Below are 69925 nucleotides of genomic sequence, written 5' to 3' on the forward strand. Positions count from 1 at the left end.
AACCCCTAATTGTTGCAGGATACTTTATAGGTACAGTTCACCTTAGAGGGTCATTATGACTGATTATGAAGTTTAATCACCTCCTCAAATTATTACGTCCGTAGTACAAAACAAATGGATATATATTTAGTTTTGAAATAAATAATTGTTCATCTATTGTTGAAGTTACTGTAATAAATTAACAAGAAAATGCTTGCAATATATCACCCTTATTATTTATTACATATGAAGTAATTGTATACAGATATTAGCAAGCATCATGGAAGTTAAAGATGTAATGTGTGTGTGTGTGTGGTGTTTGCATGTTCTCCCTGTGCCTGTGTGGGTTTTCTCTGGGTACTTCCTCATTCCAAAAACATGCAGAGGAGGCTGATTGAAAGCTCTAAATTGTCCCTCAGTGTGATTGTGAGTGTGAATGAATAGTTGTTCAATTATGTGTGCCATGTGATTGGCTGGCAACCAGTTCAGAGTGTACATTCCAGAGGTAAACTTGGTCCACTTAAGTACTTCACAATTGGCATAGCTTAAAAAAATGGCGTGTTGATTTCACTCAGAAGGGCACATATAGTGACAGACAACCGTGCACACCCACATACACGCCATCGCCGAGAGGGAACCAATCCCACGCTGCCTGCACAAAAGTCAGGTGAGTGCACCTCTACACAAGCAGAGACTCAATGAATTTTATATAAAGATATTTATGGAGAGAAGTGTTCGCGCCAATACCGTAAATGAAAATAATGCTTTTATGTTGGAAATCATGCTTTGAGTTTCCGTTTTGTGCCTAGCGGCCTCCATGTGTCTTGACAGAACTGGAGATGGGTGGGTTTCCACAATCTGTGTGGGTTCAGGTCACATGTCATTGACTGCCTTAACTTAGTGAAAGGAGGAGCAACCACCGCTCAACTTTTCTCACTCTTACTTTGTTTTTCACAATTATCAGTTTTTCATAATGTTCATATTTCATCTTAATACTTATTGCATGTTTATTACTTTTTACTCGTTCTGAAACAGATTTTTAAAAAATTGAGATATATTGCTTCAATTTTCTCTCAATTGTTTGCATGGACTTCATAAAGGAAAACTTTTCCAGGTTAGAATCCTTAAATCTCTATGTGCTGAAGATCGTACAAGTGTTGTGACACATTTATGATATTTAACAGCAATATTCAGAATCAAGGCGTGTACTTCCAGGAGATGTGATGAGATTGAGAACAGCAGGCTTCCACAACTTGACAAAATACATCCTAATTCATTGATTCACTGCGGGTGTGTATTTGTGTGCGTGAGCTTGTACTTTACTGGCAATAACAATGAAATATGATTCCAATAAGCCATAACCTCTGTGTGCATTGTTCAAGTGTGTTTACCAGTGGCATGTGGGCGGCGTGTGCACGCGTGTGTGTACTTGTGTTTGAGAGCTTCCCCAAGAGGCCTTTTCATGGCGCTGATAACGCTGCACTGATAAAGTCTTGTGTTAGCCCTTTGGCCAAAAGGTTTGGCAAATAGAGTTCACACACACATACAGAAGACATAAGGTATGTGCATATGGAATTTTAATTGCAAGCATCCGAGCGCTTGTGACGTTTTGCGTGTGTCCGGTCATCCTTGAGTTTTCAGATTGACCTCTGTAGGTGCTTGATGACTCCTCAGCCCCAAATGAAAGAATGCGTTTTGGCTTTTATGTGTTTATAATAATCGTAGGTAACTCCTTTTTACACTTGTGTGAGAGCTTTTTCCATTTTCTACTGTGGCTTTGCTCATTCGTGTCACAGGTGAGCTGAAGGCTATCCCATGTGACTCTGAGCAAGAGCCATAGACGTGTCATCAACCATTTGCAGGGCATTCAGACAGACAACCATTTAACCATTGAAGAGAAAAGTACAAAAACTTTGAAACTCTGTGGATGGAAGCATTCATGCAAGCTTGAAAATTAGTAAAGGTTTACCTGAAATATGAATACACACTGTCCACTGACAATCATTGAAGTTTTCTTAATGTGTCTGAAGTGAACTTTACATTCTGTATGACTCACAAATGAAAGTTTAACAAATTGATTGAAGGTGTGGATGCTCTGACAGCCTATTTTATTTTATCATAATACAGTAATGTGTTCTGATATTCTCCTTTTTGTATGACCTTAATATTTCTCAGTCAAACTGAACAATAATGCACTCAATGAGGTTTTGGATATACTGACCTGATGAAAATATATATTTTTTAAAATGGTGATTTCATTGGTGTTTTTCGAGACTCAGAGAGGAAACAATGTCCAAGTATTGATCGTTTTGACGTAAAATAAATCACAGAAAAGAAAAAACTATTACAGGCCTAAATTGATGAATCTGGTGATGAATGTGGGCAAGAAACATTGAAAATGTATGGATGAATTTCATAAGTGAATAAAATTTAGAAACATGACCAATCTTTACTATGGATGCCAAGATGGAATATAAACGTATTTTTAAAGAGAATATGAGCACTTGTTTATTGTTATCAGAAGTCCTTCAATAATTGTAGGTGCTCGCCTCGGTGGATAAAAACAGCACAAGTGATTTCACTTACACTTGAGTCTTTGAAAGCGCCACATAAATGGCAACAGTGGCTGTTTTTAGCCTCTGATTGGCAATATCTGTCTCTGAGGGTGGGCTTAAACCATGTGCAAAATGAAAATAAGAACAACAAACTCCTTTTGTTGTATTCACTTCATATTTAATCAAGTGAATGGTTAGGTTAGAAGCGTCTATGCTTTTTGTTTCATCCGAAGACAAAGTAGTGGAGGTTTTTACCAATCATGGTCAATCAGTAAGATGGACACCTTTTTAGTTATACTTTGTCAGTATGATGTAACATTATTCTAAGACTACCTAATGAATATGATGGAAGAAATCCCTTACATTTCTTATTTCGTTAAGAAGAAATATGGTCTAAATAAGGACTATTTTAAGGGTTATATGACCCAGGTTGACATTGGAGATCCTTACAAATGATCTTTCTCATTCATATTTTCTCCCGTCATTCAGTTTTGACAATCACAGCCGTCAAGATTCCTGCGGAGTAGCTTTAAGGCTACCGCCATCTGCCGATGCGATTCATCCTTCTGTACCATTCCCATCCATCTCACTGCCTCCGCCAACGATTTTTGGGTTTCTCCTCACATTTCGGGCCCTCACAGGTGTCGGAAAGCAGGGTGGCAGGTGTAGAGGCGGGTTTTGCCAGAGCGGGTGCCTTCTTGCTGACACTCATGAGCAGAGCTGGGAGCTCATACGAAATGGCCTTCTCTAGACGGTCCAGCATGCAACCACGCGTCCAGCTGCAGTGGTAGGAGAGCTGCTGGAAGTTGGAGAGTGGATTCACTCCAAAGAAATCCTGATAGGCTTCCTTACTGGGAAGGTCAAACTTGCTGACATTAGTCTTGGCCAAAATTGATTTGAAGATGTAGTACTTGTCTGGGTCAGTGACAATGTCGTGAAACACTTCATGGGGATCACCAAACCAGCCCAGCTTTTCGTGGTATGTCTGGAGGTAACGGTCAACAAGGAGGGCGTGAATGCGCACTCGGATGCCGTGCTGCCGGATAAAGGCTATCTTATTTTCAATCTGGTTCTCTATCACCTGCAAGAAGAGCGACGCGGGCATAGTGAGGAGAGAGCAAGGAGAACACTCCAATATTTTAAACTAGAATGATGCATGCAGGGCTTGGCCAAGGTTGAACTGTTGCGGGAAGTAAAAACCATTCTCAGATTCAGAAGAAACTTATTCATGGAGGGTGACTTGATTGACTTGCTTTTTTTTTATCCTTCTGTTTGTGGTTCACGGAGAAACACACAAAATATTAGGATTGGACCTACAAGACGCAACCCTTTGCATGCATGATTTCCACCTGACTCAATAAGGTGAAACGTGAAAATAAATAACCATTCACACGGTCACACCTATGGACAATTTAGAGTTTTCAGTAACTTAACGTACTGTATGTGACTGTCACAAGTAGGCCTCTAAAATATAATGCTTGATATCATTGGCCTTTCTCATAGGTGACCAAATAAAACTTCTTCAACCACATGGCACCATGCGCAGAAAAGTCATACCTGGTTCAAGTCCTCCAACAGAGAGGTCTCCTCCTTCATAAAGAGTTCCCGGCTGGTATCTACTGCATATTCCTGAGTCCAGAAAGAGCTGACGTACACCCGGGGAGGTTCTGTGACATTGATGAGTGGCGCCATGCTCCAGAAGAGTGCTCCATAAACCCTCATCAGGTCTTGGGTGGTGAGACTGTCGGCCTTGTTGAGGATGATGCGAATTTGGGACTCACGGCCCTTCATCTGCCTGAAGAGCATTTCGAGCTCCCCTCCCACATCAAGTTTGGTAGGGTCAAAAACCAGGAAGATGAGATCAGCTCGGTCAATGAACCACTGGCACACCTCATTGTAAGGGTACCCTGTTGGGGTGAAGGTAAACGACTCACTGTAAATTCTCAGATGCATTATGATGCCTGCTTCACAGAAAAGAGTTGCAAAACAACCATGAGTCCATCAAACAGGTCAGTGTGTCTCAACTGATGTGACTCTGGGACTTGCATTTCCCTCCTGTTGCAAAGTTGCGACTCACTTCTAAAATGGCCTCTAAAAACATGCGTTTGATTTTCCAACATTAATATTATATTATTTGTTGGTGGTTAAAGTGTGAGGCGGTCACACTTCCTGTCCATTACCTACAATATGTTCAAGGTGCGAACACAGTGTGAATGCATTTACCGTTACAACTGCAATAATAACGTTTCTGATGCTTGTCAAAAATGTTTAGTTTTGTTTTTCAAAATAAAAGGCAAATCTGATTGAGGTCGGAACAAGCCGTTCTCTATCACTATCCTACACTCTTAAAACTGCTGGGTCAAAAGTACCGGTAACCCAAATTAGCTAACCCAGTGCTGTGTGCAAAATGGGTCGAGCCAATGCTGGATTAGTCATACCGAGGGCAGTGGGTTGAGGATTTAACCCAGCTGTGTTTCCAAATAATATGAATTTTATTAATTAAATTGGGTACCCGCCGGTTGAGAATCACAAAAATAGGTTACCTCTCTCCTGCTGCTTGCGGTTCTCAATGATGCCAGGGGTATCAACAATTGTGACACTCTCCAGCAGCTTGTGGGGCATTTCAAATCCCACCAGCCTTTCAAGAAAGCCCTGGCCAAACTTCTCCAAGGGGGAGAAGGAACGCGAGCTGTCGGCTGCCATAACAATGCCCTCTATCGTGCGATACTTCTCGCCGTGCATTATGACGGTATACTCGGAGGTTGTGGGTTCAGCACCTGGTGGAAGGGTACACAGAACATAATGTATAGTATCTCTGAGCATTGACATATCAGTGCTTAGTTTTAACTGGAAGTACACCGGTACAATGTATGTCTTTAAAATATAATGCTGCGGTAAAGCAAGCAAAACACATGTGGACCAAAATGTGGAAGTTGGCACTAGTAGTACTCAAAGGCCGCATCCCATGAGCAAGGTATTAACCTTCACCTTCTCATTGTTGTATGTATGAATTGGAAAGAGTCGCATGTATAATGAAAGAAAAATGTATAAACGAAGACTAATTTAGTAAATGAGTACAACAATAAGTTTAAGTATAATCTAAGCTTGCACTGGTCAACACATTTTTAAAAAGTATTGTAAAGACAACGTATTTTAGGAATAAGGGATGCAAGCAAACTTTTCAAAATTATTTTTTTGCAATGTGTCCGCATCCATTTTTCTCTCTTGAATATCAGGTTTTCATAATAATAATAATAACAATAATAATAATTGATATATGATCATATTTACTAAGATTTATACATTAACGGTTGGGTTCCGCAACAGGTGGAGTTTTCCCAAAAACTATGAATAACGCCGCGTGGTAAAACCTAGAGGTTGGCACGGTGGTCGGCACGTTGGGCAAATGGTTAGCACGTCAGCCTCACAGTGTGGAGGTGCAGGGTTCGTTTCCGGCTCCTGCCTTCTGTGTGTTGCATGTTCTCGCCGGGCCTGCGTGGGTTTTCTCTGGGTACTCTGGTTTTCTCCCACATTCCAAAAACATGCATGGCAAGTTAATGGAACAATCTAAATTGTGCCTGGAAGGGAGTATGAGCGTGGATGGTTGTTTGTCTATGTGTCTCCAAGCAACCAGTTCTGGGTGTACCCCACCTACTGCCCATCGAAAGCGGGATAGGCTCCAGCACCCTTGTGAGGATAAACCGATTAATAATTGATGGATGGCAAAATCTGTATTGTACAAGCTATTATAGGTCAAACTTAATAACAACATCAACAAAATATCTTGTATAGGGGTACATAACATCATCTCTGATTCCAATTTGCTGTTGACCAGGCTTATTTTTTTAATTCATTATGCAATGTGAATATCTTTAACAACAGAGTATTTACCCCCTTGGTTATTGTGTGTGTCATTTGCGTTTAACTACAATTCAGTCAATCATCATAAACTGTTCTTTTGGATGAAAATATCCATTCATGACTATTTCTACATTTTGGACAATCCATGTAAGCACATTCACTTACCTGTGTATAGTTCTTGAGGGGTGTCATGAAGACCCAGCAGGTAGTTGATCATGGAGGACTTGCCCACACTCCAGGGTCCAAGGAACAACACCATGGGCTTAGAAATGATTTCCCCATCTACAATGTGGAAGCAAAGGAGAACATGACCAGATATTGAGTGACTGACAGCTAGCATGTCTCATAAATGAAATTCTCAAATGCAATTTCTAAAAAGAAAAATCATGAAGCCACCCGTGTTTTCAGGACTTCCCTGACCTGATTTCTTGTGCCATCTTGTGGCCATAACCTTTGATCTTTCAAAATCACAGATGGAGCGTCCCAGCTTGGCTCAGATATTAATTGCTCTATACTTTCTGAGATACACATTAATAATATGACACAGTCAGTGTGATTTAACCTGTGACTTCATGCTGCCTGAGTTCATTGTACTTGAAGGCTTGCTCCACTGGTTTGATGGCTGTGTGGTAGATGTTCAGTAGCTTCTTCATTGCAGCTGGACACAAACAGTCGAGATTGAGAACATGACAGGTCAAAAACGGTAAAGAGACATTTTGGGTAAAGTGTTACAGTGCACACTGGCTCATTTATTTCTAACAGAAAAGTCTCAAAGGACTTCACCTGCCCCCAGTTGAGAAATATACACGACATCCCCTGAGCTTAAACCCCAGGAGGGCAAGGAAAAAACAAACAAACAAACAAACCCAAAAAAAACCATTTGGGGTAAAATGGGATACCTTGAGAAGGGGCTGCAGATGGGTGTTTGTTCCTGGGTTTGATATTGAAAGTTTGATTCAGTTTCTTACCTGACAACTGGGCCGAGGGTTCAGCAGCAGCCAGTCGTAGTGTGTCCTCAATATGGGAGCGGTCCCTCAATGCTCGACCCTCATTTGCTTTTCCTGATTGGTGGAGTAGACGATCAATCGGAATTCTTGACGGTACTAAACCTTCATGTAGAAGTGCTAACTCATATTATGAAAAGTTGTTAATTAATCTATGGCATCATAATGAAATGTAGGTATTCATGGTTTGGATGGTTGTCTTGAAAAGCTTTTTTCTGATACAAAACAGTCATGAAATGCAATCCCCGTGTCAAATGCTTCCAAGCGAGTGTACCACCTGTGCTCAGAACAGGATTGACTATTATATCATCCTGTAAAACATCTATCAGTCTATTCACTTCCTTTGCTATTTTGGTCTGTTTATTTCTGTACCAGAGGTTGTTGCTAATTCCTTTTTAGCCACACACAGTATCATGTTCAGCGGGATTCAGGTGGCTGGGAAAGAAAGACGCTGAGAAAGATCTCTTCAGTGCCATGACCCTTAACATTTAAATGGTGATTCCATTCATTGCAGTTGCAATTAGGTAAGCGTTTTAAAAATGTCAGATGTGGTCTGCGCAAAGACCATGAATATGCAACAACTTTCTATAACCTTCCTTAGGTTTGCTGGAACCTCCTTCAGCTGATTTTGGGTAGGAGGCGGGGTTTCCGTAGGTCACCAGCCGATTGCAGGGTACATACAGACAAATAACCATTCACACTTACTGTACATTCATACCACCAAAAAAAAAAAGTCTTCAGTTAACTTTACGTGAGTGTTTTGGGAATGTGGTAGCAAGCTGCAGTTCGGTTGATAATTTCAATGTCGGTTAATATACAAATGATTGTGTATGGGTGAAACCACTGATGTGCATTGATTGGATTTGTATTTTGATGTCCATTTATTCTTGATTTCTATCAGTTATGTACAGTTGTGCAGTTGAAATCTGGGTCGATACAAGTTTGCACTTGCTGCATGGCTAATATGATATGCCGATGTACAGTATTTATTGGTTGTTGTAGAAGCATGCTGTCCGTACCTTTGGCATGCGCAGACTCCTTCAGCTCCTCAGGAGTGTCTTCTACTTCAGTAGCCTCTTTAGATGTTTCTTCTCCAAGAACTTCCACTGATTCTGCCTCAGCAGACTCAGGTGTGACTTCTTCATCGACCTGTATTTCAGGAATGACTTCTGACTCTGCTTCCTGCTTTGAAATCGCTTCTGGCTCAGAAACAAGTGAAATTTCTGGTGCATCTACTCCAATGTCATTTTTTGTTATTTCTGGCCTTTCTTCTTGACGTTCTGATATCACTTCTGCTTCAATATTGTATTCAGCTTCAGGTGCGAATATCACTTCTGGTTCAACTTCAAATTCTGATTCGTGTTTGGATGTTACTTGTGCCCCAGCTTGATATTCTGATTCATATTCTGATATCACTTCAGGTTCAACTTCATATTCTGTTTCTTGTTGTAATAGCCCCTCTGGTTCAGCTCCATGTTCTGCTTCAGGCTCAGATGTAACTTCTGTGTCAGGTTCATATATTGCTTCAGGTTCTGGTATCATTTCTGGGTCAGCATCTTGTTCTTCAGCTTCTGACAAGACCTGGAGGTCACTGTCGTAATCTGTTAACTGTGCTTCAGTTTTAGATGTCACTTTTGGCTCTACAGGTTCACCACTCATACCAAGAATGTCCTCGGGCTCCGACTTAGCATCTTCAAAGGCTTCCTCCTCCACGACATCTTTGAACACAATTTCCTCCATAGCTACTTCTCTCTCCTGTGTCTCCTCCTCTGTTTCCTCATCTTCTGAATTAGCACCGGGAGGGGTAACTACTTCATCTTTTGATAATTCATCCTCTGTATCTTCCCTTTTTTGTTCCTTATCTATGACCTCTCCTGCAGAAGATCCAACCTCACCAACTGTTTCATTTTCATTAGTTTCCTCCACAACGGATGCGTCATGTTCATCAGATGCCACTTCCACTTGGTTCTCCACCTCTGCGGCGTCTTGGAGAGCAGCTTCCTCTTGTTTTCTTCCAATGCTGTTTTCCTCAATGGTGGAAGCCTCGGTTTGCACCATCTCAGTTGGTTCTTCTTCATGCCGTGAGAGTGAGGCTGATTCTTTCTCAGACACAGCTGCTGTTGGAGTACAAGGTTGACACACTGGTCTCTCCGGGGCTGGGGTGTCGTTGGACGAGCTTAGGCTGGGATGCTCCTCTGCTGTGCCACATCCACAGGAGAAGACGTTTCCCTCGGGCTCCTGGAGCCGTAGAGGAACCAGTGGGTCTTCGTCGGGTATGGATGAGCCTGGCACCAAACCACAGAAAAAAAGAAGAAAGGAGAGAATGTTATCGTACATCCGTACACCATGTTGAGGTGTAATTTTTCACATATAAGACATAACTATTTTATATCCTCATTTATAACACATTGTCATACAGTGAATTGTATACAATTACATACAATGTGCTGTATGTTATAAAAAACAGTTTGGAATAAGCTGCTGAATAATAAGATATCCTTTATTTGTCCCAAACTGGAGAAATTTACAAATTTAAGTGATTCATGCAAAAGATAACGTAACAAGTCCTTACACAAAAGTAAGGAGTACCCGGAGAAAACCCACGCAGGCCTGGGGAGAACATGCAAACTCCACACAGGGAGGTCGCAGCTGGAATTGAACACAGTACCTCCACACTGTGAGGTTAACGTGCTAACCACTGGACCATCAGGGCGCCCATAACACATACAGTACATTGCGAGAAAAAAGGTCTTGCGTGTCATCTTTAGGATTTTTTACAACCATATTTTGACTAGAAAATAATGTGAAACAAATATGGTGTCTGTCTGGAGGAGTTTGCTTCAACCAGGGGTGTCAAACACATGTTTGTCATGGGCCACTCTGGAGTTGCGTCTTCCCTTGGAGGGCTGTTATGACAGTGCAACCGAATAAATGTTTAATCATCTCATTGTATTATTACTTGTAGACAACATATTGATAGATTACTAGTTTTGAAATGACTCAAGTTAACCTTATGTTAACTGTTTTGTAAAGCGCTTTGTTACAGCTGCCGCTGTTGTGAAAGCGCTATATAAATCAGCATGTATTGTATTGTATTGTATTGTATTTGTTTGTTTTTTGTTCAATTATTCTTCAAGTGAATGTAAACATGGAACCAAATTATTGCAAAATCTAAACGTTATTTATGACAGAGACAACTTGACATTTCGCTACAAATTTTAGCAAGGATCCTGGAAGTTGATCCACCTGATTTGTTTTTGTGGGCCACATAAAATGAGGTGGCGAACCAGATCTGGCCCCCAGGCCTTAAGTTTGACACCAGTGTCTTAAACTTTCACCTAATTGTGAAATATTTGTTTGCGTTACAGTTGCACTCTTGTTCATGTTGGCTTAGCTGGCTCATTTACCTTCCTTTGAGGATCCTTAATTCTTCATTTTAAAAAAATCCAGCGAGTTGTATTCTAGTTTTGGTACAAGGATTTGGTTTATGAGATTTGGTTTATCTGGACTATGATGCAAGCAGTATCCTCACTCTTGCAATAACTTCCTATTCTCTTCCTCTATTTCAAGGTACTGATTCACATATTAAGCTATTCATTGCAGATGATGTGCTTTGCTAGCTTATCACTCCCTCGAGATTGTCATCATTCAAGTTCATGGGTCGAATGTCACATGTTCATTGTGCCACCGTGTTGCCGTAATTATAGTATAGGATAAAAGGAGGTTGGTCTTTACTTCAATGTTCCCCAAATGTCAGCAAGTAAGTTTCGATTTAAAGGCTGCTTTAGGACTTACAAAAGTGGTTGTAACTTCCAGTGAATGTTTCGCAATGAACTTTGGAAATACTGTACAGTCAACAATTTCCAAGTGAATCAATGATATGGTTGATAGGAATTACCGGTAAGCGGATATTTGGGTCATTTGTACAAACTGTAAAATATTTTAAAATAACAGTCAGCATTTTGTCTTGCCATAGGCAGACATTCTTGCAAACTCATTTCCACCCATGCTTTTTTTTGTTGTTATTCCCAGGTGACTTTGAGCAAGGGGCAAAATCTACATAGGAATGCATGATTTGGGATTCAGACCCACAAACTCTCCATTGTGATAACCACCACTTTCGGCCACCATCCTGCCTGCAAATAAATATAGGCATACGGTATTTTCAAATGTTCGATTTCTCTCCATAATACATGATTACTTTATTCCAAAATAAATCAAATTACTCTATATAGTAAAGACCAGTTAGTTAGTTAGTTTCACTTTTCAATAACACTGTCAGTATTTTGTGACATGCTTACTATTGTGGTTGTAGTTCTCATTGGCGTAAAGTGGTGGTTTTGTGTTTAGCTTCAAAAATCATATGACAAAATTTTTTAATATTCTTTCAGTGTGATGGTATACAATTCTACCCTACGGCACCATAATAATAAACATACTGTACAGTTAAATTAATAAATCTCTGACAGGTGTCACTCAAAACTAAACTTTATTCGTTTCCATTGTGATACTTGTAGCACAGCGTATAAAGTGTATATTGTTTATTGGTTCACTGTTTTCGCAACAGACTTCCTGTGTGTGTGTGTGCGTGTGTGCTTGTGTGTGTGTGTGTGTGTGACCACAACTTGAAACTATGTTCTTGCTTGGGAATTGAGGCACATGTTACTACTGCAAGCAAATCTGTACATTCTCAGTATATTCTTGTCCTTTATGTGCTTTAGCATGTCTGTTGCAGGCACTGTGATCCCAGAAAGACAAATGAACAATTTTACATGAGACAATGAGCTTGATCTAAATGCCACAATCATGAAATACAATTGGGTTGGCGTATAACCTCAAGTTCATGTATCTGTGTGTGCATATTCGTTTAATAAAGACAGCTATGGATTCTGGAAAGCCACAAAGAGATCAGTGAGGTGAGTATCTGGTGACGATTCACCTCGACAAATGCATGACGTGTGACTTCAGCTGTTTGCTGGGTCCAAAATGAAGCTATTCAAGGACACACAAGGGTATCCTTATTGAGTTTATAGTGCAAACTAATAGCATATAAACCTCTTTACAACTAGTTCAGATGTTAATAGAATTACTATCAATGTTGCATTGAAAGATCCGAAAATAATAATGAAGAAAGAATTAGTGGAAAATGAACTTATTTCACAGTTATTAACTGGTGTTTTCAGTGGGCGCATGTGGGTGTAGGGTATGCAATGAGCCCAAGGCGATCTGTCAACGTTGTCTCTCCAAGAGAATGAGAATAAGCAGCAGGCAGAACATTTTCCATCAGCTGGTGTCCCACCTCAGGCTGACATTTCTATTTTATACCCTCAAAACTCCAAACTGCGCCTCATCAATATTTGACAAACTTTTTCAGTATTGTTCTGTAATTGGATTCCTATATACATTTTTGAAGTTATCTTTTGAGCTCTGGGTAAAAATAGTTCAAAAAGTACAGTATGCCACTATTTTCTCTATATGCTTCCTGAGCAATAATTTAGTGTCCACACCCCATGAACACATTTAGCGTGTAGTCATTCTGTTGAAGTGTACAAGCACTCCCTCACTTTGACGCATACATGCCTCATGCAAGCTGCACTTCACAAACATAAAGCACCGCTGCACTGACATGTTTCAGCACAAACTCCAAAGCCTCTCAGCCATACCTGCAGCAGTGAGAGCCAGCAGAGCCAGAACACAGCACACATGGACCAGAGACTTCATTTTGGCTGCCAGGAGCCTCCCCCTCCTCTTCCCGGGATATATATACCCCTCAGACAGAATTAGGGGGCATGTGCCCAGCGGAGGTGGGACAGAGCAACTGTTTTCTTACCCTGATTGGTTATTTCAGCAACCTTTTGAAGCTTCTACCCCTACTTTGGATTCCAGCACTAAAAAACTAGCATAATTATGAGTGTTGTACACAATACTGTACACAGTTACTCTACTATTCAGTAGTATACTATGAAATGTTGATGACTTCAGAGTAGAAACGTTTTTTGTAATTTAAAATGAATAAATAAAGTTACATAATTAATTAAACATACAGAGAGGGAGCAACGCTTGAGTCATTGTACCTTCATGAACGAATTAGTTTGTGGAAATTAAATGAATTATGAATGTTTCAGCAGCATGGTAACGCAGTATTTCCCAACCAGGGTGCTAGTGTGCCACGAGAGACAGGTGCGGATACTACTGTGCTATGTACGAAAGAGGAGACAGGCACATAAACCATACTAACAAGGACACTTAGATCCATTACGACAATTTATTTAAGGACAACTTTTAAACTCCTAATTGTCTTGAAAATGTACAACTTATAGACACGCCAAAAACAAACCAACACACACATACAAATACACACAAAACCCTTCCACCATGGGGGACTCGTACTAACAGTTTTCCGGTTGACTGCAGGAAAGAAGAGTAAAGATCACAATTTAAAGCATGTAAGCATACTGCCAAACACAAGCATAATGGATGTTTCCTGAGTCATTGTCAGAAAGTTCTCAAAACAGCATTCCGAGTTCAACATTTTATAGGTATGCAGTAATCAGTCAGTTCATGTTCCTAGTCGGATAACGAGACACGGGAACTCCCTCATCTCAGATATCCGGTTTATAAACCGGAAGCGATTTTTTTGAAGCTCTTGATTGGCTCAGGGCTGTTGCTATGACTTCTGTTCCAGACGCTTTGGCGTCTGCAAATTCTCACGTCTTCCACAAAGCTATCCTTTCATCATGTGGCTGCCTAGTACCGCAAGTACCCTGTGTTCAAATGTAGTTTGAAAATAATTTGAAACAAGGCGTAGCTTCGTGGGGTCAAACCTCAGCACCTAATAGAACGAAGAAAACATCTAATCTCATCAATATGAAGGTTGGTATTACGTAAATATTACTGTATTTTGGGTTAGCAAAACATAATTGAGTTAAAAAAGAATGAACATGTCTTCACTTAGCGAGCGGCTTGCTAAAGGTAGTGCTCATCAGATAACGAAACCTTTTGAAAAACGTTGACAAGTTTGTAGTGGAACTGATTTTCATGTCAGCTTCTTGTTAATCGCATTAAGCGTATACTGCCTTACACAGCTACTGGATGCGACCAATTCTTGTTATCCTGAAGTCTGCGTGTGCTCACCACCACGTATTTACCATTGGACACTTTTACACATGTTGTACATGCAAAAAGATGCCGTTATTTGCCTAACCTTCCTGACCGGATGTAATGATTTGTCATACGTTGTAACTGTTGAAGTACTGTACCTTTATTTTGACTAAATTAGAAAATGGTCTTCAGCCAAATGTCCTGATTGTGTCCACAGAGCATTTTTACTCTCATAGACAATGCTTGGATGGGCTCGAAGTTATTGTACAAGTGGCAGACATCCCTTGGAAATTATATAGCTGTTGCAGGGTGAGTGAAAATGAATGCCACGTGAAATACAAAGTTTGACCTGACTAAATCCATACACAATGTATACAACCCAACAGACAAGACAGCTCAGTGAAAATATTTGATCGCCATGGACACAAGTGGACTGAAATCAGCCTTCCAGGGTATGTGTCAGAGAATAGATGTTAAAATATGAGTCCAAAGATGTGTTTGAAATAATGCTCCGCTTTTTCATGTTCTCCTAGACGTTGTGTGGGAATGGACTGGGATAAGGACGGGGACATTTTGGCAGTGATAGCAGCAAAATCCAGCTCCATATACTTATGGGATGCCAGTATCAATAAAACTTCAAAGATCGATAGTGGAATGAGGTATACTTGCATTCAGTCTTGTGCAATTTAGATGAACTGTTTGAACAATGCTATGATGGCTGTATATAAGTACCGTAACTACAATGTTAATCAGTAGTGAAAATACATTCTCCTATTTGGTAATTTATCTGGATTGTCACCAAAAGTAATGGTTTCTTCCTTGGTACACACTCCAACTTTCTACAAAGCTCAGTGGACATCTATTTGCATAATCCTGCTTTATGTGTCCCGCTGTTCACTGGTTCTAGTTAAATTAGATGCACTGAAAATGGGAATTTAATCCACTAAATTAGTGGTGAAGATTGAATTTTTAAAACTATATATTTAATATTAATTCAACATTTATTCGTCATATTTTCCATGTTGCTCAGACAAACAGACTCGTTTCAGAGGTGCAATGATTTCAAAAAAATATTTTCCCCGACAGAGATCACATTTCTCTCATTGTGTGGTCAAAAATGGGGCCCCTGCTGGCAGCCGGCACTGCCAAAGGAAACCTGTTGATCTACAATCAGCAGACCTCACACAAGATTCCAATTTTAGGTAAATGACATAACAAGCATGATCGCTTTCAGCATTTCTGCTCGGTTTATATCATTCTTCTCTCACCTCTGTTGCCATGCATGGTAGGCAAACATACCAAGAAAATAACCTGTGGCTGCTGGAATGCTCAGAATTTACTGGCCCTTGGCTGCGATGACAACAATCTGAGCATCAGCAATCAAGAGGGGGACACAATCCGAGAGGTGGTCACATGGAAAACACAAACACATTGCAGCATGCAGCTGCACACCTTTGCTGTTATACTGTATAAGGGTCACACATTTAATTTACATTACTGGAGCTCTGTGTAAGGGAAATAGAAGTAACTATAAACAAGTAACATGACATCATAGTAAACACATGTGATTACAATGTACTGAGCAGACATGTTTTTATTTTGTTACAGATAAAACTGCGTGGTGCACCTGCAGACATTTACTTTTCCATGATGAAGACTAGCGAAAGGAATTCCCAAGGAGAGAACACTGTGAGTTTCAGTGTGTTCTTTTTCAATGGCACTTTCAACAGATGATTTTCTCTGGTTACTCTGGCTTCCTCCCACATCCCCAAAGCATGCTTCTCAAGTAGATTGACGATTCTAAATTGCTCTAAAAGTGTTAATGGGAGCGTGAATGGTTGTTTGACTCGAGAGGTTAAGCGGGACAAAAAAATGTATGGCTGGTGAACTCATTAGGTCTACATCCCAATAAACTACTACCACTACAGTAAGTGTACAGTTTAACTAATGACGGTTTGATTTCAATAAAATGCATTTACGATGATTTCAGTTTAGGCAGACTTTCTGACATCACTTGCATTGTATTTTATCAGTGTACATAAAGTGTATAAATAGAATTGCATTGCATAAGCTTACTTACATGGCATTTGATTGTCTAGGTGAGTGTCTGCGTGGACAAGAAAATCTTGGTCCTTTTCAGCATCACCAATACCGAAGACTGGTATGAGCTGGCGTTTGAGGCGAGTTATGGGCGCATCGTCTCTTATCGCTGGTACGGCACACACGCACAACATTACATAAGGTCTTTGGGTATTTTTTTAAAAAGCACTATGATGGTGTTTTATTACTATTGTGGCAAAATGCACACATTGAATATTCTCTGGAATTTTCTTCCACTTTTATCAGGTTTGGTGATGGCTATATTCTCATTGGCTTCTCCCATGGGTACTTTGTGGTCATTTCCACTCATGTCAGAGAGATTGGGCATGAGCTCTGTCAGGCTCGCAACCATAAAGACAGTCTTAACAGTGTAGCCATCTCATCCGCATTAAACAAGGCCGCCTCTTGTGGGGACAACAGGTATGTATAACCTCTTAATGGAGGTTACGCTTCAGTGAGGTAGGATGAATCAAACTAAATCCTTGTGTACGTTGCAGCATAAAGATCCATGATCTCTCTGACCTCAAATACATTAGCAACGTGATTCAGCTGGAGGATGAGACAAAAGGTGAGGAAGTTTCCTGCTATTACAGTAGTTTGAAATGTACCCTGCACGTTTCTCTCCGATGGCCTTCTCAAACTACCTGACTTTTTTCGTTGTTCAAAATTTTTTGGTTGTCGTCGCGCTGTCAGACTACCAGTTAAATATCGTTTGGGTCTTGGACCGTGCGAAACGTTACACCTACAAGTCTGTCACCGACCAGTCACCGTTCAATCGTTGCTTGCTCATGTCAAGATTCAGTCCATCGGCGCAGGTCTGACAGAGAGCCAATGTCAAAGTCATGTTGATGGAGGCATTATGTGCATGTGTTTCTTGCACAGAAAAAACTAAAAATAAAAATTAGAAAAAGGTACTATGCATCCGTTCCTGCATGGTGGGAAGAGGGTAGTATGGACTGTCGATTCACCAAAACGAACTTCATGATCACGGATTGGTTGAATGACACCACGTTTGCTAATCAGCTACTAGCTTGGCAATTAGCAAACGTAGCAGGAGTTGAAATAAGATGTATACTTTCCAAGATTTCCCCTTTTGTTCCAGTCACTTTTTAAATACTGTACACCACATTGTGATTGTGTGCGCCACTTCCAGTCTCACATCAGAAGTAGGAGGGCACTCTCTTCCCATTGGTCAATGCCGACAAATCAGTCGAAGGACCTCGTGGGACATGTCACCCTACACAACAAGACGAACAAAAATTCTGACAGGCTAAACTTTCGTCGTTGTCGAGTATGTCACAATACACGGGCTCAGATGCGCCAAGACATCTCAAAATCAGCTACAAAACACTACATTTGTCTGCCACGCATCTGTCGGCTTGACTTGTACCATGTCGGCTCAGGTCTGGACCAGCTGAGTTGGACAGATGATGGCCAGCTGTTGGCAGTATCCACACAGAGGGGCACTCTTCATGTCTTCCTCACAAAGCTTCCTATTCTGGGGGACAGTTTTGGAACCAGACTGGCTTACCTTACGTCTCTGCTGGAGGTCACAGTGTCAAACTATGGGGTGAGGACTTGCATTTATTGGAACCTGAAAGACTCCTCACTGGACTCATTGTGTGCCTTAGTAACTCAGTTGTTTTGCAGATACCTCCTGTGGCCATACAAGTGGAAGTCGAACCAACTTTCGTTGCTGTGGGACCTTACCATGTTGCTGTTGGAATGAACAACAAAGCCTGGTTCTATGCACCACTTCTGGAACAAGAATCTGGTGTGTGTCATGTTTAACAATCGTCCATTACGTCAGATCACTTCACGCGGCTCGTTTTAATGGACTATTTTTGTTCAGCTTTTACCAAACTGAGGGAGATTGAGTACTTCGGGACAGTTGCCAACATGTGTCTTAATGCAAAATATGCCGCAGCTTTGTTTAATGGTAAAGTGCAACTACACATGGTAAGTCACATTTACTTATGTTCTGTGTCCATTAGCTTATTAGTGAATTCCACACAAAAAATATTTATGCTTGTTACCTTGTTTGATTTCAAGATCGATGGCAGTGAGCAGGAGGAGAGGAAGCAAATGAAGTTGTTCCCAGACGATGACAGAAAAGGTCGGATCCTTTGCCATGCTCTCACCGCTGACTTCCTCTACTATGGCACTGATGTAAGGCTCGGCAACAGTCAAAGCACCAGCTCATTTATCCATGTTTCAATGATCTGTATATAGAAAAGAAATATGCAGAATTTCTGTTTCTCATTTCGTTCGCTGATTCCTGAGTTCCTTCTGTTGTTCTTCCAGTTAGGTAACGTTGTGTGTGTCCTGGTGGAGGATTGGGAAACTGTGAGCACTTACAGCCACACCGTGGCATTAAGTAAAGTTTTCCCAGATGTAAATGGCACACGGTTGATCTTTATTGATGACAAGAAGAGCGGCTTCCTGCTCACCCTTTCAAGTGTGAGTACATACAATGTGCACAATTGACACGCTTATGGCCAGCTGAAAACACAGCCAATTTGAGACCAAGACTCTTTAGATTGTACATGTGGCTGATAAACCAACAATCTGATCTCACTGCAGTACAACACAACATGAAACCCATGAATATATTAAATCACATTCAGGCAACAGCGTAAGACATGGTGAGTACCCCAACCTGTGTCTTCTGTGAGGGAGAAACCCAAAATTGCTCCGAAAAAGCCTTCAGAGCAATATCTCCAGCGGGGCCAGAGAGAGGATGCTCTCCAAAGACATTTGCTTTTTTAAATATTTTTTGTGAGCATGTGATCTTACTTTTTTACTGCCTTAACCTATAATCGAGATGAGCTGTTTGACATGAGGCGCAAGCGGTTGCACCTCATTTTCAAAGTAAAATTTTTTAAAGACTCTGATGTGTGACCTGGTATCAAATGTGCTATGGACCGGTACCAGTCGATGGCCTGCTGGTTGGGGCCCCCTGCTCTACATTAATCTTCGGTGTAAATGTGAATGCAAAAGGTTGTTCTTGTCTTGCCAGCCAACTGGACCGGTTCACCATTAGTCCAAGATACACCTTGCCCAAAGTCAGCAGGGATAGGCTCCAGCAACCCCGGGCAGAAAAGAAAAGTCATGGATAGATAGTTTATATTTTGTCCACTTGACCGCCTCAACTCTCTCAAAATGAGATCTCTGCTCAAATTCTTGTGTTCGGTCATTACAGGCAGCAGACTTGTGCCTTGAGCTTCCAAACTTCTCCCCCACCATCACTGGAGTGCTGTGGGACAACTGGCACGCTGACAGAGTAGTTTTTGTAGCTTTCGATGATGACAAAGTCTACACTTACGCTGTGCATAAAACCACCATATATGGTAGGGAAACTCCAAGCTTCACAGGTGTCTTTTTTGATGTTGTTAGCATCAGTAATCTTGTGGGCAATGTGATTCACAGTCATCCTGTGATTGATTGATGATGATCAGGATTGTTCCTTTAATCTATGTTTTCATGTCCCATCCTGATCATCTAGGCCCACGAGTGGTGTTAGTGGGGAGCACTCCTCTTCTCTCCTCCCAGAAACCTTTGCTGCTCTACAATGGCGTGCTAACGTGCCAGACGGCGAGCGGCAAGATCAGTGAAGTGGCTCTGAGCACACATTCCTTCCTTGAACACTCAACAAGCACACCGTCTGGGTCACAGCCAGAACTTTGCAAGCAGCTCACACAGGCCCTCCAGCTTAAAAGGTTAGCTCATCTGCTTTTGATTAGAGGGACTTGATTTCTTGGCAGTGTCAGTTTATATTAATTTAGATAATGGCTGGAGGCTTCAAATCTTGTCACCACTAGTCATCAGTTCACTGGTCACAAGTTTTCATGATTTTCTAGTTTCCGCCGGAAAACCGGGATTCTGCTATCCCGAAATTTGTTGTCCGCATGATTGAAAACAATCAGTGGAAATAAGGGCAAGGTGCAGAAGGGCATTTACAGTACGTGTTGTTTTCGACCAGGCTGCTAGAATTGCAGTCGGGCAGGCCATGTTCACGCTCCAGAGCGTGATGCCCAATTCTGATTTTTTGTTGTTGTTAAATCTGCTATTTTTTGTTTTCGTTCACAAAACAAATGCATCCTCTAATCATAACACATCCGTAATGTGACGCAAGCCCGCAAAGCCCAGCATGGAGTGACACACGCAAAAGATGATGACTTGTGGCAGTGTATACGGAAGTAAATATAATCCAACATGGAGGGGCTCTGTTTGATCATCTTATATCGACTGAAGAACAACGCGGGAGGTGGTGGAATTATTTGGGGGAAATGAGGCAACGCTTTCCTTTCTCTTCGTTTCATTCAGACTTCCATTAATAATGGAGACGTCTACTAAAGATGATGAGACTAATTTGCTTTATAACTGGTCATTTTCAATCTTTTTTTTTAAGGCCCATGGAAATTGCAAGCCGCAAAATCAAAATTTGTTCTCCACAGAATCAGAATTGCTCTCCACGGAATCATTTTTTTTTCTCTGCAGATTCCTGGGGAATTAATTTTGTTTTCACTTTCAGGGATTTGTTTCATATTCGAGCAAGAAGTCTCTCTGTCAACTATGCTAACCATTTCCCATATTTTTTAGTTCGTGTGTCTGTGAAATCATTAAAAATTATTTTTCAATCCTTTGGTACAAGTAAATGGTCAGAACTTAGAATTTAAATCAATGCATAGGGCTAAAACATTGCAGTCTGGTGCTTTTCTCCTTATTCAACAAGCATTTATGGTACTCTGCATTTGGTCAATTCTGACACTGGTTCCTAATTCTTCCTTATGTGTCAAGTCTTTTTAGTCTCTTCATAGTACAGCAGTGGGTGGTGTTCCATTTATGAACAGTAGACAATTCTGACCTGTGTGCACATTTGTCACAAGGTTTTACGAAGCCTGGGATCTGTGCTTGACTGAAGGCAGTGAGGCTGACAAGGCTGAGATCGGCAAAGCCTGTCTGGTTCACATGGAAGTTGAGCTGGCCATCCACTTCTACCGCATGAGTGGCAATGTGGGAATGGTGATGTCACTGCAGGCCATCCAGGTACAGTTATGGCCGGTGGAGCTTTGGGCATTGCTTGCCAAATAGCTTTGGCTTTTCGAACAAATGAAACATGAAGTTTGTGAATTCAAGAATAAACACTAAACTTTTTTTTTCATTCATAGGGCATTGAGGATTATAACTTACTTGCAGGCCACTTGGCCATGTTCCTGGAGGACTTCTGTCTTGCTCAGGACCTCTATTTGGCCTCAAGCTGCCCCATAGCTGCCCTGGAGGTCAGATACATAGATATACACACACACACACACATTTGTACATATATACTGTTCCTAGTTTTTAGGCTTCAGCATTGTAAACTAACGAGTTGTTGTAAGTTAAATTCTCTTGTTGTATTATTCAGATGAGGAGAGACCTGCTGCACTGGGACAGCGCTCTGAAGTTAGCTAAGGGGTTAGCAGAAGACCAGATTCCATTTCTCTCCAAAGAATATGCCGTTCATCTGGAGTTTATGTACATATACACACCCAGAAACAATCTTAATTCTGTTATGATCTTTAATGTTAGATCTGATGCATCATCTGGTTTTCCGTGTCTCTCTCTCTCTCTGTGTGTAGTGGAGACTACATGAATGCTCTGGCACATTATGAGAAAGGAATGACTCATAATAATAAAGTAAGTGCGACAGTTTAAATTTTTGCAGTTTGACGTCATAATGAAGTGTGAAGTCAATGCTTCTGAATGCGAGTCAAAAATAGGAACGGCTTTCAGTGTGATGCAGTACAACAATTTAATCACAATCATGAACAGATTGTGAAATTAATACCTCACTGACCGTATAAATCAAAAATGAGGACAGTACTATCATCCTTAGAAAGGCACAATCAGTCCCATGGAAACTCACTGATTTTCTAAAGTCAAGAGTATCATTTGATAAGGCACAAACATTGTCTAGTTTGAATAACGATGACACTGTCATACTGTTGTTGTTGTTTTTTTATCAATGTTGTTTACTTTTTTACTCTACTGTTTTCTTACTATCCCTTGGGTTGCAGTTCCAGGAGCATGATGAGGTATGCCAGGCAGGTGTAGCCAGAATGTCCATTCGGATGGGTGACATAAGGAGAGGAGTGGCACAGGCTATTCAGCACCCAAGTAGAGTCCTGAAGAAAGAATGCGCAGCCATACTGGAAAGCATGAAGGTAAGTGTTTAGTTTTAGTGCCCTCTAAATTCCTGTACGGTATTATGGATGTGTGTCTGTATTTGATTTTTTTTTTGTTTGTTTTATATCGCAGCAATTCTCAGAAGCTGCACAGCTCTATGAAAAAGGACAGTGCTATGACAAGGCAGCATCAGTTTATATTCGCTGCAAAAACTGGTGAGACAAATCCCGAAAACAGAGGCGTTCATATCCTGAATGTGGTCTCAAGTTATATTGTCATTTTATGTGAAGTGTTCTTTTGATGGCGGCGCAGGCACCCGCAGCGGCTCCTCTTGTAGTCTGTTGTCTGTTTAAGAGGGAGGAAATTTTATCTGTGCTGCACACATTTGACAATAAAGTTGTACATGATACTTGACTTGAAGTTGTCGACAGTGAAACAATTCCTTTTTCAGGGTAAAGGTGGGAGAGTTACTGCCTAATGTCACCTCTTCAAAGATTCACCTGCAGTATGCTAAAGCCAAAGAGGCAGATGGCAAGTAGGTTCCATTCGGCGTCTCCATTGAGCTCAGGAATTGTAAAAAAAAACAAACAACAACAACAAAAATGGGGTAATGGTTCTGTGTTCTTCAGTTATAAGGAGGCAGCACAAGCCTATGGGAGCGCAAAAGACTGGGACAATGTAACTCGCGTGCTGCTGGATCACCTGAAAAACCCAGAAGGAGCTGTTCGCATTGTCAGAGAGACGCAGAGCATTGAAGGAGCGAAGATGGTGGCCAGGTGAGACAAAATGTCTGCCTTGACAAAAAGTTAATGCTCAGTTTTAACAAGATGTTAATTATTCTGGTTGCAGTTGGTGTATAACTGCATCATAATCTACTGAGAGACGTTCCGTGAATTATTTGATCCAATATTGATTTTCTGGAATATTAGAAACACAGACCCCTAAACAGACAGTTCTTATGTCGGAGCTCATTTGACTGTGAAAGGGCATCGAGTCATCAAGTGACTGCACATGCAAATTACCACACACAACAACATTTGTTGTATGCATACATAATTCCTGTTTTAAAAAAATACATGCAAGATATGCTTTTCATTCCTTCACTCTGCTCTTTTGTGTCATCGTAACAGCTCGTATGATGGGTTTGTGTCCTTTGCAGATTCTTCTTGTCGTTAAATGACTACGGCTCAGCCATCCACTTCTTGGTGCTGTCACAGTGCAACGATGAAGCCTTCCAGTTAGCACAGCAGCACAGACAGATGGAGGTCTACGCGGATATCATCGGTCTGTGACTGTCACCTCTCGTTAAGTTGAAATACTGCGATTGGGTTCATTGCTTTGCATCATGCACTTTACCGCTTTGTGCATGTTTACCAGGCTCTGATGCAACACTGGAGGATTATCAGAGCATCGCTCTCTACTTTGAGGCAGAGAAAAACCACCTGCAAGCTGGCAAATTCTTTCAAAAATGTGGACAATACAACAGGGTAGGACATCGCTTTTATTATTATTTTTTATTTACACTCGTTCGTTACCATACATTCTAAAACTCTGAAATTATTTCCTGACAAATGCACTGACCTATTGTGAAATATGGACCTGCTTAGTTGAAGCCACAGCTGATGATATACTTGTAGCTGCCATGACTTAGTCTGTTGAATGAATGGCAACAGATGGATGCCTGGTTAATTGTATCTTCTGCCATCTAGTGGAAGACTGTTTCGCATCACTGGCATAGGTGGATGACCAATCATACATTATTGTCGTAAATAAATAACGATTGAAGATATTGAAAATCATTTCTGACCAATTGAGTACATTTAGATTATTATCCGCGCTAATCACTCAGCTACAGCATCAGCCCAACTCGGGAACGACCTCCAAGTGGTGCTGGGCGTGCCTTCGCGCTACGAACAGTTCCCTGTCAACAGACGACAACTGGGTCTGCAGGTCGCTGCGGCTTTAGGAGGCGCTTTGGGGCCCAGTTGGAGGTTGCTCAACAGCAACAGCTACAGCATCAACCTCTCTTGTTCTCTTCCTCAGGCGTTGAAGCACTTTCTGAAGTGTCCTAATACGGAAGACAGCCTGGCTCTGGACATGGCCATTGAGACAGTGAGCGATCAGTGTGTCCGGTGCAAAAATCCCTCTCAGCCGCGTTCAAAATTCATGTGTTTAATGTGTGTGTACCAACAGGTGGGCCAAGCCAAAGACAGCTCCCTGACTAATCTACTAATAGAATACCTTATGGGGGAGAGCGATGGCATCCCAAAGGTGATGATTATACGGTGTTATGTGTCATCCCCTTTTTACATTTTATCGTGACAGTTCCAGCCGAAACTGTTTCCATATAACCCTCTCCGTTCAGTGAGATACAACACAATGCCTTTACAAAAATAAAAAGATTTTAGTTCCTGCGATTACACAGCAACTATAATGCAATTCAGAAAAACTACTGGTGTTTGCTGTTTCGCATAGAAACAATTCTTAGAAAATAGTCTCAACGGTGTCTGAAAATTTTAACCACGTTTTAACTGTTTCTCGTTTGGATTATTAGGATGCGAAGTACCTGTTCCGACTCTATATGGCACTGCAGCAGTACAGGGAAGCCGCTCGCACTGCCATCATCATCGCTAGGGAAGAGCAGAATGCAGGTATGATCCACTCTATCCCAAAAGCTGTTTACCTACCATTGCAGCATAATAAATGTGATAGAACCACTCTACTCTGAACTGATTTTCAGCCGTGTTCCTTGTGTGTGTTTTCTACCAGGTAACTACCGTAGTTCCCACAACGTGCTGTTCAGCATGTACACACAACTGCAGGCCCACAAGATAAAGATTCCTGCAGAAATGGCCACTAACCTGATGATCCTGCACTCTTACCTGCTGGGAAAAGTGAGTGCTGAATGTAAAATGGACAGCCAAACAAAAACCATAAAATACTTTTAGTGGTTAGGTTTATTGGAAACACACCTGAATCAGGGTTATGTTTGCTTTTGCCTTTAATTTTAAAATCCTGTCTCATGAAAAAAAAAACTTATACGATCACAACATATCAAAATAGAGGATATTGGATTGTTGGATTGGATCGGTTGCACTAATAAAATGAGTTTCAGTTTGTAATAACTGGGTAAGGATTACGGATTTTATGACACTTTACATATGGTGAATTGGCTCAAATTGACATGTCGAACAATCAGTCCCATTTAATATGCGTTTGAATATGATTTCCCCATTATTAGAGACATTATATTTTTGTTATTAAGTTTATTTTTTTTCCACACGTAGCAAATTAAATACTATTACGTCGATATACCCTAGCAAAGAGAAAGATGAGTCAAATGCTGTTTCACACTGTGCAATGACAATAAAGATTGTCATAAATAAGATTTAAAAAACAAACCTTTCCATACAGGTTCATATCAAGAGGAAAGACCACCTTAAAGGGGCACGTATGCTCATTCGTGTCAGCAAAAATATCAGCAAGTTTCCTGCACGTAAGTCATTCGACAACAATGCAGCTATTATTCCTTGTGTGTTTCTACATACTTGGCCAATAAAGATGATTCTGATTCGGAGCTATTCATCCCATTTTATCGTCAGTGTCACGGGTGCGGACATTGTATCGGTCTATCGTGGTGAAGAAGGAGCTGAGCCAAAGGGCGATGCTCTCAATTTACCGGTCGATCTACGTTCCAACCCTCATCTATGGTCACGAGCTATGGGTCGTGACCGAAAGAACGAGATCCCGGTTACAAGTGGCCGAAATGAGTTTTCTCCGCAGGGTGTCCGGGCTCTCCCTTAGAGATAAGGTGAGAAGCTCGGTCATCCGGGAGGGGCTCAGAGTCGAGCCGCTTCTCCTCCACATCGAGAGGAGCCAGATGAGGTGGCTTGGGCATCTGATTCGGATGCCCCCTGAGCGCCTCCCTGGTGAGGGCATGTCCCACCGGGAGGAGACCCCGAGGAAGACCCAGGACACGCTGAGAGACTATGTCACCCAGCTGGCCTGGAAACGTCTCAGGATCCCCCGGGGAGAGCTGGAAGAAGTAGCTAGGGAGAGGGAAGTCTGGGCTTCCCTGCTAAAGCTGTTTCCCCCGCGGCCCGGCCCCGGCCGGATAAGCGGTAGATGATGGATGGATGGATGGATGGATGGATGTCCCGGGTGAGCTGGAGCCTATTCCAGCTGACAAAGAACCATTCACACTTACAGTCACACCTTGACATAATTTCACATTTTCAATGAGCCTAATATAGAAAAAGACATTTTTTGAACAAGGTCTCACTTTGTGTGTTGTGTTGCTGCAGATGTTGTGCCCATTTTGACATCGGCGGTCATTGAATGTCACCGAGCCGGGTTGAAAAACTCCGCCTTTGGCTTTGCTGCCATGCTCATGCGGCCTGAGTACCGAAACGAGATACACCAGAACTACAGGAAGAAAATTGAGGCTATGGTTCGGTGAGCAACCAGCATGACACACTCTCCTGGCGTCAACTGACTTCACATACCACACACAATCACACGCCGATATGTTTATTTATGTGCTCAATTGAAAGTTGACTATTCAATGTTGTCTTTCTTTTTGAAAATTGTTCTGCCTTTGTCAAAAGGATGAGGAAACTGTAATTTACGAACTTCACCACTAGATAGAGCAGCTACACTGTAACTCGGGTATCACCAATGTGGATCAAGCAGGCACCAGGTAGACCCCTTGAGTAGCAGCCCATGTTCCTGTTCTAAAAATCAGTGCCATGCTTTGAATTGTATATTATGAATAATAGCCTTTACATACATTTTACATAAACATGATAACTATTATTATCTTATGTACGTCACCTGGACCATCTGTCTGTTTTAGAAACCAAACGCATCCCTTGAGCACAAACATTTGCTTGCCCTTGCTCAAACTCCATGAGAATCCCCAAGAAAATCTGAATGTTCAGCGGTATACATCGTGGTCATCTATGATCTGTTCATTTGATACCCGACTTTCATGTTGTTAGGCGTCCAGATACATCAGAGTTGGAAGAGGAAACTACCCCGTGTCCTTACTGTGGCTTTCAGCTTCCGCAGAATGAACTGCTGTGCATCTCGTGCAAGAACAACCTGCCCTATTGCATTGCCACAGTGAGTGTGCTTGACCATTCATTGGGCTGATCAAACACGTGACAATTTCCTCCTGGAAAATCACATTTTGTTTCTTTTGTCTTGCTTTATCGCCACAACGATAGGGTCGTCATATGCTGAAAGAAGACTGGTCTGTGTGTCCTCATTGTGAATTTCCTGCACTCTACTCGCAGTTCATCCTGTAAGCGACACACGCTGTGGTTTGGAATACTATAGTTTTGACACACTTCGTTGAAACAAAATGCATACAGAATTTATTATGACTGCCGGTTTCTCAGTATCGATTGAAAGACAAGAGCTTTGGATGAATTTATTTGAAAAAAAGTGACTTTTGATTTCAGGTTACTGGAGACTGAGACAGTGTGTCCGATGTGCTCAGAGACTCTGAGTGCCCAGCAAGTGAAGAAGATCAAAGATTGTTCCAAACACTTGCAGACGGATCAAGTGGATCAGTGAAGCTGACGGTGAAAGTTGAACATGTACATTTGCCCTCTTCTCTTCAGCTTGCAGTTTTAACAGAATTCAAATGAACTTTTGTGAAAATTTAATCCTCTGCCAAAGCCACTCTTTTGACTCAGATGTAGAGCACACCGACTACTGTTTATATTCTTATAACTTTTTGGGCATCTGGTTTATTGAATTGTTAATGTAGTACAGTAAGATATCTTTATTTGTCCCACACTGGGGAAATTTACAGTATTTACATGTATTTTTTACCTGTATTTACATGTAATGTACATGTAATTTTACATGTATTCAATTTACATGAATGGGCAAATAGAGTAATTTTAACATTTGTCAAATAAACCAATACAGCTATTTTCAAATATGATTAGAAGCTCACGAATGGACTTAATGCTCACTAATGGGCATAAAGTACAGTATGTCATCCATGTGCATATCCTATGTTATGGTGGTTCACGATACTGTATCGCACAATTTCAGTACACAAATTGATTGCCGGTAGTTTTCGATGTGGAGATTGTAGTAACTATACACTCTCCTCTAAAAGTCTCATTGTTTTTGTCCAACAGCCAAAGGATAAATAGTTTGTGCACATTTAATGATCAAGCATGTTGTCATAGAAAAGTACAAATTTTATTTTTATTCTTTGTACAAAGCACTGTTTACCCAAGTATTTTTAAACAAAAATATAACAGCTTCTCATTGACATGGACTGAAAAAAATGAGACAAAATATAAAACGCCAACAAATGTAAAGACAGAAAAGCAGATCACATCGAACAAAAACAAACAGTCATTGTAAAAAGTACTTTAAAAAAAAAAGAAAATGGAACTTCCTCATCATTGTTTCAGGCAGTAGAGGACAGCAAGTGCTTTACACCAAATAGCTCAAAATTCACTGAAAGGCATCAGTCCTGCAATCCAATGTGTACTGTACAGGCCATGTTGTTGAAAAGTGTTTTTCTCAGTCCACCGACTGAAAGTCCAGTTTGACTTTCGGCTGCCTCATATTTGACAAAATTCCACCCATCCCCCTTTGACACTACGAACAACCCACATTGCGTGAAACAAACTAGTTGAACCAGATGGAACACTGATGTTAGATTGTGAGCAGCAGCGTCCACATACTTCCGAAACCCTTTTCACGTTCAACATGTTTGCCAAAACAAAACAAAAAAACTGCCTGTTACACAACACGTTAGTTACATGCATTCAATCTGCAACAGAACTCGCGAGATGAAGACAACTACGAACACATGGAATGTTTACAGCATCAAGTTGTGTTTGGAAATAGAAACACAAGAGTTCCAGTTGAAAAGGAACCCCCCCTCCCCCAGACAAGATAAACAAATATCACAACATGAAGAGATTCCGAGAATTGGCTAGTGCTCATTTTTGGCCCGTTGTGGTATTTCAGTTTGACAGTGACCGATCTTGGTGTCTTTAACAACACTGATGACTTTTTAATTTTTTCCCCAGCACAACCACACAAACCTAATTCAGTCATTTGGAAATGACTTTGGCCACATTCGAAAATGTTTAGCTCAGTGCTCGATAGCAGAGCACCATGTTGGTAAACCGCATCTTCTAAGAACGATAATGACCTCCTTTGATACAAGCGCGTCACAATTAGACTGTTGGTGTGACATACACACACCTATTAGCGGTGCATAGTAATCTTCACCTCGTGTATAAATTGGCTGAAGATGCAATTGCATAAAAAGCAAACACTCAAGTGCATAGTCACTGAAAACAATAAACCAAGATCAGAAGTTGCGACTGGAAGTCTTTGGTGGAAAACATAAAATCGTCATGCAGACTGACGTTTCCTGTGTTTTATGAGTACATCACATTTTCATCTTTTATTAACAAAGTAAGATTGTTTCAATCAGCCAAGTTGTCCGAGATTGACTGAGAAAGCCCGCCAGTTGTGACCACAACACTGGTGAACCAACATTTCGTTCTCGCGTCAACTCAGCGGGTGCATATTGGATGGCTCAAATTTTGGATCGCAAGGCAAAAAAAAAGGCTCCTTATCAAACCCAATAAACATCTAATTTTTTAGGTTGATTGCAGTTCAGTAACCCTGTCATGGCGCATTTCCCAAAACACATAACAGACTGTCAATCGTTCAATAGCTTATATTCTTCGATATCCATTTTAAGGGCTTAAGATGATAATTATATTTATTCAAGTAAAATCTTTTCCTTTAGTATTGATCCTGTAATGAAGTCTGGGTGACCTGCCTTATTTAGAAAATGCACAAGACACACGGGGAAGAAATAATTGCAACTCTTAAGTCCTCCGTTCTTAACCAAAAAGTCACAGGCTGCTGCTGAGCGCATTACATTCAGTTCTCCATTACAGTAAAAATGTCAATTTGCAGCACGATATTGTCGATGCAATGGAAAACTGGGAGGACGGAGCGATAACTAGCTGCCCCAAGAAGCCCCCTTGGCCTCCTCTGCACACCCAACATGCGTATTTTTCAGTCGGACAATTCAAACCACAAGAGCAACAAAGAAAAGCGCTTCACTACAGGAAGTTGGAGCTTGGAGAGATTTTTTTTTTAAGTAGTCAAACTTCTGGATGGAATCTTACAGTGAGATGGTGTTAAGTGTTTGTGAGTCCACAGCACAATCAGTTCATTGAGCAGTCCTCTCCCTCTGTGTTTGTGTCGGTGTCAGAGCAGGCTGTGTCCATGGCGACATGGGCGGGGCTTACAATGACGGCTCGTCTTTGCTCCTCCTCTGCGCTTGCTCTCCTCTCCTGAGTGCGCTCGATGTGATGGATAGCCTGAGAGGAGCAAACGGATGATGCAGCAAATATTCCACAATGAACCTCCACAATCTAATGGGATCTGCTATCAAAACATTTTGTACATGTTTATTACTGTGGTTGTAGTTCATCATACCCTTTGTAATAAGATACTGTACACCAGAAGTATCAAACCTTTTTGTCATGTACCGCTTTGGCGTTGTTCTTTCCCTGAGAGGGCCGTTATGACTGGTACGGATTTGAGCAAGAAACATGAAGTGGACGCAGATGATTTGCTTCAGTGGGCCATATTAAATGATGCGTCACCGGGCCTTGAGTTGAGTCTCCTGTCTGTATACTCTAAGTACGGTGCAGTAAAACAAGCACACCACTGCAAACTACAACCATAATTTAATAGCTCTTTGACAGGAAACTGAACAATTACTGTTTTTATAAAGGCAGAAGATTTTGATTCAACTAATGTATTGGACGCTATTTAATTGTGCCCGTGTTGTGCATTATCGAGAAGATGTAAAGGACATACCTGCACAATGGTGTCCAGGTTTTGTCTCGACGTAGACATGGTGCTGTTGTGGAGAGACGAGCTCATGGTTACCACGGTGACGTGGTGATGTTGTTGCTGGGTTAGTGTCGGCGCTGGCACGATGACTGTCGGGTGGTGGGTTGAGGCGATGGGCGTAGGGGAGGTCTCCAACTGAAAACACATACAAATCACCTTTGTTACATCAGCGGGTCACTTCAATGTCAACACACAACAATAATGTATATTCAGTCATGCCTGATGACTCTGAATACAAGCAAAAATGTGTGGTTTGTAATAAAATAATTAACATTTTCCATCACTGTAGTCTCTTGGAATACAGGTGGATTTTACATGTATAATGTGTGTGACCAACCTTTGGACTACGAGGTGGTCTGTCTGCCGCTTGGATTTGTTGTAGCCGCAACAGTGTCTGGCTCTGGAGCTGCGCATGCTCCTCGTCCACCTGCTGGGTGATCACCCTGAGGCGATCCGGGTGCCCTTGGGTGTCCAGAGAGCGCACCTGAATCCAAACAAACGGAAGCAAGCTGTGGTAAACCAAATGTGCCAGATACATAGAATGGCAGTATTGAGAATCACTCCCTATCCACGATTTGATGCACGATATATCGCGAGTTGGCCATTATGTTGATCAAGTGTGAAGTGCGTATAGGTTAGGTTGTCCCCTGTATTGCGTCCTTGGTATGTTCTATAATGCAGCTTCAAAATAACAGTGATGGGCATCTTAAAATGTCCCATGGTGCATTGCAACGATACAGAAAAATGATGTTCCCTTTATAATGTACTGTTTGATTCTCAGCACAAGACAAATCCTTGAACTGTGGTGCGAAAAGTATCTTTGAGCAAGACGGATGCTGGCAATCAAGCATTGGTATGAATATGGCACCTGCACAATTGTCAGCGTTTTGAGCGGCAACCGCACGATGTGGGGATTACAAAACAACTTCATTCAATGTTATGCTCACCTGCTCCTCCAGCTGCATGCGAGCGGAGCGTTCTCGGTCCAGCTGCTGGCGTAACTCCAACATTTCCCTCCTCAGCTCCTCCACCTTTTCCTCATCCAGAGTGTCAGGAGAGCCGATGCCTTCATCCTTCTCCTCCGCTCGCCTCCTCTTGGGCGAGGAACCGCTGAACTCCTGCAGTCACAATGTGGCAACAGTGTGAGACAGAAATCACACACACTATACACTGACTTAAAGCAAAACTATTCTTTGAACAACATCACAAAGGTTACATGCTTGAAAGACGCCGCCGGGACACTAGGGCCTACCTGTATGAAGCGTTTGAGCTGGTTGTTCTGTGACAGGAGCTGCGTCTTTTCCTGCTCCAAGGTGAAGATGTAGTCTGCTGTCTGTTGCAAGATGGCTGCCTGCAGAGAGACGCAAAAGTGAATACACCAAGCAGAACGGATGATATCGCGTGCTATCGAGTGTACACACACACGCGAGCACACACACACACACACACGATGTTTTTATGTAGGTTAAGATGTCCCAATGTATCGCCATGTACCTTGCTTAGTTTCTCCCCATCTGTGTGAGGCAGGAGAGTTTTCAGGGACTGGAAGCCCGCATTGATGCTTTGCATGCGCCGCCGCTCATTGCTGTTGGCGATTTCGCGTCGGATTCGTCTCTCCTGGTCTTGTGCCGTCTCTGGACTGAAGGGAATGTTGGCCAGACTAAGGAACAGTCACAGGGCATAGGTAATAATTTATGTTTTCATATGAAATTGGGAGAAGCTGCTCGTAGCAACATCATAAATGTAAATGCTCAAAAGTGGGTCAGAAGCCATACTTGAGCTGACAATATGTGCCGTTAACTCAACACTTTCACACAAAGCACACACACTGGACAAAAATACAGCCAAAATAAAATACAATAGTGGATCAGACACACACTAATAATTGGAGAAAACTTGGCCTAACTTGACCCCTTCGCATTCCTTGACCTGAACTGCCTCTGCATCACAGTTTAAATGAACTCTATGAGTTGCAAACCCACCTCACCCTCAAGGTTGTCGCTTAACATGTTCACCATTAAAACGAGATTAAGGCACAGAGATGACAACTAACCCAAGGAGAGAAACCAGTAGAACTTGAACTGAGGTGTTTATAAAACACCCCAGGTCAGAGAGCAACTAGCTTGTGTGGTTTAAAAAGGATACGATCATTGTGGGTGGGGAAACCACACAAACAGAGAGCGAAAGGGAATTTTCAACTTTGTGGTTACTAGCCAGTAACACTGGCGGGAAAAACAAAAGTAGGTGTCTACTTTCTAAATGAAAATGATATAAGTAAGGGAGGAAGAAAATGTGTAAATAAGAATGGTATAAATGGAACAAAATGAGATTGGTGAAAAATGCTGGGATGCTTTTTTTCATTATGAGCATTTATTAAATTAAACTTTAATAAGTCCAATTGTAATAAATCAATGTCAATATACCGGTATGTATAAATTATCATTCATCCAGGTCACTGAAATCGAATATATCTGTACTATTCAGTTTGCCGTTTCGACTCTATATGAGTTCATGCACAAGGGCTCGAGGGAGACCTCAAGCCTTTGAGCATGAACTGACGAAAGACCACCTGAACAATACAGTTATCACTAATGCCCCGAGAAGTGTCAATGTAAGAATATGAAACTTTAGAGTTTGGATTTCTAGCTCGGGTTAGGGGCATGTAGTTAAGGCTTCAAGCAAAGGTTAGGGTTTAAACCGAGTTTTAGGATTTTCAACAACGTTTCCGCTTCGAATTAGGGCTTTGAGGGATCGTGTTAGATATTCAAGTCCTGGTGTGGGCTTGTGTTTTGACCTGGCCTCCCCTCTTTGTATATTCTTACCTTCCTTCATTTAAAAAAAGTCTAATAAATGTAATTGTATATGTAATAAATTGTAAATGGAATAAATATCAAATTTGCGTTACATATTTCAAAAGCATAATACCAGTGTGGCATGCTGCGTACAACAGTTTTTGAAAGGTTTGCATTTGTTTTCGGTTGGCCGGAAATGCCGTCCTCTGCATTAGCCTGTCCAGGTGTGCTTAATTAAGTGTCCGGGCTCCTTTTTAAGATAGCATCAGTTGTTCAAAATTATCCGCGAACTAATACATGTTTTACCACAATACGTACTTATTCCTAAAATGTCGTTCTGGGGCTTCGGACAAAGTTGGAAACGAGCTCGGCTGTCGTCGGCTTCTACTTTGGCCGCCAGCAGCTGCGCACCTACAACATGGCCGCCTGAGGGCGCGTCGCCCAGTTGGTAGCAGCACAGTGAAATGTGACTCCACTCCTCCGGTACACGCTGAGAGCAGCAGCAGCAGCGGTAGGCAGGCAGTAAGCAGAAGGCCCCCGGGCACCGAGGAGAACAATGCTTTCGACCGTTAACGCCAACGATCGCTGCTGCCCCCCCCCTCCAAAAAAAACCCCTGAACACCGATTAACCGCCGCGTGTGGCCGGACGAGTGTGCCCGCTGTACCGACAAAGCCCAGTTGAGGATCTTAAGCGTGCACTGAGCGCAGTTGGAATTTTTTCACGCTGTTAGCTTGGCGAGTTAGCAGCACAAGCGCGGCTACTGCTTTACAACAGAAGCGTAAAAGCCACAATAATTATATATATACTATTAATGATCCGAAAGACTACGATCTGGCCCAATGCGCAATGTTATCAATGCTAAGCGCGTCACAAAATACATGTTTGATTACCCTAATTTAGTTCTAAATCGCGAGACTGACGAACACGTTAACCACCACGTGCTCGACTCCAAGTGCCATGTATCGATTTCAGGTGGTTGATTTACATATTTGGGGAGTGAATGCTTCCTTAACGCGTCTTGCTGGGTAAAGCAAGGCTCTCCAGCTGACGAAGGACATGAAACGGGCGACCCCTTTTAGCGTCCGCTCGCACGGGAAGACTGCAGCTCAGGTAGTAATCCGCCACTTTGTACAACCTTGCTGCCAAACTATCGCATGCTAGCAGCTAACGGCTAACGCGCTACGTCGAGCCCGCAGCGCAACATCCACAAAGTGCTTCTTCGAAACGTACCTGCACAGTCCCCCGATAACATCCTTCTCCGTCTTCTTGAACTGCTGGAGGTTCGGTATCTTCTCTGTCGGCATCATGAAATATTCCATGCTTTCAAAGCCACCCCCTGAAACGCGTGTTTTGCCCTCTCTCCCACCCACTTCTCTCCCTCGGTGGGAAAAAAAACAAAGACTGTACTGGGAAACGCACAGTTGCCGTAGTCTATTCGAGCAGTCACTCACACGCAAGAAGCGCGGTGATGTGAATAAACGGATTTGAAAAACAAAAAGTTGTAGCTGTCCACAGCTGATGGGGTTCCCTCCAATGCGTGTGAGTGCGTGCGCGCGCGTGTGTCATCTTGCCTCCGCCTACTACGTGTTTGTGTCCATGTCTGTTGCCTCCGCCTACCCTAGTGATTGTGTGCGTGCGTGTGTGCGCGCAGCTGATCTGTGAGAGGCGGGAAACAGCTGGTTGGAATCAGCCTCCTTCCGGTAAGACAAACAAGCTAGCAGAGAGGACAGGAGAGCAGCAAGTGCCCGTGAAAGACAACAGCCGCTTCTGGATTTCACGTTGGAGCACTCCAGGGGCGCGGCAGAGGTTCATCTATAGATAAGGTTTAGAAAATGTATGTGTACAATTTTTTTTCTAATTAAAATTATTCACTCTCCTTTTAAACATGTATTTATAATTACCGGTATGTTGATGCCAACCAAGTAATGAGCAAAACGAGTTTAGTTTCAGATTTTTGAAATAATGTTATGTGCGATAAATACATTTTTCAATTGTTGAATGGGATAAATCGGTACAAAAATAAATAAGATGGTTAAATTGATTTCAATTACAGTAATACATTTTTTTTTGAAAAAAAAAGACAACCTAACAATTATAAATACAGAAGTGCCTTGACGTGGGAGCTTTATTCATTGCCTGACCAAGCCTCTAACTGTACAGCATATATTTGTATATCAGATCAGTTTTCTCCATATAAATCAGCTGTGTACTTGTTGTCCTAGGCAATGTATTCAGTGGGACCTACAGAAAATTTTCATATGGGTGGCCAGACGGGGACAACTAAAATCATGGAGAGGCACACCAAAACCAAAAGCCATTATTTCAAGCAGCCAACTGATATACAGTACTTGGCTTTATTGTGTTATTTTTAATGTTACTGATGATCCATTGTGCACAGACTAATAACATTACAGTTAACATTTGAATTTCACATTTATGTTTTATTGTGTCATGAATATATAAGGCATAACTTTTACATTTATTGTTTAAAAAAGTTATTGATAAGTTCAAGGGAAATTGTGGCTGCTTCGGCTGCTCTGCTCTTGACGGGGAGATCTCTACTACAAAACAGATCCAACATCAGTTACTGTATTCTGACATCAAAATACTGGTAATAATAATATTTCACGCCGCTCCATAGCAATTCTCAATTATAGCTGTCATCATTTCTATTCGGACAAACGAAACTCGACTACCAATAAACATGAATTTAAAAGCTTTCAGGTGTTATGTCATGTTTGTAACTTAATGGAAATACACAAACAAAACATACATTTCTCCAGAAGATGCTACTATCCAGGCTAGCCATCAATTTCATTAAGGCCACACAGTCATTCACCTGTTGGTCCAGGAACAGGCAGAAGAGTTGCTTTTGTTGACTGTGGTCAGGCCAGCCTCTACTCGCAAAGTTGAAGTCAAGCCAGTCGCCATAGCGATTGTTAATGCTGTGCATCACAGTAACCTGCGGCCAGCGAACAGCGTTGGCCACCTCAAAATAAAAGCCATCCAACTTCAATGATTTATTATTTTTTTTTACAATATAACATAAAGGTAAAAATTTGACAGGCCTTATTTTTTGAAACGCAACATTAGATGCTAATGAAAGCATTATGGTTGGATATTTGGCGTGCCCCCGTGTTCCTTAGACTTGGTCTGGTTGTGGGATAACAAAAAAAAAAAAAGAAATTTTCATGATTTTTTTTTTTCAAATTCAGGTGTAAAGGTTAAAATGTCAGATTTCAGAAGCCTTTTATTTTGAAATGCAACATCAGATCTTAATATTGCATTTAATCATAATGAATGTAGTATGGCTGCATGGCTATGTCGCCAAAGGTGCCCGATACCCGATCTGGTTGCGAGATAACGAAAACTGAATTTCAAATGATTTTTTTAAAAACTCAGGTGCAAAGGTCAAAATGTAAGATTTTATCGGCCTTTTATATTTAAAGTTACAGTACATCTCATTTTAATGAAAGGTACTGTGGTTGGATACCGGGGGGATGCCTAGTGTTCCCTAGTTCTGGTCTGGTTGCGGGATAATGAAAATTCTTTGAATGATTTTTCAAAATCGAAGTATAGAGGTCAAAATATCAGATTTCAGAGGCCTTTGTTTTTGAAATATGACATCAGATCCTAATGAAAGTACTTTGGTTGGATAACTGGGGTGGCCTAGTGTTCCCTAGACTTGGTCTGGTTCCAGGATAATGAAAACTGAATTTTAAATGGTTTTTGAATTCAGGCGTAGAAGTCAAAAGGTCAGATTTCAGAGGCTTTCAGATCTTAATGAAAGTATTATGACTGGATACCAGTCGTAGCCTAGTGTTCCTTAGACGTGGTCTGGTTCTTGGATAATGAAAATTGCTTTTTAATGTTTTACCTTTTATTTTTTTAATTGGGTGAAATTTTAGTAATTCATGGAGCGTCAACATTAACTTTTTTTTCAATCTCAACTTCAGAACGCTCCTTGGTGCTATTCTGAGACAGCTTGTATTCTACCTGGGTGAACTAATAGTTGCCTGACCGCTGAGAAGTGATTTTATAACATTATTTTAAATCCAAACCACTGACGTGTATGCATTAGTTGGACAGCTTTTATCTTCAAGGTGTCTAACACAGCTCACTGGCGGCACAGTACTGTATTAACAATTGCTTGGCTGGCTTCACTTCACAATTTTGCAAGTAGAGGCTGTCCAGACCGCAGTTGCTGGCAGCACATTACCATAACGCAGAGTATTAACAATCGTTGTGGCGGCCGACTTGATTTTCAATTTGTGAGTGGACGCTGGGCTGACCGCAGTAAATTATAGGGGGGCCTTGGCCACACTCTGATGAGGCCGTTGATCATAGTTTGGAAACCCTAATGAGTGTTCATGCCAACCCAATATAGTGTGGGGGGAAATATGCTAAGCCTCACTACCTTAAATAAACATAACACATTTTTGATTCAACACACATGCATTCACCATCGCTTCTGATTGTTTCAGCTTAATGTGCGGCCCAAGCTAGATTGACACACTTTTTACTTAAGTATGGACTTTGCAAGGCTATTTCAACCAATACAGTACTGCTTTGCAGAGGGGCTTGTTTTCAATCCGTTTTTTTTCCTACTAATTTCAGAGTAGCTGTATTTCACATACTGTACATACACAGACAGGTAGGGTCTTCTGCGCAAGTATCATTAGCGAGTACAATGTTATTTATTTAAAGTTTTCGTATCTATAAAAATTGTTAAGTACTATATTGTACTGTAGAGGTTTGGACTTCCTTGGGTGATGTTTTGTAAGATAACGTTAACAGTTTTTTTCCATTTGGTAATATCCACAAATAATGCTCTTACAGTAGTACAAAAAAATAAAATTTCAGTCGTCTTCATTATTCTTTTTTTATTTCCTCAAGCATTATCCAGTTACTTTTGAGGGCATAAAAAAACATTTATACATTGCACAATCACATCCTGTAGATAAATATCTGGATCTTATGCTAGCAAAAAGTAGGTAGATTCATTATACATGTGACTTTAATATATAAGCATACCTGGCCCCAAAATAGGTCTTTCCTCTGTTTTTGATTGGACTGAAGGAAATATTGCTGATCTCAAAATAAAATGCTGTATCAGACATTTAAGATGGATACATGCAGAGACATGCATTGACCAAGAAAATCCAAATGTGGCCCATGTGTGTATTTTGAGCAAATCAGCAATGTACACTGTGAGGTGGCCAACAGCAGACAGTATTGGGGCATTCTCGAAATTTGCACCGTAAATGAAGCATATAAAAGCAATCACGATGGACTAGCACTGCCGATGATTTATCCCATACAGCAAATCAGCTAAATATTCATATATTCACAACATTGTTCACTCTGTTATTCCCGCAAATAATATATTTCTTCAAATGGAAGAGTTCACCGGAATGTTTGAAAATGCCATGATTAACATTTTAAAAAGATGCTTAATGCGTGACTTTTAAATCACACCCTTCCTTCAGATGCTTCATGTTCTAAAGCTGCGCAGAGATGTGATGTCCCTTCATTTGTACCGCGTTACACAAAGGCAGGAGGTCAGATGTTGCCATGGAAAAGAACAAAGCTCACTGAGCTGATGAGGATCTTGACACTAGTGGTCTGGTCCTCTTGGCAGCAAACTCCTCCACTGAAAAGGTGTAGTTATACTGAAAAATGAATACAAAGTCATTACACTGACAGTACATGTGGAAGGGTAATGTAATCAGAATTAAAGGAAATAGTCAGGTGATGTTACCTCATTTTCTATGTCCTGGAGGGATTTTATACGGATGTTGTTGAGCTGGTAGTTCAGTTGAGGATTCTGAGAGACACGGGGACAACTTAACATGATTCTGGAAGACCTTTGTCGTGTGAGATATTGCACAAACAAAACCTTTTGGCTGGGAGCAGATTTGTTCACTTTGAAAAAAATATAAATTGTGAAATACCGTAGCATTTGGCTTGATATTAAACTTTGGGTGAAGGCTGAAGGGCACTCCATCTAGCGCTGCAGATAATTGAAACAAAGAGCATATTGTAGCAAACCAATGAAAACACAAATTGACAGTGACAGTGTGGTCACCTGTGATTCCCTGGATGCTGCCGTCAACCGGTTTGGACGCCGTTCCGTGGAGGGAGTGGCGCCTGTGGCTGAGTTTACCTTGAGGGACTTGAGGAGGGTTGCTGCAGAAACACATTTCCCCACCAAGACTAAAACTTCAAATCTCCCAAACGCATGAAAGAAAACGTGTGAGGGTCTAATGAAAATTCATTTAAATTTGGTGAGATTTACAGAATGAAACATCCAAACTATGTCATCACCGATGTCAGCGGAGCATACTATTAATTGACACATTTGTAAACTATTAACAAGGTGCATGCATTTATTATTTCATTCAAAACTTTAGACTGTTGAGTCTCCAAGTGTATTTTACCCATATTCTACCACACACGATGCACCTTACATCATACTTTGATGATAGAAATAATATATTAGCTAAAACACAGTTGTACTCATCGCTTGGTGACCAGACATGGATGCCCACAGGCATCCATCTGGACAGAAACGAAACAAAGGAACTTGTGAACTCCTCTGCACACATGTCTTCCAGACAACAAAACTGTACCTGGGTTTTAGAGGTTGGGGAGTAGATGGCAGCTCCAGTGAGAGTCTGCGGATGTCCAGACTGACGCTGCGGGGCTTGGCTTGCGGCGTGCAGCTGGTAAAATGACCCTTTCTGCACCACAACACGTAGCCGTGGATGTCTCTGTAAACAACATATACTGAACAATACTTAAAAGTGCAGAGGAAGAGCTGGATGAAGTAATAGCGCAGATGAATGTAGTGGATAGTACGGCGCCTACCCGACATAAGTGTAGTGCTGTAACATCATTTTGCTTTTGGTTGTCAGTTTGATATCCAAGACGGCTGTGTCCACACTCCCGACCGGGACGACGCGCACACATATGTGCTTCTTCTTCCAAACGGTGGCCTCTGCAGACAGAAATACACCAAGTATTAACACAATTAATCAACTGAAGAAAAAAATGGTCCTGAAGGATGTGTGCACAATGCCGAGTAGCAAAATACAAACTGGCTTCTTTGTTTTCTGTGTTATTTATCATATTCATTTGATACGTTCAGATAGCAGAACATTAACTTGCACAAAATACAGAATATATATTTCTGGGTGTATGTGTGTGTGAGATCCAAGAGCAGCAATTTAAAAAACATCTCTCCTTGTCAGTATAATGGTGAATAATTTAATGTGTTTATAATTGAAACTTATGGTTGAAGGGCTTAGTGAAATGCATCATAATGAGATTTTCTCTTTTTTTATGTTATGCAACTACTGTACAGTATTTGACTCGGAGACCAGGCAAATCATGAGTGCTTTTTCCATAGTTGTTTGTTGGTCTGTTTGTCCACTCGTTAAAATGGGTTTCTCCTGCGCTGCACTTAAATTTGCTGCTCATGCTTGAAGCTGTCATACTTTTAACTTGTTCACTGCTGGTCTGTTCTCTGCTGCTTTTGACCAGCTGTTCTTTCCCTTTGGCTTAACTTCTGTCAACGCAGAGGAGCTCAGCTCCCGGTTTGACTCCTCTTGCCAAACCATAAGGGTCAGCCCAAAACTAAACCTGAACCCTGGTTCACTGAGACAACTCGCACAGCTAGGCAGGAGTACTGCAAAGACGAACAAGTTGCGAACAAGTTGCGGGATTTACGTGGGAAATACGTGTAGAGAAATGGCAATTGGGGCTGCTACTGTTAAAGTTGATCACAATCAGGCAAAGTCATTTTTGGGTGAGCTTCATGTCCTGACCTTTTTTTCAATCTGGTTTTAAAATGCTGCATAGCGCAGTGTCTGCCTTGTGAATGGTTGTTGATGCTATTCCTTTATGGCAAGCGACTCTGGGGACTTTGGGGACTTTGTGTGTCTTGTCCTCCTGGTCCTCCTGAAGCATTTGGTATGGTGGACCACAATATACTGGTGATTCGGTTGTAGCACCTTGTGGGCACAAGAAGATTTAAAAACAGCAACTCACGCCTTTATTACATCTCGGGTGGATCCACAGTGCCATGATCTCCCTTCTGTACATCAGAGAAGCGCCATCCCACCCTTCCCCCGTCAATTTTTCAAAGCTTGTATTATGACTCATTTTTATTCTTTGTAGCGAGGCGATGAAGTCGGCCACACCATCACAAAGCCCTGTGACATTTAGCCTCATTCTGCAGTTAGTACTACATGCTTGTCAGGATTATTATGTTATTCTTGGTTGTAATTTGTTTTCATAAGCCCAATTTTGTTGCTTCTGCACTGCGGAATGTAACAATAAAGGCTTTCTAGTCTTATTTTGTGGTTGTTTTTGCGTTGTATCACCAACGTTGCGCATGTCAAAATAAGTTGCCTGTTCACACAGAACTGCACGTACAGTACTGTAAAAAGCAAATGGCTCCTTTAATGAGAGATGGAGATTTGATCGCTTGGCCAACGCCGCGAAAACTGGAACAATTTAATAAGACAACACGACATTTTGTGGTAACTTGACGCAATTTCAGCAGACTGCAAGTATATTTTGAAGAGTTTGAAGCAATCGCTATGCGACCAGAAGTTAGCATGCCTCTGTAGTCCGTTGGATTTTCTGTGATTGTACATGTGTCACTAATTCACTTACAGGGCTCCAGACTGCCCCTAAACGGTGACATTTTGCGCCTTAAATTTTGGGAAGTACAGCTCTCTTTTTAGTGAATGGATGCTACCGCTTCTTGTTGCTTTAAGCTTAGCTTGTAGCAGACCTCTTGCCTCTTTAATCCACTGGTGAAAAGGACACTTTGATTCGCTGTTTGTTGTTTTGTATTTTGTCATTTTTTGGTTAACTTTTCTTTCGATAGCGGCGCGGACATTCATTTGTGCTGTATGTTACACATACAGTACATTTGACAATAAAGTTTATCCAATCCATTTTTCATCTACTCGCGCATATGTGACCAATACATTTTGCTAATTTATTTATTATTTATTACATTGATTTGTTGTTGTTGCTGCTGCTGCTGACAATCTTCTGCTCCACACTTTTGCCCATACATCAGGTGAAAAGATGAATATTTACTAAGCAAGTCAATTAGTGATTAATTTGTGCCGATAAGCTTCCTACTTGCACAGATAAAATGTAGTGTGGAGCCCTGCATTTATGCTTTTAAGGCTCATTGGAATATTCCCTGAATAGTCTGGTGAATGTGGTTTTTAAGTCAAGCTACTTCACGTCCTCATTTATAGGACATTGATACAAGTTGTCATATCGTTTTTGAAGTGGTATTTTATACGACGAGATTCACCATGGCTTTTAAATACACAACCGACCATAGAACATTTTAGAAAAGCCTACGTATGAGTTATCTGATTGCTTTCCACATCAATTTCCATGCATAAATGTATGTTTATATGCTCACTTGGTTCCAGGTACTCCGCAATTAAGCAGTAGCCATGAGGAATGGCGTCCTTGTCAGTGATGAGCTGTATGTCTGACACAACCATACCACCTGAAATGGCCTAAAGAGAGAGAGAGAGAGAGAGAGAGAGAGAGAGAGAGATCTCTGATGTATTGTGGTGATGCAAATCCCAAAGGAGATTACTGAAATAGTGGACACGTTTCTCAGTTACCTTACTGTAACAAAGGTAATAACTGTATCTCGGTGGGAAGCTGCGTGTGAAGTTTGCGTTTGCTCCATTCTCAGTGATGTTGATCTGCAGATCGAAACAGGGACTGTTAAATATAGGCAGACAACTGTTCCCATTCACAATTTCAGCCGAGTCTTCGATAAACATGAGGAGAAAACTCATTGGGGGCACATGAAGAACAGGATCAAAAGAGAAAGGTGTGACGTGTTTGTGCCTTATTACCGCAACCACATACCAAAGTCCTGAGCAAACCGGCAAGCTAAAGTTATCCCGACGCTCATTTTAATCACAGCCTACTCGGCATAAGTGAACACGATTGTGATTAGCCAGGTCAGGTGTCATGGTGAAAAGTGTCTTTGTTACAATGTGCGGTGATGCCCTGTGCTTTACCAACTCGTTGCATCTAGCACGCTCTTGGTGGGATGCTAAATCCTTCGAAAATGGTTTATAGAGGTTTATTTTTGTTTGTTTAGTTTTAACGAGACCATCTTTTGCAAGTTCACAGTCCAAATCACTCAATGCGCTCACTGATTTCTGCCTTTCTGAGAAACTCCAAAAATATTCTGACTTAGGTGAGAGGTGGAGTGCACCCCACAAACTGGTAACCAGTCAATTGCAGAGAACATGCTTTTATAATTTGCAGACTTGAAATGAAAGGTTTAGTTTTCTCCCCAAAATCTATCTATAATTTTTGTATTAAAGGTATTTCTTATTCATATGAGCATGGCTGATCAGCGTATTGGTATATCAATGCAATTTGCAAATCAGTGTTTAATTTTTAATTAGGGACAATTCAGAGTACAACTTAATGTCTTCTCTGTTTTGGCCCTTGGAACAGTTCATTCAATCAATGTTTTGTTTACCATTTGATTATTTTCAAGTGTTATAATGTATTATTTCCCTGATAAGAGTAACATTTTTCAGCATGAACTGCATCTGTGTTGATAATGAATGAAAAGAATAACTGAAAATCTAAGGAACTATTCAGTTTTAAAGGTCTATGGAGGAATAAAAACTCAAGCACATGCAATAAAAATGCGTAATCTATTTCTCTGCCTATACCAAGGTGAAGTCTTTAGGGCAGGTGGAAATGTTGGATGTCCATGCCACTGCTGTCAGTGGCCGGACTGGCCCATGATCCGTGGTGGCCATCTGACGGGAAGAGAAAAAAAGTATAAGAAAAACCCGCAATTAGAGGTAACAATCCTGTTCAAAAGTTTGAGGTCACCACATTGAAATGGCTTTGTATGTTTTACTTTTTTAACCCCAGGAGATACTGGTAGGATATAAAATGCTCGATTTTGATACAATCAGAGAGGTTTTAATTCAACTGTATGCTAACTTAACATTTTTATTGTTGACTGAGATGAACTTGCAAACCAAAATATTACAAACAGCTATCAGTATGATACACAGCAGGTCTACACTATACACTGAAAGTACAGAAAAATTACGATAGTGTAGGGTTTTTTTTGTATTTAATGTCATCACATGATGGAGATGTACCTAATGTCGGGACCAGTGTGTGCAGAAAACTCCACTTTGGTTACTTTGTTCAGATAATATTTAAATCCATCAGTAGCATCGTGTTGTTGACCATGTGTCAAATAAGAAGCACAATAGGGTCTGTTTAAATGCTGAGAAAGCTCGTTATTCATGAGCCACAATATGCTGGTCAAGACACAGTGCTGCTATTCACTTTAAATAGGGGTGTTATGACTCGATGAAGCCAGACATGGAATTGCTGAGTTCATTCAGAGCGAGTCATCATGAAGTCTGGTTTCAAATTCCACAGCAGTGCATGACACTACTACGTTTGTAGTTTAAGATTCATAATACGTACACAGCACAGTACAAAAGATATAAACGATGTAGAGTAAATGTGCGAATGTTGAACTTGAGCCTTTTTCAATGTGGTAGTAAACACAGGAAATGCGTTTAAAATATATATTTAATTGGGTCAATTTTATTTGGATTATTACAGGTAGACCTAATATTCCAAGTAAAACTAAACTGATTCTAGATTAATTAAAAAACGTTTCAAGTTTTTACCATCAAAGAAAAAGCATGTGTTCGACATTGACACGTGCATCTTGGATGAAACAAACAATATTATATATACACGTTTGCGATTTTTTTCAGCTAGTTCAACTAATGCCAACGACCCCATGATCAACATTTACTTAAAACAGTTTTCCATAACAATTTTTTTGTTTGTATAAAGGCAGAGTGAGTCGAAAACAAACTTACAAAAATGAGCAAGCTGAAAAGGGTGTTCGCTGTCGTTTTTAATGCAAACACGATCAGCCGGTCTCAACTCACAAGCAGCTGCGATTATTCGTCAAAACTTGTTTGCGCAAAATAAGTTAAATCGGTGCTGCTCCACAAATTTATCACATCAACGACATTGACCTACCTGTATGAAAGTCTTCACTTCTTTTAAGTGTGAAGATTAGTTGTCAAGTCAGGAAAGAGCAATGGAGTGCGACGTCTCCAGCGTCTTAAGGTGATTTCCCTGTTAAAAGCAGGAAGTCCTGATTCTAGATAAACTACAACTCCCACAACATCTCACGCCCGAACGTCATTGTGTAGTTGCTGACTCTTGACGCTAGATAGCAGTATCCAACCCATGACATTACAAAAAACGTTTCTCCAAGACTTGCCTTAAATCTTATCATTTATTATCATGGTTCATAACAATGACATAAATAGCTACACAGCCTTTACCTAACAAGATACATTTCCCTCTTCGTCAAAAATTAAACAATATCAACGCAAGGGTCAAGTTACAACTCAAGTTAATTAGTGACAAATAATGGTTACGTCACAGTTAATTAGTAATGATTATATTTTAATAATAATAATATTTTAATCATTAGAATAAAATCGTCAACCCAATGCACACTTTTAAATGACGCCAGCTCATAAAGTTTTTCATAAGGATAACACACTGTTTAATAAGCGTAACGTGAAGTTTAAGCTAGGTGAAGATACAGCATATAAAAAAAATGGTTCAGCAATGGATAACACTGTTGGATTTTTTTGGGTGCTTTTTGAGATTTTTTTTTTTCGGATTGCTTTATTTTGTCAGACAGACATTTAAAAGGTTTCTTGACAGAACATGTCAAGGTGGTCTTAGAGCTTGGTTGTGGTCAGTGAAAATGAACTGAGCTTTTCAAAAAGATTGATTATCCTCTCTTAATTAATGATTTAACAGGAGGGACAAATACTTTTCACACAGGGCCATGTAGCTTAAAAAAAATCCCCACTTTATTTAAAACTGAATTTTGCTAATGGTGGGCTGAAAGCTTGTACGTCCAAAATGTGACTTTTTAGGCTTGTTCAACCATTAACATTGCATTTTTCAACACAATTTGGTGAATAATTTGTAAAAGTAATACACACACGTGGACTGACCAACAGTATAGATTTTTGAAAAAATATGAAATTTTCCAAATTGTGACTGGAGAGGTTTTAGTTCGACGCCAGCACTTTTAGAGACCTCGAAATAGGAATAGGGAGGAGGTTGAGTGCAAAGTGAGGGGTGAAAGGTTGACCGCGACTGGAATAGAAAAAGACGGCCAGACAGCACAGAAAGTGATTGAACTCTTTTCTCTCCACATCATGGACTCATTGTCCTGTGCTCTGCTCCTCTTCTCTCTGCTATGTTCAGGTAATGTGGGATTATTGTGGGATTATTTCTATTCATTGTCTTTGACACACGAGAAGGTGTTTTTGTGTGTTTATCTTAAATTGTGTTTTACGAGAAAATGATTGTCTCAGCATTTCAAATAGACAGTTGATTAATAATAATTCATTAATCACATAAAATAATAATTGGAAAAAAACGGCAGCAGGATATTTTGTTTGATTTTTATTTAAACACACAGCTCTCATAATTGGGATACCTTATTTCGATTAAAACAAACAAACAAACAAACAAAAAACTCCATTGTTGGTGGCACACTCACGGGATTAACAAGGCCAAAGTTAACTACGTCTCTTAATATTGTCAGCACCTTCAACCGACAATAAAAATAACATTATAGTTAACTGTACCTAATTAGGAAACAAATTTAAACACTCTTCTTGTTTTTGCTCAGTCATCAGAGTCACTTCTGTTGAGAGTGTGTATTTACTCAGTCTGTTTGTTTTGGGCTGCTGTTGGTTTACACTGCATTTTACTCCAGCCTGTTTAAAGGTTCACAGAGTTGCATATGGCACATACGTGTTCTCCCGTGTGTGTGTGCGTGCGCGCGCGCGCGCGTGTGTGCGTGTGTGTGTGTGTGTGTGTGTGTGTGTGTGTGTGTCTGCATGCACGGAATGAATGCTTTCTCTCTCTGAGTAGCCACTGGTCAAAGTCCTGTGGTCTCAGTGGAGCCCCAGACTACTACCGTGCGGGAAGGGGAGTCGGTCAGCCTCAGGTGCCAAGTGGGGAGCGGTGCTCATGCCACCCAGCTGCAGTGGAGGAGAGCCAATAATCAAGCCTTAGCAGGTATGGAGTGTCAGCTTGTATGCTTATGTTGTGCTTAATATATTCACAGAATTCTATTTTTCCCTCCACTAGACAATGTTAAGATTGGCCCCAATGGTGTGGTGCTGACGATTGCTAATGCTCGACCTAATAACCAGGGCGAGTACCAATGTGTGGCATCCAGCTCGGCAGGCTCCACCGTTGCTTCAGCTCAGATCAACATCAAATGTGAGCTGCTCTACTGCTTACACACCAACAAAAAAGCTAGATCTTAAGAAGCATTTAAAGAGTTAAAAAGGGTGACTGCTGTTTAAAAGCCATGTTTTGGTCATAACAGACCAAGATAAAGATACCATCTCAAAAATGTTTCCCAACCAATAACTTGACAAAGTTTTCTAAAAAAAAATTCCAATGTTTTCAAGAGGGCCAGTAAAATGAACTGAAAACGTGTGTTTCCACAAGTGTCCACATGCTCATAAGTGGGAAATGGCTCTGGTAGGCCTATCTTGTTTTAGCAGAAGCCTGAAGATTTTGGCAAAAGCCTCATGTGACATTTATTGTGCTTTTCGGCTTGTCCCATCAGCGGTTGCAAGAATAGAGAATCACTTGCATGATTTATTTGGTACCTTTTTTAATGGGAGATGCCACCCATTTCTTTTTCTTGGTTTGGCACAAACTATGGCTGGGGGTTTAGATGCTTAGTTTTCTTGAAAATGTGTATCTCCAAATTGTACCCCAGACGACGTGTAACTATGAAGGTTCCCACTCTGACATTTTGCTTTCATCATGACCTCGTACGGGTGTACTTCCCTTCAGATCCTCCCAAAGTGCGCCTGTCACCAACTGGGCCCCTGAGGGTCAAAATTGGCGACCGGGTATCAGTGCAGTGTCGGGCAACAGGCAGGCCACGGCCTAAGATGAGCTGGAGACGCCAGGGCTCCTCTCTGCAGCTGCTTTCTGAGGAGATAGATGGTGTCAACACCATACAAGTAATACCCGAACTCTGCTTTTATTTAAGGGTCCGTATTTTGAAATAATACCACCTTCTCCTCTTTTTAAGTGGCGTATAGTGCGTCCAGAGGATGCAGGAGTGTACATTTGCCAAGCTGAAAACATCGTGGGTGTGACAGAGGTCAAAGTGGAGGTCATCTTTGGAGGGGTTCCTGGTGCACCCATGGCATCAGTGAGTCATAAGGAAATGACAGTTGTGGAGGGTCATACTGTCACTATGAGGTGTCAAGCTACTGGTAAGAAGACATAGTTATTATACAGTTCAACTCCATTAGTTTTGTCACTTTATACACACACACACGCATGCACACACGCACGCACGCACGCACGCACACACACACACACACACACACACACACACACACACACACAGACATACACACAACCGATTAAAACAACATAAAATAGTGTACAATAGTATTTTGTGGATCAAATTTTCTCTACTGCTTTCAGGTTCTCCTCCTCCTGTCATCACATGGTCCAAGCTTAGAGCCCCGTTGCCATGGAAACATACTGTAGCCGGCGGTGCCCTGACACTGACCAGTGTGGGGCGACAGGACTCCGGCCAATACATCTGTAATGCCACCAACATACACGGCTTCAGCGAGGCATACACGCAGATGGAGGTGGAGAGTGAGTGAACCAAGCATGCCAAAACAAAAAACAAAAAGTCAAGAGTTGAGATGGCTGCACCAGATTAAAGCTTGTTCTGTTACGAGGTCAGGCGCACAAAGGGCTTAAGGGGTAGAAATAATATCTGTTCAGTAGATGAAAATAGTGACTCTTCTGTATCATCTATTCCCCCCAAAATCTGATTATGTTTATATAGTGGTTGATGATTATTCTCGTCTCTTATCTCTTCTTTTTCCTTTTGCCGTAGGCCCTCCTTATGCCACCTCTTTGCCTGAGCAGGTGAAGCTCCAACCCGGTGATGCTCTTACTCTGCGCTGTCTGGCCCATGGCTCCCATCCCATTCAGTTCCACTGGAGCCGGGTGGGCAGAGGCAACCTGCCTGCTGGAAGTCACAGCACCAATGATGGACAGCTTGTCATCTCTCATGTTAAAAGTAGCGACAGCGGAATATACAAGTGTGTGGCAACCAACCACATTGGCTCCAGTGAGGCACTGGCCAAAGTCAATGTTAAAGGTGAGACATGACATCATATGAGGCGGCAGTAGCTCATCACTGAAGGTGAACGATTTGAGCCCCTGCTGAGGTACAAAAAAAATTTGCAATTAGATAACTACAGTCGAGACAACCTTGTGCAAGGTGCTGCCCCCCCCCCCCCCCCCCGCCCAACCCTTGCTCCAGAAGTGCAGCACTATTTTTGAGCCCATTAACCTTACCTGCATGCGTGTGTGATCTGATTGTGAGTGTGAATGTTTTTTTTTCTTCTAAATGCTTGCCCTGTGAGTGCCTGGCGACCAATCTAGGAGAAACCCTAACCCTTTTCCCCAAAACGGCTGGGATAGGCTCCAGCACACTCAAAATCCTACATGGGATAAGACTGTACGAAACAGATCGATAAAATTAATCTGATGTGAGGTCCACCTCATCACTTCTTTTCTTTGTGTGTTCTACAGCCTAGGCCACTGAAATGTTTGCAGTGTTCCCCCAAGCCTGAATTGTGACAGCAAATGGAAAGTATCAAGTTGTTCCTGTGCATATGAAGCTGAACTCAAACCTTTCAATTAATGCATGTATTAAAGGATTAGGGGATCTATGGAAAAATTTGCATCACTTTTCTGGCTGAGATGACTAACTCAATTTTAATGTTTTCCCCACCCCAGATTTTTAATAGTGATTCCCAAACACGAATGGAAAATGTCTCTGTATCCAAGTATAATTTAGTTAATTTGGTACTCCATCACCTAGATGTAATTTTCCAACCATAAACAACAAGAATCTTTGTACAATTTGAGAACGAACCGAACCATGATTCATAGTGTTTTGTTTTTGTCTTCGGCTATTAGTAAGCATTTATTATGCAACACACCACATTTGGTCAATTTAAAATGCGTTTAAAGTACATCCCTCATTATGCAGTAGTAATGTAAGATACTGAATTGAAATATCTTATTCAAAAAATAAATAATTAGATCCTTTCTTACAATAACGACAATGCAACATTTTTGACAGCCTTAAAAGTGTATGTGCGCGTCATAATTACTTTTTACTGAGGGTTTAACTGATTCCATTAAACAGACAAATAAAGTGTAAAGATGCAATGTGGTACAGAAAAATGAAAGTTCCTTGTGTTGTAACACATTCAATGTCCTTGAAGTTTTGCTTTTCGACCACAGGGGGGCGACATGCACTTTTGCTGTGAAGCGTTCACGGCCTCAACCACAACAAGGAGGCAGGCCGAGATTTTGTGTGTGAGTGTCGTATCCACTGCAATGAAGAAAGAAAAACTGAGCAAACCATCTCATTAGATGTATTCATATGAACCATTGTACACATTCAGCCAGTAAAATTCTGATTGAGCACGTTGTTGCAAAACTTAGACCCCCAGAGAGATGTGCTGTTACATAAGATTCAAATGAGTTCTTTCTTAATGAAGTGTTAGCTTGCCATTTAGGGCTTGTGGTTGCGGCAGTAAAATGGAAAGAAAGCTTATATTTCCAGTACTTGAGCCAGAATCCCGCCTGTAGCTGGCCTCCCTCGTAAAGTCCCGCGTTGACCATTCTTCTCTTCCTCCTTCCATTTTTACAAGCATTTTTAAAGCTTGAGGGAGAAACGTCTGACCCCCGGCCCACCCCTTCACTTCACAAACACCTAAAAGGCCAGTGGGAAAGACTAAATATTTGACTTTTGAAAAATAAATCCAGAAGAATGGAAAAGTTTCGTTTCTATGTTGTGAATACTGTATATGCAGATAATCTTCCGAATGTACTTTGCGACAAAAAAGGTTCCAGCAGTCCAAACAATCTTACAAAACCACACATATTCCTTCAGATGGAATACAATTATAGAAAGTCTACCCTCTAGATTCTTTAAAACAGCTCAGTTTACATTCGCCTTGATGTGTGAGCACAGAGGAAAACACAGTTCGTCTTTTTGCTTTATAACGATGTGGAATTAAAGTGGAACAGTCACTGTGCAATCAAATTATGTGAAGAGAAAAAATCATCATACAGGAAGGAACAAATGACGTGCGCGCTTCCTCAAACAGGAAGTGATATAGGTGAGTGGGGAAGGGGCGGGGGGGGGTCTGTCAAATCTGTTGCCATGGTTTCCGCCGGATGGTTAGTTTGTGGTCAGAAGAAGTGGGGCCACTGAATATTGTATTAGCCACAAAGCACATCCAGTCGCGCAACACATTGATTCAATTGTCTCCGTCACATTCATTTCACTCAGTGCCGTCTGACATGAATTGTCTGCAATGTTTCTGCAGGAAAAGGACACAGAGTAAAAATAGGTGATCACATCAGACAGAGGATGTACAAAGTACATGAGCTAAATGTATCATTACGTTACCGGAGTACAAATTGCCAACGTAGTACAGTGCACTCCGCTTAATAGAACACCATTGGGCCGAAGCGCTTCTGTTCTACTAAGCGGAGTTTCTATTAACCGGAGACACCACGTCGACGACCAAGTTATGCACGCAGAAAAACCCCTGCTGACAAGTTAGAAGAGATATTTCGACTGTGGACGTCCATATCTTTAATCAAACAACAAAACAACAACTTTAATCAACTTCAGTCAAACATCTCAAATCACGAGAAAAAATTCGTTACTTTTGTCTGGAAACAGGAGTCCGTAATTTTGCGGTTGACTTCCCTCTCAATGCGCTGGATAAGAGGGAAGTCCTGGAAACCGCGGGCGTACCTTCTGAGAATCCGACAATGCATCGTATCGTCTGAGTATGTCCTTCTTATCCGCAGGTGATAGCCCTCGTCTCTTGAATGAAGTTGAAGCCATTGTGACGTGCGTGTGTCTATGTGTGGAGTGACGCGTGCTACCTGTTACTGTATACGGCTAGAACTACCGCGTTTTCTCGCGATAGTGGTACAGTATCGCGATAGCTACACTTCGAAAACCACTAGTTTACAATGTTCATTGCTTACGGCCTGTTCTATTAAGCGGAGATCTGTTCTACTAAGCGGAGTATCTTTATAGGAAATTGTATTAGGCAAATCCGTTCCAGAGCCTTTTCCTCTATTAAGCGGATTACTCTATTAACCGGTGTTCTATTAAGCGGAGTGCACTGTATTCCATTCATGTGTTTTTTTTTCCTTTATGATCTAGAGAGAAAGTCTTGCATACATTATATACATTATAAAGGTGCAGACACATAGAAAATCTGAGTCCTGGGATCTCGGTTTTAAAGGTCTTATTTCATAAAATGAGCTACATAACGTGGCAGGTCTGCTCACGAAACACTCCCAAGTCAGGCTTTGGGACAAAAGGGAAGGCCTTCGGGCTTCCTCTCCTATTTATAGTCTCCCGGGGCCCTAAAGCGTTGCTCTTCTAACACATTGGAGAGGTGAGGATAGTATAGCTGATCTCTACCTGTCACTCTCCGATCACCTTTTTTTTTTTTTTTTTTGGTATAATATTCATGCATGGGCCAGACAGGAAACCTTTCGTGTCGTTTAATGTAATCCGTGTGTGCAGTGTGCGTATGCTTTTCCAGATTGGCGTGATGATCAACTTTAGGTGAATATAGAGAATGCATGATCAGATAATATTGGAGGAGGTAAAACAACACAGCCTAGCAAAGCACATGGTGTTTTACTAATTTTTGCCACATCACAGATAAAGAATTAAGATTCTTTCGCATACTGTTAAGACCGACGATATTTTCCGAGTTCAACTTGGCCATATAAAAAATATTTGAGGATTTTTTCAGCATTGTTGTTCCCAGGACTATTACATAAAACAGCCCCAGTTTCAACATCTGGTGAAATAAATTTTTATGGTATAAAAAAAAAAAAAAGCACTTTAGACAGACCCGTGATAAAAAGAACACCTCACGGAAGGTTTTTGATCACATTGTAAATTGAAAAGAGTCTTCTGACTGCAAATATGGAAGATCACTTCAACAGCTGCAAATTTATTTTAACTCAGATCCATTTTAAAAAAATGTTTTTCCACATTGGAATGCCAGTTTCTCTCTTGCTCTTTATACTCTTTAGACGGATGTAATGGTAGTGTGGCAGTAGGTTGGGACATAATAACATGTCTTCACCCAAGCTGTGGTTGGCATGAAAGCACAGTCAACGCCATCAGACTGCAAGTCCCCACAAATCAAAGTACAAATTCATATTACATCCCTCTCCCCCCTCTCTCTCTCACACACACACACACATTCCCAAAACATATACAGAAGGTTCATGAAAAACGAAATCGCCCGCCTGTGTGAATTTCAGTGTAAATGGTTGTTCGTCTCCAATAGAAGCACAAAAGCATTGATTGCTTTTTTTTTTAAATAATCAGTTTTTAGAAAAATATCCCAAAATTGTGATAAATACAGTGTAGCGGCAGAGTTGCAAAGTTGGCTACTTGTATCCCCTGCTTTTTTGCATGCCATCGTACCACCATTGGTTGTGATGGTTACGAAAGCAATTCTGAGCAATCGCATTCGACAGCACTTTTCTCTGCAAAACCAGAGAATGACAAGTGTATTCTAAACGCACTGTAATGCTTTACCCTTTGTGAATTTTGACCAAAGAATGTCAGAAATCTTTTATCAAGACATATGGCAGCCGTTTCATATTGCGAAATCATTACGTATCCTTTTTAATGGATTGTTGCTTGATCCTGGTGGGCCATGAGGTATCACTCATTGCAAGTCTCCATCAAGATTCAGCATTCATTCATCATTTTTGATGTGACACACAATGCATTAGTCACAAAGAAATTATCTTACTGACAAAGAGTGCCATATAGAGGAGTGTATCAATGAATGATTTCACTGATCTAAATTAACATTGTTGGGTCTACATCCTATATTAGTGCAGTTCTGTGTTTGTTTTTGTTGTCAGATGTGAGAATGAAAAGTTCAGACTGCAGATTTTTCTTCAAAAACAGTGGAAAGTTAGTTTTTCCTTTCTCTGCATATATCTGATGTTTTTCTATCCACGGAACTGACAGGATATAAACAGCAACTGCAGCTGTATGATTATCTGCCATTCCCTGTGTTTCCATATGGCTCGAACCTGTGTGAATGTGTTCGAATTTGTGGTTATGCGGGAGCCAGTGAAAATCATTCCCACATGCACGTTGAACCAGTGTGAACATCATTCAAATGAAAAGGGAAAACTGCAGGAAGAGAGTGAGAGACCACCTCATTCTCTTTATCTCAGTGTTGAGTGACAAAGTTGAACATATCCATTCACATATGTCTGTGGCACAGAAATTAAAACGCACGTTGGATGGTTAAAAAGGCTGAAATACGTGCGATATTATGATAATACAATGAGGGGGGAAAAAATACAAAAATACACAGAGAAATGCGAATAGATGAGTTTTTTTGAGTGACTAACGGAAGACAATAGACCGCAACTGTGTGTGGGCTAACTGTACAATGGCCTTCTGTTGTAGCAACACAATAACACAAGAAGGCAAAGAAAAAAACAAAGTCCCAACGGTGAAGTTAATTCTTGATGCTCATTGAGCTGGAGACTGGCCAGATTTGCTGATGTCTGATGAGGCGTTATGCATGGTGGTGGTTTTTGTTAGCTGTTACCGTTAGCTGCCACACAAACTGAAAAACAAATCACTCTCCCTCCCTTCTTGCTAATTCAAAGAACTTTGGACACTGTCAAAACCAAACTGTGGTCCTTTTGAACCGGTGTTACATGACTTGACCCCTGTTCTAATGATGCACATGAGATAGAATGATCAAAGCAAGAATTTGCTTGCATTCAAATGTTTATTCAACAAAGCTAGAAGGCCGTTAGCCCACGTAAAGGTCACGGGAATGTTTGAATTAGTCTCCAAGGGATCATTTGTAAGTGAAAATGAATTATCTGCTGTCAGCTGCAGACTTACTGCTATGTTTCGATGTGAAAGAAAATGCTTTCTTATACTTCACTTTGCAACAAAAGTGCATTTTCATATCAGCACAAAAGAAAAAACAAACAAACACCCCCACAGATTTGTGCACGTCTGGCCTCTTCCTGTATACATGAGGGGAGTTATTTGTCTCAATCATTCATCCACCAGTCGCCACATGTCTGGCCTTCAAAATCGCCAGCAATATAATTGAGAATGATGCCAACTAATATGAGGAGAGGCACAAAGATTGATGGATGAAAGAGGGGTCATAGGTGATTGTTTGTTAATTAATGGTTGTGTCAACCAAAATATGTCGAACAAGGACAAATAAGCGATTCACATCATTTTGAGGTCAGGTAGTTCCAAAATGCTTACTAATCCATTACTGGAAGACCACATCATTCAAGTCCTTCTTTTCGCCCACTTTTTCTCTTGTACTTTTGTGTTCCAGTTCTCTCCATCACAGGTGCTGCACATCTTTGTGTTGATGCACTTTGTCTTGCATCACGTGTGTGTGTGTGTGTGTGTGTGTGGGGGGGGGGGGGGGGGGGTAGGGGGGGGGCTGCATATAGTACTTTAGCAACACCGCAAAAACTTTTACAGTGAACAAAAGAGCCCAAGTGGAGTCCCAAGACATAGCACAACAGCAAAGATTAAAACTGATGGACTGAATGTTAAACAGTAGAATTAAGCAAATGAGACTCAGGTGGGAGAGAAGGAACCCAATTGGCGAGAAATGTGAGTATGAGAGAGAGTATGTAAAAAATTTGGAGTATAAGGAAGGAAACAGGAAACTACAGCATGAAGAGAAAGCAAAAAAAAATAAAATAAATAAGGCTCCAAAAAAAACTATGGGCCATAGGGTGAGTGAAGAGTGGGTCAAGGAGGGGAGCCAGGAAGAGGCCAAATCAAAGACATATCAACAAAGAAATGATTCAAGCAACAAATACGAGGTAATAATGCACATGGAACGATATAAAAAAGGAGCAAGGCTGAATGCAATACGGTGGATTCTGGGGGAAATCGTTTCAGAACAAGCACGGCAACTGAAAATCCACTATATAGTGATAGAATAACCCATAAGAAAATAAAACTATCTATCTATCTATCTATCTATCTATCTATCTATCTATCTATCTATCTATCTATCTATCTATCTATCTATCTATCTATCTATCTATCTATCTATCTATCTATCTATCTATCTATCTATCTATCTATCTATCTATCTATCTATCTATCTATACATACGTGTACATATATATAGCTTTAATCCAGTGGTTCTTAACCTTGTGAGAGGTACCGAACCCAACCAGTTCATTTGCACATTCACTGAACCCTACATGAGTGAAAAATAAAAATAAGATTTTTTTTTTTTTTACAAATTCAAGACCTAAAAAGTGCATTTATTAAAAACAGAAGAAAGTAAACACAATTTGTATACGTATAAAGTATACGTTTTTTTTTAATCGTGCACAAAATGAACCAGGCAGCGATGGCCAAGCGGGCGTGTAATAACTAACTGACATATTGAGTTGGGTGTGTCTTTGCCTCCATGGCAGAGGCTCCATTAAACCCCTGAGACCGATTCACCGAACCCCTGTGGTTCGATTGAAGGCAGATTAAGAATCACTGCTTTAACCATATTCAAATGTATGAAAAACAAGTTTTTTTTAAGTACAATTGATCCATGTTTCAGCGTACCCCATTTACAACATTTTCATCTCTGTTACATTCACATCTCAAAGTCCCGATTTCACGTAATTCATTTTCCATTTGCCGATTTTGCTTAAGAGCACCCTTATCATGTAAACGTCATTATAACGACAAGATTTTTCACCAAAAATACTGAAAAGGTTTTCATTACAAGGGACTGTGGGAAGCAAACTGCTGCTGCGACCTTGCTTATCAGAATCAGAATCATCTTTATTGGCCAAGTATGTAGAACACACAAGGAATTTGTCTCCGGTATAACACGCTGCACTAGTATCATCGTAAACAACAAAATCATTGAACCATTTTAGAGTAACCAGTAGTTTTGTTGTACCATTTTGTAGTGCAAGAAGAGTGACTACGTCAGTGACTGTTTAAGGAGTTAATGGCTAGAGGGAAGAAGCTGTTTAAATGTCTACTGGATTTGGTGCGCATGGATCTGTAGCGTCTGCCTGAGGGGAGTGACTGGAAAAGGTGGTGGGCAGGGTGTGGGGGATCCAGGAGGATTTTCCGTGCCCTTGTCTTGATTCTTGCAGTGTGCAAGTCCTCAAGAGTGGGTAGAGCGGTGCCAACGATTTTTTCCGCCGTTGAAGTCGGATTTTGTCCTTTTTTGTGGCGGCCCCAAACCAAACTGTGATGGAAGAACACAGGATTGATTCTATGACTGCCGTGTAGAACTGTCGTAGCACCTCCTGTGGCAGGCCATGCTTCCTCAGCAGCCTCAGGAAGTACATCCGCTGCCGGGCCCTTTTCAGGATGGAGATGGTGTTGACTTCCCACTTCATGTCCTGGGAGACTGTGATTCCCAGGAACTTGAAGGTCTCGACGGTTGACACAGGGCAGTTGGATAGTGTGAGGGGCAACTGTGGAGAAGAATGTTTCCTGAAGTCGACGATCAACTCTACAGTCTTGAGCGTGTTCAGCCCGAGGTTGTGTCGGCTGCACCAGAGCTCCAGCTGCTTCACTTGTTGGCGGTACGAAGACTCGTCGCCGTCTTTGATGAGACCGATGACCGTGGTGTCGTCTGCGAACTTTATGAGTTTGACAGCTGGATCTGTTGAGGTGCAATCGTTTGTGGAGAGAGAGAAGAGCAGTGGAGAGAGGACACATCCCTGTGGGGCTCCAGTGCTGGTGGTGCGTATTGATGATGTTGTTGCTCCCAGTCTCACCTGTTGTGTCCGTCCCGTCAGGAAGCTGAGGATCCACTGGCAGATCGTAGGGGACACACCGAGGTGGAGAAGTTTGGGGGTGAGGAGTTCCGGGATGATGGTATATTATGGACAGAATATACAGCGTGGCATTCCCCTCTGTTGCTTTGCAACGCTACTGATCGACTCAGTACTTTCTTGTACTTTCTGCCGTAACTCACGGAGGCATCGCGTGGTCCTGAGCACATGGTCTGAAAACATGTCTGGTAAACGGAAACAAATCTCGCTGTCTGTGAAGGCTGAAAGCGAAGGCTGAAAGTGAGGGCATTTACGAAAGGGAGTTTCACATAAGAAGCTCATCTGAGACTAAGAAGTGACAGCTGGCTTTGTCGGCGGCACTGGTGGTTGTCTGTGGCGCGTAACATTTGTCGACTGAACGTTTTTCGGGATGAATTAGAAACACTAGAGTTGTTTGTTTCATGTCTCATGAAATTATTTTCACTTCATATGGACTGTATTTATAACTGACATGTTCATATTGTATTACTTGTTCATGTTTTTACATCTCTAAATGTTCATTCTGTACTATACATCGTAGTTCGCGGCCATTTTACTGGAAATGGTTTCAACAAACTCCTGTTACAAGGTACAGATCCGTGATGTTCCTTGAGGCACGGTGTAACGAGGTTCGACTGGAGTCCTTCAGTTGAGGTTGACTGTAAATCTGACACATAAAATGGAAGAGAATTGAACACTGCACATTTGTACACCAAAATGTTCAATCAAACCATGTAATTTTGTTTTAGGTAAATCCACTAACCTATTGCTAACATAATGTGATATGCCATAGATCAGGCGTAGCCAAACTTTTTGGACCGAAGATCTTCTTTTCGATCAACTAACCTCACGGGATCTACACTTACCAGCATGGGTGCCCTTGCGCACGCGCACACGCACACACACACACACACACACACACACACACACACACACACACACAAACACACACACACACACACACACACACACACACACACACACACACACACACACACACAGACACACACAATTGCTTGTCTATATTAAGTGAGCATAGCAGAGTATGACAGCAACCAATGTGAGCAACCCACCTTTAAAATTGCAGGGACATGGGAATTTAAATAAATAAAGAGCAACATTAGCAGACGGAGAGTGAACATCATCGATGAGCGTGACAAAACCACAACTTGACATCCCAACATGAAATGTGGAAGTGGTGTGCGTAATGACACTGAGTGTCATTGGGTAATGAACACATGAGTTTAACTCATATTAAATCTGTTCACTTGGAAAAAGATCAACATACATTCAAAAACAGTTCAATAGTTCCATTTAATGTTTGACTAATAGGGAAGTAGCGGTAATATGATGTGTGGTGGGGCAACGCCTCTCTTGACCAGCAACTGTATCATACAAGTTTAAAGTGGCCTGCCAAAAGAGCTGCCACCATATTTAAGCAGAAGCACCACTTTCTTTGTGGACTTTTCAAGTAGGTGGACTGAAATGGAGGTCATTCTGTTTGCATTTTTTGGCTTCCTGCTTGTGTGTGTGGGGGGGGGGGGCTGGGAAAACACACGGGATCTCCATTGGCAGTGGATGAAAACTCCAATGTTGTTTAGGGACAAGGAGGTGGAGATGGAGGATGGGACGTTTGGGAGTGGAGAAAGAGATTGCTTACTGGGAAGGCAAGAAGCAGCTGTTTAGAATGACATGAGTCATCATCCTCTTCAGACTCAGCTAGCCGCCTCCTCTGCATGCGTCCCATGAGGGAGAGGGTAGTCGGGCCTGAAATAGAGCACACAGCCTATGTGTAGGCAAGGGAAGACACAGAGGCGGTCTCTGCAGGCAACGTGATACGAGGCCAGTGTGAAAAGCGCTCTAGTGTGGAAAAGGTGGAGAGAAAGGGAAAGAGTGACGAGGGAAAGAGTGTGTGTGTGTGTGTTGTGTGAAAAGAGCGAGGAGGGAGAGAAGGAGGGGTGGAGGAGAGCCGAAGGAGGCGTGCTCAGTACTGAGAGGGAAAAAACTGGTGGTGGTTCTCACCGACAGACTCACTCACACACACTAGTCTCCGGAATTTCTCTTTGTGTGGCTTCTTTTGTGGAGTCTGAGAATTCTAAATTCCGGTGAACTTTCTGCGAGGACTTCAGTTGTTTCTCATCACAAAGTTTGCTGCTTTATTGTTTGGATATGGACAGAAGAAAAAAGCTTCTGCTTTTTCTCGGTAAGTCATTCATAATTGTTCTGTGTGTGACTGTATGACAGTGTGAACAAATGGAACAAGAAATGAAGAAAAAAAACCCACAATGTACTTATTAAATGCTATGATGCCTTTACCACATTTGCTTTCTGAATGACGAATTCCATTTAATCTAATCATGTTTCATGACAATCATGTGTTAATGCGCTCACCGCGATGACAAAGTGTCACACCGGTCACACTTTGTAAGACTGGGGCGAGAAGACATTCAGTTTCATTTACCCGCCAAAATTATTGACAAAGATAACAATGGCCTTATATTTCTGGTTTGGTCAAGGCACTACATCAGACTAAGATGTTTCAACAAATATGTAACTCAAGTATAGAAATTTCTCTCAGGACGATGCAGGAGAGTTTTGAACCTGCAGAAACCAACACCACACTAAACACGCTGTTATGGGAATGCCCCTCCGAAAATCTCAATAGAAATTCATCTCGGTAAGGAATATGCAAGACAAGGCAAGGCGACTTTGTTTTCACACTTTTTATTTCATACACGATTTAAAGACATTTAAAAAGGAACAAAACGAAAAGTAGCTTTCTGAAATGACTAAAAGACTGTTGAGTGAATTTGAGGTTTGAAAATGTTTCAAGGAATTTAATCAAAGGAATTGAAAAACAATTATAGCTTTAAATCTGGATTCAAAGGCATTTATACTTGGCGCTGACTTCACTTCCGATGGCAACTTATCCCATTTCCGTGCAGCTTAACAGCTAAATATCACTTCACCATGTTTGCTTTGAAACAAGGATTCCACGAATTGACCTGAGTGTGTCGAGCGCACGGCATTACTGGGTTTCTATTCAATTGGCCATCCATTAACGTATTCAGGAACCAAACCATTCAGTGATCTATAAACCAGTAGCAGAATCTTAAAACCGATTCTAATAGAATAGCTTTTCTTCGACGTGGTTGTAAAGATAAAATATGTCATTATATTTTGTCATTTCATCAGTTTTTAAAATGTGTATTAATATACAGTATTATGTTTTATGTACTGTAATTCCCATGAGTATGAAACGTTCTCAACAAGGTCCACACAGAGGAACAAAACAGTCTCATCTCCATTCAGTCACACTCATGTGCTATATGCTGATTGCACAAGATATAGTTCCGCCACAAGAGCACAATAATAGCCATAATTTCCAAGTGGTTTGGACTAGAGGGTTTGGATCCTTTTTTTCAATAACCTGTAAAAATAGCCTCTCTGTCACTCACTGCATGTCCATGTCGTGTGCAGGCACATATACAGTGAAGGCCTGTGTGGAGAAAAAGCATTGACATTTGACAAAATGTGACTTTTATTTTACTTTTAAAAAATTACTATTGGCCTTTTTCCACAAAACCGTGTCAAAAACCTGTGGGGGGGGTGAGCCTTATCTGTTACCGCCCCCACCCTCTGGAACGCTCTCCCACGTCACATCTGCAACTGTACTGACCTGCAATCCTCCAAATCGTCTCTTAAAACTCACCTGTTCCGCAATGCTTTTAACGCCTTTTAACACCTCTTTTACCCATTTTTGCTTTGTTCATCTAAATGTGTTTTTTTTGTAAATCCTGTATGCTTGGCTTTAAGTGTACATTTTTATCCTGTGTTTTAAACAACTTGTAAAGTGTCTTTGAGTATGACGAAAAGCGCTTTCAAATAAAATGTATTAATATTATAAAAAATATGATGCAGTAACATAAACTGGATTTAAATTTTTTCTTCTTCTTTTATGAACAAATCTTGTTATAATTAAAGTACTTTATATTACTGTTTGTAAATTACTGTAGCATGACGACACACACATGGGACAGCTATTTGACTAGCAAAATGCAATATGACAATAAAAGTGTAATATAAGGCAATTAACGGAGCTTCCCTTTTGCACTTATCTTTCATTTGAAGAAGTCATGAAAAAGGGCAAGTGTATCTATCCGTGCTGTCTTGTCTTGACACACGTACTTTCACATGTATCAGACAAGGCCTAAAACGTCTCTCCACACAGAAGTTTGCTCACGTTTGAATTCATCCATTCATGTTCTAAACCGTTTGTCCTCACAAGTATCGCGGGGTGTGCTGGAGCCTATCCTAGCTGTCTTCTTGAAGTAAGCGGGGGACACCCTGAACCGCTTGCCAGCCAAGGCTAACGACGAACAACCATTCCACGCATAATCACACCGAGGGGACACTTTGAGGAGCACTACTTCAGCCTCAAAGTGAAAGTATTCAGATTAGATCTACGAGTCATACAGTCATATGCTTTTAGTACGTAATAGGTGACAGGTCGTGAACTGTTGGCACTACAAGTGGTTGTAAGAGAAACAGAACTGAAATCCAATAGAAAAAAAAATGAGGACGATCTAGTCCATTTTAATCCGCACACGGTTCTGATTACATCAGCCGCAGACATGACACAAAGTCACACTTTGTTTGTTTTCAGTCCTTGTGTTCTTTAGTCATAGAGTTGGGGGCAGTCACGCTGTTTGGCACACGTACTTTTAAATTCAGTCTGGTTTTATCTTCACTGGGGCGCTGAGAGCTCCAGCCCTGCCTCAAACAGGGGGATCATTGTGGAGGGAGTTGTGTGTGCAACAAACTTGTTCTATGTTACATGCCTGTTGTGTGGCGAATTGAGTGTGTGAGGGGTGGGGGAGGTTGTCATGGGTGCAAGCATAATAAGTAACCCAAAACATGCACCATAATTAGAATTCTCAATTTAACCATTACATCAGTAGGTTTCTCTTCCTTATAAAATACATTCGGGTTTGTTTGGGAGCGTATTGCACATGTCATTGTGAAAGCAAGGGTGAAATTATCTTTAGCACAAGTGCGTTGGTGTCTGAGAGGAACAGGACATTACACATTGTATGCAAGTAGTTTCACAAGAAAGGCTCACTCATTGGTGAAGACACACATTAACTGTCAGTCACGCGCATGACAATGAAAGACAACATGTCTCCACTTCCACTCATTATTAAAAACAACAAAAAAAATCCCCCATAACCTCAAAGTCACAAATTTTGGTTTGACAATCTCTTGTGACAGTATTTGATGAAATTTGGGCCGGAGCAATTGTTGCAATCTTTTGTGCTTTAAACAGTTGCCGGTTTTAGATGGAGCCACGTACTCTGATTAGAATGTATCCAAATGACTAAACGGAATGAAAATGCTACATATAAACCACCTCAATCGGAATAATACATCGAATGGAATTTAATTTGAATTCACAGGGAGTAAGATTAATTTTGACAATCCGAACAAGCGTCATGTAAGCAGTTCAATCAGAATAGCCAAACTGCGTCCGGTCAGAAAATGCTCTGCCCTGACGTATATGCATAGTGATGTCATCATGTACACACATTGAAATAGCTGCATTTTACTCCCATAACTCCCATAACTCCCATAACTCCCGCTTTGGCATCCCTTCACTGGCTCCCTATACATATTAGAGTTCTTTTTAACATCCTATGATTTGTTTTCAAATCTTTAAATGGCCTAGGAGCCTACACACCTGCCCGGCGCTTCAGGTCTGCGGACCAGACATTATTAGCGGTACCAAGAATTAAGTGGAGGCTCAGAGGGGATAGAGCCTTTTCCGTTGCTGGTCCCTCTCTTTGGAATGACCTCCCACCGAACATTCGGCAAGCCCCCTTACTGCCCATCGTTAAAACTAACTAATTTCTCTTCTTTGGCTTTTGACTCAGAATGGCTCGGACTTGATTTTTAGTTTGACTGTTTTTGTGCTTTCTACCGTCTTTGTGATTCATTTATTGTTTTATTGTGTATTGTTGTATACATGCTATTTGCTCCATTACAGCACTTTGTATACAGCGGTGGTTGTTGTAAAGTGCTCTATAAATACAGTTGAGTTGAGTTGAGATTTCAATCAGACATACAAAGAATCTCCATGCTCGTGTTTTCCTTAATGGGTACTTTACAGTATCTTTTCAAACTGATGTTTCAATAGAGTGTACCTTTCTATGCCTACTATTGGATAGTTCTTAACCCTACAACATTAGCACGTATGCAATGAACCTGAACAAAACTAAATTACGGTAACATGAGGTACTACATTGCGTGGGGAGTTATCTGTGGCACAACTAAGAGCTCTTCTCTCACACATTGAAGCAGTAATCACCATAACAACGAGTAAATAAGCAAACAACACAGCACAGGGTCGATTTGACACAGAAAGAAGGAAGGAAATGCAGATGAGTGCTTTGCTGTTCAGACACTAATGTATATGTTGAAGTGAACATGAATTATTTCCCCCTTTTTTTTTTGTTTTCCACTGGGCAGCCTGGTGTATACTGGTTTGCATGTCTGCCTCACAGTCAATGGTTCTGGGTTTGAATCTCAATTCATGCCCTCCTGTGTAGAGTTTTCAGGTTCTCCCTGTAATTGTATCTTTTTATTTTTTTTACATTTTCTGGACACACACCCCTCTCCTAAAGGCAGCTGGGATTGTCTCCAGCTCACCCGTGACCCAAACGAGGACACATGAGATGCAATAGAAAATAAGATGTTTTCTACGTAGAAACTAACCATTCTGATGCTTCCCCTCCAGGTTTAATGTGCACACTGAATACATGCATGCCTCTGTGTGACAATGGCATGAAGAAGGAAGGAACCCAATGTGTTGGTAATTAACCTGACTCTGCTTATTAGAATGTTTGTAAATATCCACTTGTCTAAAGTTGCTAATATCTTAGGACTGTTGAGAGTGGTGTGGAAAAGATCAATGATGTTGTCTTGTAGGATAAGAGCTGCAGCAACATAGATTACAAATATAGTCGTTGACATCTTAAAACATTCATTCACTTTGGGAGGGTGTCAATTTCATTTTTGAGAGGGGCATTATGATTTTGTAAAACCGTATAAATGTTTAATCACCTCCACATAATACATTTTCAGTGCACAACAAATTGGTGGATAACTAGTTCTGAAATCAGAAGTCAAGTTAATGGTTTGTTCAGCCATTGTTTACATTAATGTAATAAGTATGTCACAAAATTGAAATATCTCTATGCTAGGATGGATTACATATGACAATTTGAAATTTTAGTTCAGACTTGAGCAAGCGTCATGGAAAAGTTGACATGCTTGATTTGCTTTCGTGGGCCACACAGAATGATATGCCGGGCCAGATCTGGCCCCCGGGCCTTGAGTTCGACACCTGCTTTAGGAAAAATCTTTGAAGTTACTTTCTAACTTTCACATTAACTCATACAGGTGTAAATAGAAGTAAACAGTTCTGAATGACAAGATGTTTACACAGGTCAACAAATTTTAGCTTTTTAAATAAGAGATGTGTCACGTCGCGTGTCCGCCAGCAGGTGGCGGGTTTTCTCCTCCACCATCGGCACACCTGCCCGTAATTTCGGGCTGATTACCCCCCTTTATTTAGAGAGTCCGGCAGTCATCTCACTGCCGGAGAATTCCTCGCCGAGCCATTATTCGCTCTCGCTATCTATTTGCGCTATTGCTATTTGCCTCGTTGCATACTTGCCTTACGACCTATACTTGTTGCCCACTTATTTCGACTTTCGATATTTCGTATTTTTATACTATTACCACCAGCGCGATTATCTCCTCGCGTTTGCTCTAGCCGCGAGCGTTTTCTGTTTGTTTCCTGATCCTTATTTTGATCAGCGTTTTCTGTTAATTTCCTGATCCTTATTTGATCAGCGTTTTCTGTTACCGTTTTTCCCTGTCGGGCTCTTTCTGTTGTTTTTTCGTTCTGTCATTAAAGACACCTTATTTTGTGACAATACTCTCTCTTGTCTGCTTTACCTGGGATCCAACTTATTTAATTCATTTGTTCTGCTCGGAGCGATTTTTTCCCCTCGAGCAGAACGTGACAAGATGCAAGTGAACCAAAAAAATCATTTTCTTTTACACTGATTCTAAATCGGCCCTGTTTTTCACATCAGGCTTTCCTAATAATGAAAATAACACATGATACGAGGTAATCTTGTAATACATTTAGTAATATTTATGAATTAAGGTTTGGGATTTTTTTTCTGAAATGTCTTAACTATAAATTACAATGCACAGTAAAACCTTTACTGCACAAGCTTTTATTAGTCAAACTTAAACACACACACACACACACGCACATGCACTCACACAAATAAAAGCATCTCCAAACCCTGATATGCTTTGAAAAAAAGTATTTTAAATTAGCGTGCAGGGACACATTAAGCCATCTCATTAACATTTCCTGTTGACCAGTGTTTTTAAATGTCCTTAAAGACGAATGCCAGAGGCGGCTTGTTGCAGTACAGTAGTGCCAATGCCACACGGTGCATAATTAATTCTACTCTCAATGTCCAGATGTGAATGAATGTGACGAAACTCCTGGACTATGTGGTAGCCACGCACAGTGCTTCAACACAATGGGCAGCTTCTACTGTCAGTGTCAGTCTGGCTTCATGAACATTAACGGAAACATCACCTTCACTGCGTTTGACGGACAGTGTAAAGGTGAGTGAACCCTGTGGGCCCGATTCATGGTGTGTTTCTCTGTCTCACCTCGCTCACGTGTTATTTGTGTTCCTCCCTTAGATGAAAACGAGTGTGACTCTGACGTCGAGGTCTGTGGTCGCATGGCTGATTGTATCAACCTGATTGGAAGCTTTCGCTGTATCTGCCAATTTGGTTACGCCAACACCAGCTCAACGAGAGACTGCCTAGGTAATTATCATGTCGTTATAAGGGTTGACCTTTTGTGTAACAGCAAATAGTTTAATGACTGCACAGTCTTGATGCTGACTGCAGGGGGCTTAGAACGTATCGCCAGCGAAAAGTGAGAAAACAAGTGCTCAAATAAAAATCAACTTTTGTACATTTTTGAAGTAACCCTAACCTATAATAACCTGAACCACTACTGATTGTGCAGGTGGACCTAATATTGGGGTTGGGTAACTCTATGTCTGTTTCTGTTCCCTTCAGACATTGACGAATGCGAGCAAGCTGAGAACCGAAAGGAAGACATTTGTGGAAGCAAAGGAAGTTGTAAAAATCTAAATGGAAGTTACTCGTGCAAGTGCGCAAAAGGATACACCAATTATGGCAATGAAAGGACTCCATGCTCCAGTGAGTGTTTGCATCAGTTTCATTTATTATGTGTGTGTTATCGACACACTTGCACTGACACATTTGACCTTTTCCCTCTAGAAGTGGATTGCGAAACCTTTGATGCCAGTAGCGCAGCTTCACAGGTAAAACATTTTTCTCTCTTTTTCATTGCAGTTCCGTTAAATTTCGCTATGCGCTGCACCATCTCTGTCGGAAAGAAAGGAAAACAATGAATGCCCGCTGCTGTTGTTGGTCATTCGGAAAAGATTGATGATGCCCCTATCTGTACATATCAAATATCTTTCTCTTATTTTTCTTAGCACGTTAAATGCCGAGATCAGTTAAGTGGAATATTTAAGGAAGGGGCGTTTCTTTCTTCACACACTGGAACCCTGGTGTTATTTTATGTATATATTCAAGTGGGTATTTTCAAAGCTGAATAGTGTTATTATCGTGTCCTTTCTCAGCATTACGTTGGCTTGGCAGATCTGCTGTCCACAATGAGAAACAGCTGCATGGCTCTGTCTAACCCAAATACGAGCCATGGAAACAAGGCTGATGGAGATGCACTACTGGAGGTCAGCAAAGCAAACATAAAGCACATGTAGACCCATCGCGGCACACAGTGCTTCATCCTTTTTGCTACAACACCCACAGAGACTTTTGACAGCATCAGAAACCATCTTATCATCAGCCAATGTGGACACAAGTGAAGACATGTTTGGGCTGCTCAGCACTATGGAAAACGCCATCAGGCTCATTGGCCCTCAGCTCAGAAGCAACCGCACCTCAATGGGCTCCAATGAGACAGGTAAGACTCAGTTTGACAGTGTCGTACAACTGGAGGCCTGTCCACTTTAGGAGAACTGTTTGTTTGAGTAGCTGTGGAGATTGCAGTACAGAAGGGAAGGTCTCCACCCACTGGACCGATTCATCTGAGGACTGAGAACTCTGCACTTGACACCGACTGGGCAACAGCAGCTGCAACAGAAGCATATCCTGGTGAATTACTTCTTACCTTACCCTTTCCTGCAA

At 41.3% G+C, this 69925-nt stretch overlaps 6 protein-coding genes across 8 annotated transcripts in view; 3 read left to right on the forward strand and 3 right to left on the reverse strand.

Moving 5' to 3' along the window:
* Positions 1 to 3040: 3040 nt before the first annotated feature.
* Positions 3041 to 13188, reverse strand: LOC127613697 (sarcalumenin-like). The gene is made up of 8 exons (XM_052084848.1): positions 13063 to 13188; positions 8419 to 9684; positions 7364 to 7456; positions 6958 to 7053; positions 6561 to 6677; positions 5078 to 5311; positions 4092 to 4441; positions 3041 to 3615 (listed from the first exon to the last, which is right to left on the reverse strand). Exons 1-8 carry the CDS (start codon positions 13118 to 13120, stop codon positions 3121 to 3123), a joined length of 2709 nt encoding a protein of 902 aa, XP_051940808.1. The 5' UTR covers positions 13121 to 13188; the 3' UTR covers positions 3041 to 3120.
* Positions 13189 to 14027: 839 nt separating this feature from the next.
* Positions 14028 to 31971, forward strand: wdr19 (WD repeat domain 19). 2 transcript variants are annotated; one of them, XM_052084841.1, is made up of 37 exons: positions 14028 to 14272; positions 14718 to 14809; positions 14887 to 14952; positions 15034 to 15159; positions 15587 to 15702; positions 15790 to 15905; positions 16109 to 16189; positions 16600 to 16712; positions 16847 to 17020; positions 17098 to 17168; positions 18004 to 18170; positions 18251 to 18374; positions 18453 to 18559; positions 18653 to 18769; positions 18905 to 19060; positions 19803 to 19950; positions 20106 to 20319; positions 21490 to 21649; positions 21772 to 21882; positions 22008 to 22117; positions 22222 to 22279; positions 22660 to 22806; positions 22901 to 22983; positions 23220 to 23303; positions 23398 to 23544; positions 23928 to 24052; positions 24146 to 24255; positions 24812 to 24880; positions 24962 to 25039; positions 25323 to 25419; positions 25538 to 25662; positions 26183 to 26264; positions 27073 to 27223; positions 27769 to 27892; positions 27997 to 28073; positions 28234 to 28371; positions 31049 to 31971. In XM_052084841.1, the coding sequence occupies exons 1-36, from the start codon at positions 14267 to 14269 to the stop codon at positions 28346 to 28348; spliced, it is 4047 nt and encodes a 1348-aa protein (XP_051940801.1). In that variant the 5' UTR covers positions 14028 to 14266; the 3' UTR covers positions 28349 to 28371; positions 31049 to 31971. The 2 variants fall into 2 exon arrangements, with proteins under 2 accessions (XP_051940801.1, XP_051940800.1); XM_052084840.1 differs by lacking the exon at positions 31049 to 31971 and having other exon boundaries at positions 28234 to 28440.
* On the reverse strand, positions 28969 to 36120 carry LOC127613795 (transcription factor AP-4-like). Of its 2 annotated transcripts, none has more exons than XM_052085046.1 (7): positions 35717 to 36120; positions 33188 to 33332; positions 32946 to 33044; positions 32641 to 32811; positions 32031 to 32177; positions 31658 to 31828; positions 28969 to 31152 (listed from the first exon to the last, which is right to left on the reverse strand). In XM_052085046.1, the coding sequence occupies exons 1-7, from the start codon at positions 35803 to 35805 to the stop codon at positions 30997 to 30999; spliced, it is 978 nt and encodes a 325-aa protein (XP_051941006.1). In that variant the 5' UTR covers positions 35806 to 36120; the 3' UTR covers positions 28969 to 30996. The 2 variants fall into 2 exon arrangements, with proteins under 2 accessions (XP_051941006.1, XP_051941005.1); XM_052085045.1 differs by having other exon boundaries at positions 33188 to 33353; positions 35717 to 36117.
* Positions 36121 to 39349: 3229 nt separating this feature from the next.
* On the reverse strand, positions 39350 to 46711 carry mvb12a (multivesicular body subunit 12A). Its single transcript, XM_052085060.1, has 10 exons — positions 46589 to 46711; positions 45235 to 45324; positions 44155 to 44238; positions 43944 to 44043; positions 41357 to 41486; positions 41119 to 41259; positions 40575 to 40675; positions 40441 to 40499; positions 40248 to 40313; positions 39350 to 40158 (listed from the first exon to the last, which is right to left on the reverse strand). Exons 2-10 carry the CDS (start codon positions 45322 to 45324, stop codon positions 40078 to 40080), a joined length of 852 nt encoding a protein of 283 aa, XP_051941020.1. The 5' UTR covers positions 46589 to 46711; the 3' UTR covers positions 39350 to 40077.
* A 986-nt stretch (positions 46712 to 47697) lies between these two features.
* Positions 47698 to 51931, forward strand: LOC127613776 (basement membrane-specific heparan sulfate proteoglycan core protein-like). Its single transcript, XM_052085021.1, has 8 exons — positions 47698 to 47845; positions 48521 to 48667; positions 48740 to 48874; positions 49463 to 49635; positions 49707 to 49893; positions 50111 to 50290; positions 50538 to 50804; positions 51242 to 51931. The coding sequence occupies exons 1-8, from the start codon at positions 47797 to 47799 to the stop codon at positions 51244 to 51246; spliced, it is 1143 nt and encodes a 380-aa protein (XP_051940981.1). The 5' UTR covers positions 47698 to 47796; the 3' UTR covers positions 51247 to 51931.
* A 9567-nt stretch (positions 51932 to 61498) lies between these two features.
* The window catches only part of LOC127613711 (adhesion G protein-coupled receptor E5), a 14481-nt gene continuing 6054 nt past the window's right edge, over positions 61499 to 69925 (forward strand). The window contains exons 1-9 of the mRNA XM_052084883.1: positions 61499 to 61787; positions 66378 to 66452; positions 68147 to 68296; positions 68378 to 68506; positions 68765 to 68908; positions 68990 to 69033; positions 69358 to 69468; positions 69548 to 69701; positions 69773 to 69892. Coding sequence (XP_051940843.1) covers positions 61754 to 61787; positions 66378 to 66452; positions 68147 to 68296; positions 68378 to 68506; positions 68765 to 68908; positions 68990 to 69033; positions 69358 to 69468; positions 69548 to 69701; positions 69773 to 69892 — 961 coding nt within the window. The 5' untranslated portion in view covers positions 61499 to 61753. The remainder of the gene's footprint in view (positions 61788 to 66377; positions 66453 to 68146; positions 68297 to 68377; positions 68507 to 68764; positions 68909 to 68989; positions 69034 to 69357; positions 69469 to 69547; positions 69702 to 69772; positions 69893 to 69925) is intronic.

Source organism: Hippocampus zosterae, chromosome 13, assembly GCF_025434085.1.
Source record: "Hippocampus zosterae strain Florida chromosome 13, ASM2543408v3, whole genome shotgun sequence".
Lineage (NCBI taxonomy): Eukaryota > Metazoa > Chordata > Actinopteri > Syngnathiformes > Syngnathidae > Hippocampus > Hippocampus zosterae.

Excerpts from the sequence above, each read along its gene's own strand:
- mvb12a (XM_052085060.1), bottom strand. The coding sequence starts at position 45,324 with ATGGCCACCACGGATCATGGGCCAGTCCGGCCACTGACAGCAGTGGCA. Across the intron at positions 40,676-41,118 it reads CCCCAACCTCTAAAACCCAG|CAACCCTCCTCAAGTCCCTC; the intron begins GTACAGTTTTGT and ends GTGTTTCTGCAG. Across the intron at positions 40,314-40,440 it reads ATATCAAGCCAAATGCTACG|AATCCTCAACTGAACTACCA; the intron begins GTATTTCACAAT and ends CGTGTCTCTCAG.
- wdr19 (XM_052084841.1), top strand. Across the intron at positions 15,906-16,108 it reads AGGGGGACACAATCCGAGAG|ATAAAACTGCGTGGTGCACC; the intron begins GTGGTCACATGG and ends ATTTTGTTACAG. Across the intron at positions 16,190-16,599 it reads ATTCCCAAGGAGAGAACACT|GTGAGTGTCTGCGTGGACAA; the intron begins GTGAGTTTCAGT and ends TTGATTGTCTAG.
- LOC127613795 (XM_052085045.1), bottom strand. The coding sequence starts at position 35,805 with ATGGAATATTTCATGATGCCGACAGAGAAGATACCGAACCTCCAGCAG. Across the intron at positions 31,829-32,030 it reads GACCACCTCGTAGTCCAAAG|TTGGAGACCTCCCCTACGCC; the intron begins GTTGGTCACACA and ends ATGTGTTTTCAG. Across the intron at positions 31,153-31,657 it reads ACCTGGACACCATTGTGCAG|GCTATCCATCACATCGAGCG; the intron begins GTATGTCCTTTA and ends TGCTCCTCTCAG.
- LOC127613697 (XM_052084848.1), bottom strand. The coding sequence starts at position 13,120 with ATGAAGTCTCTGGTCCATGTGTGCTGTGTTCTGGCTCTGCTGGCTCTC. Across the intron at positions 9,685-13,062 it reads GCTGGCTCTCACTGCTGCAG|GCTCATCCATACCCGACGAA; the intron begins GTATGGCTGAGA and ends GTTTGGTGCCAG. Across the intron at positions 7,054-7,363 it reads ACCCTCGGCCCAGTTGTCAG|CTGCAATGAAGAAGCTACTG; the intron begins GTAAGAAACTGA and ends GTTTGTGTCCAG.
- LOC127613776 (XM_052085021.1), top strand. The coding sequence starts at position 47,797 with ATGGACTCATTGTCCTGTGCTCTGCTCCTCTTCTCTCTGCTATGTTCA. Across the intron at positions 49,636-49,706 it reads ATGGTGTCAACACCATACAA|TGGCGTATAGTGCGTCCAGA; the intron begins GTAATACCCGAA and ends CCTCTTTTTAAG. Across the intron at positions 49,894-50,110 it reads TATGAGGTGTCAAGCTACTG|GTTCTCCTCCTCCTGTCATC; the intron begins GTAAGAAGACAT and ends TACTGCTTTCAG.